General features: G+C 42.0%; 3 protein-coding genes and 1 long non-coding RNA gene across 10 annotated transcripts; 1 reads left to right on the top strand and 3 right to left on the bottom strand.

Moving 5' to 3' along the window:
- The first annotated feature begins 5,961 nt into the window (after positions 1–5,961).
- Positions 5,962–14,095, top strand: LOC4348876 (uncharacterized). Of its 2 annotated transcripts, XM_015758974.2 has the most exons (18): positions 5,962–6,552; positions 6,638–6,748; positions 6,875–6,931; positions 7,062–7,138; positions 7,246–7,345; positions 8,016–8,089; positions 8,694–8,794; positions 9,024–9,127; positions 9,750–9,803; positions 10,086–10,141; positions 10,225–10,263; positions 10,354–10,495; positions 10,599–10,783; positions 11,340–11,407; positions 11,625–11,697; positions 11,837–11,898; positions 12,055–13,336; positions 13,574–14,095. In XM_015758974.2, the coding sequence occupies exons 1-18, from the start codon at positions 6,472–6,474 to the stop codon at positions 13,830–13,832; spliced, it is 2,925 nt and encodes a 974-aa protein (XP_015614460.1). In that variant the 5' UTR covers positions 5,962–6,471; the 3' UTR covers positions 13,833–14,095. The 2 variants fall into 2 exon arrangements, with proteins under 2 accessions (XP_015614460.1, XP_066160893.1); XM_066304796.1 differs by lacking the exon at positions 7,062–7,138 and having other exon boundaries at positions 6,445–6,552.
- A 1,908-nt stretch (positions 14,096–16,003) lies between these two features.
- On the bottom strand, positions 16,004–16,839 carry LOC9269837 (uncharacterized). The gene is made up of 2 exons (XR_001540470.3): positions 16,482–16,839; positions 16,004–16,386 (listed from the first exon to the last, which is right to left on the bottom strand). It is a non-coding gene; the product is annotated as an uncharacterized lncRNA (long non-coding RNA).
- A 10,437-nt stretch (positions 16,840–27,276) lies between these two features.
- On the bottom strand, positions 27,277–32,533 carry LOC4348874 (3-ketoacyl-CoA synthase 12). The gene is made up of 2 exons (XM_015757947.3): positions 31,676–32,533; positions 27,277–28,595 (listed from the first exon to the last, which is right to left on the bottom strand). The coding sequence occupies exons 1-2, from the start codon at positions 32,245–32,247 to the stop codon at positions 27,770–27,772; spliced, it is 1,398 nt and encodes a 465-aa protein (XP_015613433.1). The 5' UTR covers positions 32,248–32,533; the 3' UTR covers positions 27,277–27,769.
- Positions 32,534–51,049: 18,516 nt separating this feature from the next.
- LOC4348873 (uncharacterized) lies at positions 51,050–54,005 on the bottom strand. 6 transcript variants are annotated; one of them, XM_015757624.3, is made up of 5 exons: positions 53,601–54,005; positions 53,221–53,263; positions 53,010–53,107; positions 51,741–52,079; positions 51,050–51,607 (listed from the first exon to the last, which is right to left on the bottom strand). In XM_015757624.3, coding segments are annotated over exons 2-5 (891 nt in total). In that variant the 5' UTR covers positions 53,223–53,263; positions 53,601–54,005; the 3' UTR covers positions 51,050–51,155. The 6 variants fall into 6 exon arrangements, with proteins under 6 accessions (XP_015613110.1, XP_015613115.1, XP_015613111.1 ...); XM_015757629.3 differs by having other exon boundaries at positions 51,741–52,057; XM_015757625.3 differs by having other exon boundaries at positions 53,784–54,005.
- Positions 54,006–72,089: the final 18,084 nt, after the last annotated feature.

Genomic DNA, 72,089 nt, shown 5'->3' with positions numbered 1-72,089 from the left:
TTTGATGATAAATTAAGTCATAATAAAATAAATGATAATTACATAAATTTTTTTAATAAGATAAATGGTCAAACATAGAATAAAAAATTAAGGGCGACATATATTAAAATATGGAGATAGTAATAAAGAAGAAAAGGACTCGTCGTCGTCGTTGTCGACGGTGCACGCGATGGACCTGGACGCCACCACACCACCACTCGTCCCGTCATCTGCTGTGTGGACGAGACGACGCAGATGCCACTACGCCCCCCAAAAGGAAAAAAAAAAGAAGCACTCGCTTTTGTGAGAGGGTACTCCGCGCGCGCGTACGTGACGACGTCGTTTTTCCGGCGGCGCGGCGCTCGCGGGGTCGGCGCGCCGACGAAGAGACGTCACGGCACGGCGCGTCGCGCGACACGACACGACTCACGAGCGTCTCGGTGTGCGGGTAGTTTTTTTTCCTCTCTCCCTCTGGAGAGATCGCGGTGTGAAACCTGGTCGGCACTGGGCGAGCGGGGTGGCCACGCGGTGCGAGGGAAACTCACGGCGTTTTTTTTACCCACAAGCGGAGGGGATCCACTAATTGGGTGCTTGTGTGTGCTAGTTGTGTGACGAAGAAAATGGAGTTTTCCATTAAAAAAAGAAAATGGAGTTGTTAACTTAACCCTTCTTTCAACAGAAAGTCCATATAAATTTTGATTTATTAAATATATTTCGTGATTTATGTTACATGTACTTTTTATTCAACTCCAACAACTTTCTTTTTTTTCCACATACATAATAGGCAAAATTTGCTACAGGACATTCAAAATTTATGTAATTGGCTGGAGGACACCGTAAGATCGTGTCATTGCCGAGAGACACCAAAAAATAGTGTAATTGGCTATAGGAATATTATTTTATAATTTTCGAGTAAAAAGGGGAGAGAGAAATTAAAAAGAAATACAAGTTTGCCCCTGCCTTGGCCTGAGCATCAGTTGATTTTCGAGTAAAAAGGGACTTTCTGCTTCTGCTCGAAAAAACAAAGCGCTGGTTTAGTGATCCGCACGTATTCAACCAACAAAAGATGATCAAATACCAATCAATACAATGTAAAAAAACGCGTGGACATACGTGATGTACCAGGTTGGCCGTGCTGTGTGGATGAACAAATACAAATCAATACTGGAGCTTCTTGCGGATGCTACCATAGTCGTTGCCGTCCGGCTCGCCTGACCGTCCGCCGACGACACCATCTCACCGTTGATCTCCTCCACACACTCCCACTTCACCGCCACGCCGACGGACAGCTATATAATGACGCAATGCGTAGGGCCACGGTCACCGTCGCAGCTGCATCTGCCGCGTTTGTCAAGCATGCTCAGGATCAGCGATGGCTCCAGCGCAGCAATACGGCCACCACAGTGTGCCGTCGCGTTGGTCTCCTCCACCGCTGCCGAGGGACAGGCCCAGCGCCGGACCGTTACTCTAGTGGCTGACGTCCACCTGTGCGGGCCGCCCATCGCAGCAGGTCACTGCTTTGCTTGCACTGCCACTCGCCACCGTTGAAGCTGCCGTCGCCTCCTCATAGCCATGGGGAGAAAGGGTAATCAGGGGTAAACTTGTCTTTTTAAAAAATTCTCTCTCTACTTTGCCTTGAAAATTATAAAATAATGTGTTCGGCGTCCTGTAGCCAATTACACCGTTTTTTGATGTCCTTTAGCAGTCACACAATTTTACGGTCTCCTATGACCAATTACACAAATTTTAGATGCCATGTAGCAAATTTTGCCTACATAATAACCCGAATTTCGATGGAGGACCGATGAATTAGGGGGTTGAAGTGGAGGTGGGAGGAGAAGGGGAAAGGGAAGGGGAAGAATGGGAGGTCGTCGACTTAGAGGGATGATCGTGGGAGGTGACGGTGCCACGAGGCCGGTGTTGGTGGCGGGGGCATAGCGAGCTTGTAGAGCTCGGTGGTGGCAGATCCGATAACAAAAGAGCCACCGGAAAAGCGGAAGACGACGAGGGCGAGGGCATCTTGCCACTGATGGCTCGAGGAAGGAGAGGGGGGAGCGAGAGGAGGCTCTTCAGTGGGGCCTCGCTGGCGCGCGTTGATGTCTTCCGGCTAGTCGGCAAGGCCGGGCGGCGGCGGCGACGGCGACGCAGAATGTGTTGGTATTAGTGAACCGGAGTCGAGAGAATGAGGAGATTGTTAAGGTTTGCTTACTCGCACGAATCTTAATATAATCTTGTGATATAAAATTCGTAAGATTTTTAAATATGTTCTCCGTTGAATGACGTATAGACCGTCCCTAGATAAAATGGTAAAAAAATGATCGGAAAGTGCAAAGCCGCGCGGTCGTTTTGAGGAGGAAAAGCTCGAAAATGACGTTTGGAAGAGGGCCGGGGGAGATCCGAGAGGTCCCAGGTGTCGCTGTCGTTTGAATAGTAGCAGTACTTTTCTGCTGATTTCATTCTAGAAAACAATTACCGATGGACTTAGCGGTCGACTTGGTAGAGTACTAGTTACCGCTTGGTCAGCTATTCCAACCACCACCACCACCACCAGGGTTTCTTGCGTCGACAACGCCGACGTTGTGCGCCCGCGTTCTTCCTTCCCCGTAAGCCGTAAATCAGCCCTACGTACGATCGTTTAACCCAAATAACAAGTTTTGTTTTGCCATATATATATATATCGAAATCCCTTTACATGACTGAATAATAAGCAGTACTAGTATGTAGCTCTCCCCTCTCCTACTCATTTCTCATCGACTTTATACAAAGATCCATATCTAATCCAGAAAATGAGGGATTGATGGCCACCACCGATCGCAAAACGCCGGCATTATTTACTGAACAGTGAACACCACAGGGGTCAATCCGGCCGTTTGCTCGCTTGCCTGCCGGCAAAGTACTGAGCGATCGAGCTGGCGACGACGCCGCCGCCGTGGCGCGCATGCGCGGCGGGTGGCGGCGGCGCGTCGGCACCCGCCCGTGACGAGGCGTGGCGTGGCAGCGGCCACGCGCGGCGACGTGCACGGAAGGGAAGGGTGTGGATGGCTGCATGGCTGGACACCGGACGGCGCCCCGGTTCACCCAACCTTTTCCTGGTGTACTTTTCGTACCACTAGTAGTACTTTTTCTTTTTTCTTTTTGGCTGGTCTCGGTCGAGCCAGCTGAACGGGACAACTTCCGACCATTGAAACTTCTGGATAAATCCCTGGTATAAATTTCAAGTCTAAAATGGAATATATATTTTTTTAATCTAAAATATAGTACATCAGTACTAATTTTTAGGCTGTTTGAATATTCCTTTTTAGTCACAGTTTGTCAAATTTTGAATCGCCTTATGTTTCATTCCTAACCTTCTGATTGCTTGAAAATGTTTGGATTTCTTTGCATTTAAATTAGTATTAGAGAAATACTTAGATTGATCTATACAAATTTTTTAATATTACAAATACTTGTATTTTGGAACAGAGGAATATGTAATATGGGTAAAAAGTTTTGGCGTGTCACATCGGATATACGGATACATATTTAAAGTATCAAACATAGACTAATACTTGTAAACTGCGAGACGAATTTATTAAGCATAATTAATTCGTCATTAGCAAATGTTTACTTTAGCACCACATTGTCAAATCATGGAGCAATTAGAAAAAAAAATCTGCCTCTTATCTTACACGCAATCTATGTAATTAAACTTTTTCTATATTTAATACTTCATACATATATCCAAACATTTAATATGATAATGTGAAAAGTTTTTCCGTATGAACTAAACGTAGCCTTTATCTCCATATAGATAAATGAAATTTGGGCTCAATTTCACATGTCAGTGTCCCATTAAGTACTCTACATACTAGTATCATTCAGTCTTTAAGAAAGTACATATCATCCTTTAATTATCGAACGTCAGAGATGCGTATCCATCAAGGCTACTTTGCTCGAAAACAAAGCAACTTAGATAATAATAAAGCCCAATTTCTACTATTAGCCCATCTTAAAGCCAACATATATAATAGATTAGCTATAAGATTGGCTACAATTTTCTTCTCATCTCTTTATCTCTCACTTATACATTTAATGCATTTGTCTTGGAGCTTGTGATAAGCTAGCTCTTACATAAGAGCCAACATCCTTAATTTTTCACTATCTCTTTCCTCCACCTAAGCTTATAATAGGCTTATAGCTCACTATTATACTTGCTTTTACAGTCACTGTTTCGGGATAATCCTTTCTAACCCGGACGCGTCGTTCTACCAAGCACAGGATAAATTCATGTGAGTAAGAAAAAGATAAAATGTCGGTTGATAAATAAGTTCGCTGTCAAGATCATGAAACTAACCGAAAGTGAGTTCTCTCCAAAAAAAAAAAGAAAAGAAAAGGAAAAAGGGCAAGCCAAAGAGCACGCACTGGTTCTCTTCTGATAGGAGTAGATGTGTCTTCGCAACAGGGACATATTCTGAAGGAACTCTATATATAAGGGAAATAAAATTAGGGACAGCCTATACTAGAAATAATAATTTGGATGATCAGTTGACTATTTGTGGGTTGGTTTAGTTATATGTATATGTAGATGTTAGCAATTGACTTTTAACTTGAGATTGCACAAGCATGCACAAATACCCTTTTTTTTCACACTGATGCTAGAACAGTGACTTGTGAAGTTGAAAATAGGCAGTGTATAGCAAGTGGTATAGATGAGAAAATGCTCAAACGACCCTAGCAGTTGTTTTTTCCAATAGCTCTGGTTTTTGTTGTATGAAGGGAACTTCTCCAAATTTGGAAAATGAGTACAGTATTATATGCAACAATGTGATTGCATAATGATTTTGGATATAGGCATATAGCCAAGCACAGTTACGCTTAATTTAGTTATTGATCGTAAATAAAATGGAATCACGTGTCCACAAAAGATAGAAGGGCCTATCGGTTGACTATAAGCTAGTTATGTACTAAAACAGCTGTTGGAGACCAAAACTTTTATATATCTATCCTTATAACTTAAAAATTAGTATTGAAAAATAAACTATGTTGAACATATATTAACGTTAAGAATATGTGCCGTTGTGTCATTGGTGACTTAACATCATGTTTATTTTAGATTATTGGTGTGGATTTCTACCTATTATATGAATAAATTAAATATTTTAAGAAATAAACATAATTTTAGATAAGAGGTGTAAATAATGAGCTACCTTTTCTTCTAGGAAATATATTAATTAATTTTTCGAAGCGTAGAGCAAATAAAAGGAAAAGGCATCCTTTTGAAACCCTTTTCACCATCATTATGCTCGTGTGTCTAAGGCTAACATCAAGCAGCATACGCAAACTTAAAATATCAATCAAATATGAACATATTCCCTCATACTTTATTGATGTATAACCACACATAACCCTTGTCACCACGGGTTTATTGACACAAAATACTATCCACACGAAATTATTCCCCCCTCCCACTCCCATTTCCTCGCAAAGAAAAGATGCAAATATTCCAATCCTCTTCATCCGTAACCTTCACCCTTCAGCACAGATTCGTGGAGGTAATAATAATAATAATAATAATAATAATAATAATAATAATAATAATAATAATAATAATAATAATAATAATAATAACCCATCATAAATTAGGTGTAGTTTTGATTTTTTCTGGTAACGTTTGACCATTCATCTTATTTAAAAAATAGTGTAAATATAAAAATGGATAAGTTATACTTAAAATACTTTTGATAATAAAACAAATCACAGATAAAATAAATAATAATTTCATAACCTTTTAAATAAGATGAATGGTAATTATAGACAAAAACTCAAAACTATTGATATTGTTTTGGGATAGAGTGAGTAATAAAGAACCGTGCAGGATAACTACCGGGGTATCGCCAACAATTTTACCACCTGACGACGAAACATGGGCAACGGACGGACTCCCCGGAAATTGGTACGGCCACGCAATAAATCGCACACGCCCGTTTGATTTCTTCTTCCCCCACGCGCGTCCGTGCTTTGCCTGCGTTCTGCCTACACACAGCCGCCCTTGCCGACCGCCACCGCCGCAACCGCAACCACCTTCCTTTTCTCCACCCTCTTCCTTCCTCTTCCCGCGGCTTCGCCTCGCCTCGCTTCGCTTCGCTTCGCTTCGGAGTCCAGCCTCCTCCTCCGCTGACCTCCTCGCGGTCTTCTCGTCTCCGCGTGGAGCAACTGCCTCCCGCGGCGGCGCGCGCGGGTGGGTGGAGACTGGAGAGTCCTCTCCGCGAGAGGCTGCCCGCTTCGGTTTGGTTTTGATCTGGTTTGGTTGAATCGATCGAGAGGTGGGGAGGGGAGGGGAGCAGAGGGCGGCATCGGATCGGAGGAGGGCGCGATGAGGAGGAGGGGCGGCGCTGGGGGATCGGATCCGCGCGCATGATTGCGGCGCGGCGCGGGAGGGGATTTGTTCGTGGATCGTGCCTCCGATCGGCGGGAGTTGGATCGGGGGCGTGGTGGCATTGGGGGTGAGACGGGATGGTGAGCGGCAACCTCTTCCACTGCCGGAGGAACTCGTGGCCGGCCGAGGAGTACGTCGGCCGAACCGCCCTGCAGTTGGTGAGTCCAATTTCTTGTTCCTTTTGGGCTTGTGCTTCCTGTGGGCGCGTGTTTGATTTTGCTGGGGATGCTTTGGATTTCGCAGTTGGACTTCGACGGCGGGTCGCCTCCGGAGCAGGCATGGCGGCGGCGTCTGAACAGCCACGCCAACTTACTCAAGGAATTCAGCGTCACCTTCATGGAAGCAATGAGGATGGTATGTTACAACGCTTGGTTCTCTGCATGTTGTTCAAGCAGTTTGATTTCTGTAACACCTGCGTCGTTTCCTTTTTAATGCTGCTATCTGCTAATCATTTGTTTTTTGGAATGTGAAAAATTTCAGATGAGCCTTGGCCTGAGGCTATGGTCGTATGTCCGAGAGGAGGCTTCTCATGGAAGGGTACCATCGGCTGTTCTTATGCTATTTATATTTCATTACTTAATGGAATTTCCTTTTATCTAAAATTATACCAAACATCTATGAATATAAATTGTGTGTGGTGATAAAATGGGGTCTGCTATGCTTGCAGAAAGCTCCAATTGATCCGTTTACCAAAGAGAAATGTAAGCCGTCTGCTTCGCAGGGCGTACCGCTTGGTGGGATGGGGTGTGTCCGCCTGAATTGATGTTTTAACCTCCAATAATCTCATGTTTATGCTTGTCTATTTGCACTATGGATGCTGTAATTTTGATACCAATACACTGGTTTTGCAGGAGTGGTAGCATTTCAAGAGGTTTCAGGGGAGAGTTCAAGAATTGGCATATCATTCCTGGTTTATGTGAGACTTCCCCGGTCATGGAGAACCAGTTTTCAGTAATGCTTTCTTCTTCTTTCTGCTGTTGCTGGTTAATCAACTTGGTTTATGGTGATGCATAATTGAATTTTTGGACCATTAGCTAGCTTATCTGAAGGATTTTCTTCTGACTGCTGAAAATGCTCCTAGCCCCTCACTAGTCACTAGTATTATTTTTGGGGAAAGTCTTATGACATCTACCCTTCACTGGTGTCTCACATACTCATATTATGGCAATTCACTAAATATGCGTCAAAAAGAATCTTTTAAGTGCTATCTTTGTTGTTGCGGCTGTGCTCAAGTGTGAAATCAACTGTTGAGTGGAGTGTTTTTGGGGACTTTTGTTGAGATAAAAAGGCACGACTGTTTCCACTGTTTAATGTTTGTGGATGGACGAGTTCCATCTGCTGCTTGTGACACTTTTTGATGAGTGTTGTAATCAGTTAGCAAGTTCTTGTCAATTCGCCAGCTATTACACACTTATTTTTCCTATCGATGTATATAAACTTCCATGGATGTGGGCCACCCAATCAAGCCCATCAGGGGCTCCATACAAGATTTATGACAGCAACTGTTTATAAAATCTTGAATCTTTTGACTTAGTACTCCCGAGTCACTATGCTTGTTTATTTTTTTTCTCACAACTAAGGTGAGAGTCTTGAACTGACACATAGTACCCTGCTGTTCTAGATATTTGTATCTCGCGATGGGGGGAACAAAAAGTACTCATCGGTATTGTCTCCCGGACACCATGAAGGTTTAAAGTAAGTTTCTTCATTTATATTGCAAATAACAGTCTTTCTTTAGTTTATCCAAATTTACTAAGTCTGAGCTTCTGAGCTCGTCATTCTGCAATCCTGTATCTTGCACAAGGGTAAGCTTCAACAAGTAGATTTGTAATTTTGCATTGCTTTTCTGAAGTTAAAACTTGCAGAAGTTCTTTATTGTTGATTGAATGGTATTCACAGCCAATTGTATAGTGCATACATTGTTACCTTGTATTTGTTCTTCTGATGTGCCTTGTTTCCCATATAGTATGTGGCCTTTTGAAATGCAGATCCACTTTGCATACTTTATATAAGTGACTTGCGCTTCAATTTTAATTTTAATTTGTGATTCAAAAGCCAACGGCGCTGTGCGTAGAAATTTATTTCAAATATCGACTTGCATATTATATAGCAGAGAGAGTGTGAGATATATACCAAATTCTTTCTTGTACATTTGTGACTCAAGAGTCAAACATCGCTGTGCATAATGTGAACAGAATTCTAGTTTATTGTACCTATATATATGTTGCAATCACGCTTCAGTTATGACTCAACAAATTTGATATAGAGTGCACTTGTTTGATGCCTTACCTGATTTCAGGAAATGTAATGACTCTGGAATTTCTTCATGGGACTGGAACTTGAGCGGTCAACATTCTACCTATCATGCTTTATTTCCTAGGGCATGGACTGTTTATGATGGTATGCCATCATGGAGCTGTGGAACATTGCTTGCATCTTGTGATGGCACAAACACTTCTCTTTTCTACCAAGAGATGGATATGCTTTATGCCAAGCCAGCTTATATGTTGATTACATAATTAATTTTCAATACTATTATATGGAGTTATGAACTTGATGGATATCTTTTTTTAGTAGCAGTAGACATGTTTTGAACTTAAGAATCTTATGAATTTTTCCGTGTATTCAGGTGAACCGGATCCAGACCTTAAAATCTCATGTCGTCAGATATCACCATTCATTCCTCATGATTACAAAGATAGCAGCCTCCCAACTTCTGTCTTTGTGTACACTGTAAGTGACTCATAAAGTTAGTTTTATGCTAGGCTGGCAGGTTCTTCAGCTGGTATATTTCCCTCATCTTTTTTTATTTCATATTTCCTGATAAGTATATTCCTTTAGATAATATCATGGAATATACATGTGGATCGGTGTTGATAACAGTTGGGATTAGGTTTGTGGAACTAGGGGATTAACCATGTCTCGCTCTAATTCTTGCTTGAATCTGATACTGGTTCAATAACATTTATATTAAGAAATATGTTCTGGCAACTTCAGCCAAGATATTCCACATGTAACAGTTCTGACATGGATCATAAGGTAGAGAGAGCCCTGCCTTTTTATGTCGACAGGAGAATTTTAACATGGTCACTGTTAAAATAATATTGTTGGTGCGAACATATATGTCAAAACATTTCAGAATACAGTTATATAGAAAAATGTTTAATTACAGTGATTGTTCTTAGATCATGGGACATGCTGTTTACTTGAGGAGTTACTGATTAATGAATATTCTACTGAATTGAATGTTCCCATTAAGTTTTCATATGTATTTACATGAAGAGATGCTCTTAATCTTCTCAACCTGATGAAATTACATGACCATCCTTCCTTTTGTTTTCTGTGTTTATTATAGCTAGTGAACACTGGGAAAGACCGTGCGAAAGTGAGCCTGTTAATGACATGGGCGGTAAGGACATCTAAATCTTCTGTAACAATATATTTTCTGCATCTATCAGTATATCACCATTTATGTTTACTTATGCATTACTGTGCTTTAGACTTTGTGGCTCACATAAGTTTTTATAGTTTATATATACTAGTGCAACAATAGTACCATGATGGCAAAACACCCATGAAAAATGTTGGACATTTTCATTAGTATAACTCTCATCCTTACTTGATATTTACTTGAAAAATTATTGTTGCTGCTTCAAGTGCCTAATTAATGATTTTCTCTCATTAAACGCAGAATTCTATCGGAGGTTTTTCTCATCACTCTGGAGGCCATTTTAATGAGCCCTTCATGTAAGTAATTTGTAGATATTTTTTATACCTGTTCATACTTTTAGATCAGTGGTGCTCATGGCTTGATTTCATAACATGGTCAGTGCGGAGGATGGAGTTTCAGGAGTTCTTCTGCATCACAAGCAAGTGTCAAACCAAACCTTCTCCCTTGTTCCACATATTCTTGCATCATGTGTTGCCTGCACGAGCTAACAGACTAGCATTTGTTGCAGAACAGCAAAGGATAATCCTCCGGTTACTTTTGCTATTGCTGCCTGTGAAACTCAGAATGTGAATGTGACAGTCTTGCCTGTATTTGGCCTCTCTGGAGAAGGCCATGATTCAGCCAAGCAAATGTGGGATAGAATGAAACAGGTGATCGATGGCAGCCTTTCTTTCAACAGTGGTTCAGTGCAGCAATTCTACGTTCCTGACATAACTAAATATTCCTCTCATTCACCTTTTACTTTATCTTCAGAACGGCCACTTTGACCGTGAAAATTTCGAAGCTGGTACCAGTATGCCTTCATCTTCAGGGGAGACACTTTGTGCAGCTGTCTCAGCATCAACCTGGGTAGAGCCACATGGTAGATGTACTGTTGTATTTGGTTTGGCTTGGTCCTCTCCTAAAATAAAGTTTCAGAAGGGCTGCACATACAACAGGTCAGCACACTCTTGGTTTGGGTACCTTTGCTGATTTTGTTTATATCTACAGTGAGTTATTCTTTGTTTCTGAACTCCGGATCACCTATATGACCTATCTGCAAATTCATCTTAGACCGGCATAGCCCCATGTGCTATGACATGTAATTGATCCCAAATAAATGTACCATACGTTCTGTTAATCCTTGGGCAAAAAAAGTCATATAATAGCACAAGTTCTCATAGATCTGTTCAGAAAAGATCTCTTGAAGTGAAGAGCTGGGAATGCATCATGAACACCTATTGTTTTGAGTTGGTAGAGAAATACCAGTATATCTTACAACATGGTTAAATATCTCACATTGACCAATTGTGGTGGCTTGTTTTATTTAGTTATCTATCACATTGCTTATACATAATTAGCCTTTTCCCCATGGTAGCTTCTTTTTTATATCACAAAAATATATTCACTGCTATCTGTTAAGAGTACATAGCAAGTGAATTCCACATGTCAAACTTAAAATTAGTGTGCATTACAATACCTTCTAATCGATTGATATTCTATCTTATATTGCAGGAGGTACACTGAATTTTATGGAACTTCTGAAAGATCAGCTGTTAATTTGGTACACGATGCCTTGACAAGTATGTCTTTTTGTCCAGCTCTTCATAAATCTTCTCTAGTCACTTAGACATCTTAATCTTGTACACATTCACACACAATGCAGTAATTACTTGTTGCTGTCGTAATTCACACATTCTCAACAAAGTTAAATGATGCTGTGATAGGGACAGATGTGCAATGTTGGTCCTTGGTTTCTGACCTTACGCTGTTGGATGTTCCTTCTATGTTTTTTTGCAGAATATAGGATTTGGGAAGAGGAGATTGAGAAGTGGCAAAACCCCATACTCAAGAATGAAAAACTTCCAGAATGGTACAACCTTAGTTCTATATTTCTTTCTGAACTGATGTGTTCTACTTCTTCAGTAAAGAACTTTGGCAGTAAACATCTAAATCTCCCAAAGAAAAACAAAATCTTAACTAGAATATTTGGGGTTTCATGGTGCTTGCAGGTACAAGTTCACACTTTTTAATGAGCTTTACTTTCTGGTAGCTGGGGGTACTGTTTGGACAGGTATGCTTCATTCAACTTTGTAATGGTGTGGTTTTTGTGCTTGTTCAGTTGTACATCATAAATTACAATCTGGATGTCGTTAGGATAATTTTTAAAATTGCACCTTTTACTCTTGAAACTTCTTTGCGGTACCTGAGTTTAGCATCACCTTTGTAGATGGCCAACCACCAGTTATCGATGAAAAACCAAGTCCTGGTTCTAATCAACAGAAATCTTCAAAAAGGGGCACTAGAGACACTAAACAGGAATCAGTTAAAGATAACCATGTCAAACTGACAGCAGAGCAAGTCACTAATGGTGGTGACCTGGCTAATGGCGAAGAGCAAAGTGTGTCAAAGTATGCAGCAGTACATGGACCACAAATGGCTAAGGCAACCAACGGACTTGGGTCACAAGAGCCAATTCCATACTTGCTTTCCAAGAATGGCCCTGAAAATGTTGGCAAATTTTTGTACCTGGAAGGAGTGGAATACATCATGTGGTGCACCTATGATGTGCATTTCTATGCTTCTTTTGCTCTGCTTGATCTGTTTCCCAAAATAGAGTTGAGTATCCAACGTGATTTTGCCAATGCTGTTCTCTATGAAGACAGACGAAGAATGAAATTTTTGGCTGATGGTACTTCTGGAATTCGCAAGGTCAAAGGTGCCGTTCCGCATGACCTAGGAACACATGATCCATGGCATGAAATGAATGCGTACAACATACATGATACAAGCAAATGGAAAGATCTAAATCCAAAGTTTGTGCTCCAGGTATACAGAGACTTCGCTGCTACAGGTGATATGTCATTTGGTAGAGATGTTTGGCCTGCCGTCTGTGCAGTGATGGACTATATGAATCAATTTGACCGTGACGGTGATGGTCTCATTGAGAATGATGGGTTTCCTGATCAAACCTATGATGCTTGGACTGTACACGGAATTAGTGCTTACTGTGGCGGTCTCTGGCTTGCTGCACTTCAGGCTGCAGCTACAATGGCTCATCGGCTTGGTGATCGGCCATTTGCTGAAAAATACAAGCTCAAATTCATACAAGCGAAAGCAGTATATGAGGCTAAGTTATGGAATGGGTCTTACTTCAATTATGACAGTGGCACAAGCAGTAATAGCCGATCTATTCAGGCGGATCAGCTGGCAGGGCAGTGGTATGCTGCTTCTTCAGGCTTGCCCCCGCTTTTCGATGAGAATAAAATAAGAAGTGCTCTGCAGAAAATATTTGAATTCAATGTAATGAAGGTTAAAGGAGGACGATTGGGAGCTGTAAATGGTATGACTCCTAATGGGAAAGTGGATGAGACATGCATGCAATCTCGGGAAATCTGGACCGGTGTTACATACGGTGTTGCTGCAAACATGCTGCTCCATGGAATGGAGCATCAAGGATTCACCACTGCCGAAGGAATTTTTATTGCTGGTTGGTCAGAAGAAGGATATGGGTAAGCACTACCTTGTTCTTCGAATAATCTCATATTTCGCAATTCACAACAATGCAACTTGCTTCGCATCGATTTTGCTCTGGCGCACCTCTCTTAAACCACTCCCTTATGAATACCGTTCTACTTCTCACTGACAATTTCATTAAAAATACTAATTAGATATTGTTGATGCTCTCTTGTTTCAACCACCGTTTGCTTTGTGATATAGATAACATGGGGTTTCTTGCTGTGTTGCAGGTATTGGTTCCAAACACCGGAAGGCTGGACCATAGACGGGCACTACAGGTCGCTCATCTACATGCGGCCTCTCGCCATTTGGGCAATGCAATGGGCACGTTCTCCACCCAAGGCAATCCTTGATGCCCCCAAGGTAAACCTGATGGACAGGATACACCTATCCCCACAAATGATCCGGGCAATGAACGAGATTAATGTTAGAAAGATAGCACCCGACAATAGATGTTTCCCTAGCTCTGCATTTCGTTGTGAATGCTGACCACAAAAAAAAAAGAGAAGCAAAATGCAACAACTGAGTAGTAACATACATATATATACTTTCCTTTTCGGCTTTTCCTTGGCCCCTTACAAGTTTCAGTGGGGTTCATGGGGTTTTCCTTGAAATCAGAGGGCATATAAATCTACGGAACCACTAAGCTCAGTAGCTCACACTCTCACAGCTCGAAAAGAGCTCTTGTTGTATAATTGTACAGTAAACTACAAAATCATATCGTCAGCATCATCTTTGCTCTGCGTCAAAAAGTTTTGTTTACAGACTCTTTAACTGATGTCTGAGCTTCCCTTTGCGGGTATCAATTCCGAGAAACACAGTGTATATAGATTTTACAATGGACATTCCGTAATATAATCGTTAAGCGAGGGATTTATTCTACGGCAGTGTCATTTTCGGTTCAGTGAGGGAAGAACTGGCTGTCTGAATTGTGGTTTTCGTTGTTGAAGAGATCCAATTCAATTTGAAATATGACGAAGCCGTGCAAATGCTTGGTTTCTGGCGAAAACTACACGGTTTGGACCCAAAAAAAAAATTTCAAAGCAAATTAGCAATGACAGTAGCCAAACAAATATCGATCTATTTCATATGTTCGCACAAAGAAGGTATTTTTAGGATTGAAAAATTGCAAACAAATTTTGGAAAGTTAGGAAGTGTGAAAAATTTTGTAGCAGAGGGAAAATAATTGGTGTGACGTTTGCTGTAATTTGAACATTACAAAATAGTACTTATTCCGTTTCATCCATTTCATATTATAAGACTTTCTAGCATTGCCCACATTTATATATATGTTAAGCATCTAAACACATATAAATAGACCACATTTATATATATGTTAAGCATCTAAACACATATAAATAGACGATAAAGATCATAAATAACGCTCCATGTACAATTTATAATAATAATCCACAATAATGACAAGTTGGGTAAAAAAACATAATTGAGCCACGGGTAGAACCAGCAACAGGGGAAGAGAGTGATCGGAGCGGCGGTTGCAGGAAGTAAGGGTGTGTTTGGTTCACGGTCAAGACAGGATGGGATATGGTGATCCATATTTTGTTGGATATGGCAATCTAGTTTTTTGTTTGGTTGGGTGAATGTGGCGATACAGTTTTTCGTTTGGTTGCAGTGATGAAGGTGGATTTGGTGATCTAATTTTTTGTTTGGTTCGAGGGAGTAGGGTGGATGAGCAGATGTGGTCACCTCTCACTTAGAGAGGGTGAGTATACCCCATCAAATTCATATATATACTGCAATTCACAAATTTCCCAACAAATAAAAAATTCATATATATATGAAAATTAGAAACTACTACCGGGAGTAGCTACTCCCTCCCTATCCTCCCTCAATTCGATCGCTAGCACTAGATAATGCTAATGACTGTTAACGGGTCTAATGAATCGAATATTCCCACCCGTTTTTAGTTTTCTCGGTGGTTAACTTATCTTCTACAGCAGATTCAAAAATTGAACGTAGCCTCCCTAGTTTGTAGATATGAGATTTGATCGGAGACGAGCTAACAAGAGATATATCCGGGTGGTTTTTTTGCACTTATGTTTGTTTATCCACAGCGAGAAAGCAGGATATTTCTCCCGTCGTGAAGGAAGAGCAGAACATTATCGATCTAAAATCGTTCTCTACGTTTGGATGGTTCATAACCGAACTGAGCTCAGATTAGTAGCCTCACCGGCGGCTGTGTAGCAGATAACGATGAAAGCTCTAGCATATGGAGAATTCCGGTTCTAAGGTTTGCTGCTTATTTTTTCATCTTTTGGATTCTTTTCTTGATCGTTTCTGTTCCTAATTCGTTTTCTTTATATTTTGCATTTGCAGTCCTGCAGCAGGTGCGAATGTATTAGGTGGTGGTGGCTCTCGTTTATGTTTTCACCAGAAACGAACACGCTGGACGATAATAAGTCATGTTCTGCTCCCAGTTCTGCTGTTCGCCATGTTCTGCTACATCTCTAAACCCAAATACAAACACAAGCAGAAAACTACGATCCATGTTCTGCTACATCCGCAGAAGAAGCAGAAGAACTTGTACTGCTCCAATTCACACGACAGTCAGCAACTACGAAACAAAAAGATGGGGCATAGCGGACAAAGATGACAATAGAGAATTTGGATAACACAATAAGCTAAAATAGCCAAAAAAAAACGAAGGAAAACTTCTTATTTTTATTTCACTCCAACGAGTAGAAGTTACAGAAAACTCAACTCAAATATTAGTCGCGTTTCTCTCATAGAAAATATCATACATAACTATAGATAGTTCGTACTACTAATCAACGGTCATGCAGAAAGCAAGCCATTATTCCATATGATCTGCTCATTAAACAACTGGCTAAATGTTCTCCTTGGTTAGATGTTCGATCGGAACAACTTCTGCGGCGCCGGGGGTTCTCCGCAGCTTCTGAAATTCATGTTGCAAACTGTGTGACTATTTCTGGAAATGGATGTCATATTTCTGGAGAGAGCGATTCATCACTTCACTCCTATCACCAGTAGCCATGCAATGCACAGTTGCACAAAACCATTCCTGACCAAAGAACGCAACACACAGTCAGAACCAAACACACAAACAAGAGGAAAATTATAAACAGACATCAACCAATTTGAATCTTCGATATGTACCAATCAGTTGATGAGTTCTGCACACACTCGTGTCCATTCAACAGACCTCCGTCCTCCCGCACCGCCCGCTTGTGCTGAGCAAAAGAACTCGTCGGCAAGGATCAGCCTTTCGCCACCGCCGGCTTCTGCTGCATGTCACCACTCGCCGAGACGCCGACGCGGTTCCACCTTCTTCCACCGTCGGCTTGTGGTGCTCGCCTGAACTCGCCGGCAAGGACGAACCAACGGCTATCGCCGCCTTCTGCATGCGACATCATGTGTCGACAAGGTTCCGCCTTCTGAACTTGCTGACGAGTTTCTGCCCTCTACCCCCAAAAGATTATGCTCCATCAAATTTCCGCAGAACTGATCTGCTTCTGCTCACAAATCCCTCCTCTTCTGACCTACCTCGCCGCCGTTTTAAATAGATATCTTGGTAACAACCTCAACACTAACAACTTCCTGATCAAACGGCCTTGTATGCGTGCGGATTAGCAAGCCTTGCATGCAGAACTTTCAAATGGCCTTGCATGCAGAACATAGCGCCACCAAGACCGCGCAGTGAACATATTTTGCAAAATAAGAAAAATCAATATTTGATTTTCTGCCACGGTGGGTTAGTGGATACCTTCTCTCCTAACGTGAGTGGGGCGAGACCCAAAACCCGATTACAAATCCACACAGAAAAAAAAAGAAAAATAACAAAGAAAAAAGGGGAAAAAAAGAGAGCCTCCAAGCACGCCGCCGCTGCCCTCGCTTCTTGCCGCCGTCGCCCCCTCTTCCGCGTCGGCCGCCAAGCTCGCCTTCCGCCGCCGCCAAGCTCGCATCCCGGGCCTATGCCGAGCTCGCCGCCGCCGCCCTCGCATCCTGCCGCCGCCGCCGGCTCGCCGTCACCCCTCTTCCCGCTCGTCGTCGGCCCCTCTTCCGCCTTGGCTGCCTCGCTCTCCTCCCACCGCCGCCGAGCTCACATCCCGTGCCGCTGCCGAGCTCGCCTCCTGCCGCCGCCGCCTCCGGGCACACCGTCGACCCCTCTTCCCGCCGCCGTCGAGCTCACCTCCCGCCGTCATGGCTCTCGCGTCTCGCGTTGGTCGCCGCCCTCGCCGCACGCACCAGCCGCTGCGTCGCCGTCGTTCTCGCTTTTGGAGAGGGGTGACGCGACCCTCCTTTGGTCGCTCGCCCGGCTCGCCCGAGCCTTGGGCGGCTGCATCTGGGGGAATATTCTCCTCCGGGCCGTCCTATCCCACTTTTGCCCAGCAACTAAACACCTAAAAAAAATATAGACCGCCATGTCTTATACACCCAAAACCCTCCATCCAAACACATACTAAGCAGAGAGAGCAGGTAAAGTGAGAAAATGTTCTTTCTAAGGGTTTGTTCGATTGATTCCTCGTATTTACGAAGAGGACTTTTTATAGTACATTCTATTGCTAGTATATACTAGTAGTATGTGAAAGGGTAGATTTGTTATTTGTTAAAACTCTGAAAAGGGTTGTTTAGTAATTTGAAATTGAGATTTATTTCTTGCGATTTAATTCAATCAGGAGTTCCTGGATCTCGTTGTCCGGGTGTTGTAGCGCTCCCATCGCGCGTGGCGACGGCGTGAGTGGAGGCATAGCGATTCCTTCGACGATCGGATTTAATCTAGTAGATTGAGTTTGCAATGGGCATGATTTGCATAAGAACACTAGGGAAAAAACTGGTCAGGGATAAAACCACATAATAGTGTAAATAGATTTGATCTGTTCATAGCAATGAAGTGGATTATCTCATACATTCTTGGTTCGATCAGTTTCTAAGTGTCTGAATCCATAACACATACAGTCCTTAATTCATTGAACTTAATTAAGAAAGAACGGCGGCGCGGCGGCACAGATTGTGGTCGTCGGCAGCTCGCAGAAGAAATTAGCAGCGATGATCGCCCATGCGCGCAGCATCGAGAAAAAAAGGGGCTTCGACTAGGTGGGTGGCTATCGATCGGATCTGACCAAGTGAGGAAACACGAATTTAAAAAATTACCCCCCACGCAAATAGATAAAAAGACAAATATACTCTAAATAATTTATACTGCAGGATATTTGGGAGGAAGATCGGATGAATTTACACCATTAGATCAAATATACTAGTAGTATATACTAGCAGTAGAATGTACCTAAAAGTCCGTGTTTAGATCCTGAAAAAAGTTGAAAGTTTGAAAGAAAGTTGGAAGTTTGGAAAAAAAGTTAAAAGTTTATGTGTGTAGAAAAGTTTTTGATATGATATGATGTGATGAAAAATTGAGAATATGGAGGAAACTAAACACGGCCTTGGTGATGGCAGAAATAAGTAATAAAAGAAAGAACTGGTTAGATGGTGACGGATGTGTTTTTTTTTCTCACTGTTCTCAACTTCATACATGCTTTCTAAACTATTAAGCATTGTGTTTTTTATAAGAAATTTTATATAGGAAAGTTGCTTTAAAAATCACATTAATTTATTTTATTTTTTAAAAAAGTTACTCCAGATAATACTTAATCAATCATATGTGTCAGTGAGTCGCTCTATTTTAAGTGCGCGGAAGATAAGTTTTCAACTCAATGAAAAAAACACGGCATGAGCTATCACAAACCGGGAGAAGACGGCATGGGGCAGCGACGAGAGGAAGAAGATGGAGTGGGTTGTGGGGGCTATGAATCGAGAGTATGGGGCTATGGGATTGTTGATGGCACGTCTTTTTCAAAGTTTCCTTGTTGCAATTTAGGTACGTGAAGATCGAACCCGGTGATGCTCTGTCTCGTGATTACTCCAAAATATTCGAATGCTGACAAAAAAAATTTTAATGACAATTTTGTCTTAAGCCTGATTACTGATCAACCTCATAACCAAATACGGCCACGCCCATCATTGCTGCCCATTACGGGAATATGACTGTGTTTAGTTTCAAACTTTTTTTTAAACTTATAACTTTTTTGTCACATCAAAACTTTCCTACCCACAAACTTCTAACTTTTCCGTCACATCATTTCAATTATAACTAAACTTCTAATTTTGACGTGAACTAAACACAGCCTATGTATGAGTACGGTGTACAGTCTCTCATAACTCTAGTACAGCAGAACGAAATTAAAAGAGACGGTGTTGAGCAGTGAGCATATATACACACGCGACGCCGGCCGCCTCTTCACATTCAATTCGACGTACATAAGCTCCAATTCCAGCTCAAATCAACAGCTAACTACTGAACAGTAACAATCATTTGGCAGGACCAAATTTTGATATGATCAACTCATGAAGGGAATGCATGCATCTTGGTACATGCAGTCGAGAGAGAGAGAGTGCAAGTGAGACTTACATATCAGTAAACAGTACCATAGATAACGTGCATCCATACATGCCTACAGCTAGCCCCGCCTCTCTTGTTCGATCATGATATCATATATCTCAACGCAAGAGCTAATTAAACAGTCCAGATAAGTAAGCCAAACCCTCCTTTTTTTTTTCGATTCATATTGCCGACGTTTGATGTCGCAATTTCATTTACATAGTATAGGGATCGTTGGTACTAGGATATATGCGAGATTATAATAAAAGAGATGTGGACGAGGATTTTTATACAGGTTTGGGCCCCCTGAATTGTCAGGTAATAACCCTACTCCTGTTGGCCGAAGCCGGTCGTTGCTCTTATTCACCATAATCACACCAGTACAATATTTGGGGTAGCCTATCTAACTGTTGTTGATTTGGCGGTCTGAAGTGTGACTCGTAGTCGACAACAAGGTAGTCTTTCTCCTCGAATCTGCATCCGGCGAGATCAAAGACAGCGCTATGTCTCTCCTGACAGTATCCGTAGATACCGTAGGGGACTAGCCATGCTTATCTCTGAAGTCGATATCCGGCGTCTTGTCTTGGCGCATGTTGGCTTGTATGTTGATCTTGTGTCTTGATCTATTGTTCCGTGTCCCCTCTCCTCCTATGGGGCCTTGTATTTATACCCATAAATGTCACTTTGTCTAAGTAGAACTAGGGAAAACAATATGAATACAATCTGAGTAGTCCTTGTCGTTTTCATGTAGAACTCTATTCATCCTTTCTTATGCATCCGAAGGTTGTTTCCGTATAACACATGGTATGTGGTGGGTCCTACCGATATTTAGTCAACTAATATTAGATATGTGGTATCAATAATCCTGACACAAATGCACTAATATATCAGTACACCACAACCACATACCGATGAAGTGACGGACAGTGGAGTGATCCATCAAAACCATTGGCCATTGCTGTCCTTGCGCCGGTCACTCCCCACTGGCCGGCGCATCCATTATTCCCCTTGTCCGTCTCCTATATGTACGGCCGCCACGACAGCTATAGCTGCAAAAAGCCTCAGTGCCGTGGCCGTTAACGGACAAGACGCGGCGCGGCTATAGCTGTGTTTAGTTCCGTTTAAACTTACAACTTTTCTGTTACATATTAAATATTTGAACATATATATAAACCATTAAATATGGATGAAAAAAATCAATTGCACAGTTTTTACATGTAAATTACGAGAGAAAAATCTTTTGAGCCTAATTACATCATGATTTGGCAATGTGGTACTACAGTAAGCATTTGCTAATGACGGATTAATTAGGTTTAATAGATTCATCTCACAATTTACAGGTGGAATTTGTATTTTATTTTGTTATTAGTTTACGTTTAATACTTTAAATATGTGTCCGTATATACAAATTTTTTTGCCAAAACAACTAAACACGGTCTTTGAGACCTGATAATAACCCCCATATGGCACAGCAAACTGCATGCGTGCTGACGTGCCGGTGGGGGCGGACCGGGGCCGGGGACAATTTTTAACCCGCGGGTCGATCGGGTCGGGGCCCTGAACATAACCGGGGCCGGGGCGGGGATGAAAGCTGACCCGCAGGTGACCCTATGAGGCCCCAAAAGTCTATGTCTATGTTAATATGGCCCGTTACTCCATAGGCCCAAACGGATGAAGGGATGTACACATATAAGGAAACCTATGCCTTATGATTTAAAATCAATCATATGCCTTATCATCAATCAATCTTATACATCGATACATGCTCAATGGTGCATATCCAGCGAAATCCCCTCGCTCATCCGCGTCGTTGTGCGCCACCCGCGCCGTAGCCAACCTCCCGTCCACTCCCCTCGCTCGCTCGTCTGCGTCGTTGTGTGGCCTCCTCACCACAACACGACGACGGCGTCGGTCTCCCTCCCGCTCGCCTCGTCGCTGGTCCCCCTCATCATCGTGTTGTCTCGTCGCCGGCCGCGCGCCTCGTCGGCATGCTGCCTCGCGGCCGCACCGCATCGTCTCCGCACTGCCATCGTTGGTCGTTGATTCGTCGCTACCTAGTCAGTCGTTGGCTCGTCGCCGTGCTGTCTCGTTGCCATTGGCGGATCCAGAAAATCGTTTCGTTGGTGTCATAACGTGTCTATTATTAATGTCATAGTATACTAATTATATTTAAATCATGGTGTCATAATATATGGATAAGCAGTTTCTTCGTTACAAGTTTTGCCCCATTCCTCCCTCCAGGGCTAGGGCCAGGTGAACCTGCACATGAGCAGGGCGTGTGCGCACCAGCAACTTACTCCATCCGTCCCAAAAAACCAAAAAAATAAACATAAGAAAATTGTATTAGGATTTTATAAAATAAAGAAAATTTTATTTGTTTTATTTGTGTGTGTGTGTGTATATATATATATAGGGTATGTGAAAAATAAAGTTATTTTATGACAGAGAAAGTACATCAAATTAATATGTACAAAAAAATGTGCTCCTTCGCACATGCTTAATTAGAGAGACGAATGTCAGTAAGAAACCGGATACTTCATTCCAAAATGCAAGTTGTTCTAGTCTTGAACTACGTCAAAAAAAATTAACTTGGAGCAAATCTATAAATATATAGTTAACATCTACTGTACTTAAGTTAATACACTATATATCAAGAAATAGGTATTGTTATCGTTGATTTTAATTAAACTAATTTGATATGTTTGTCACGATTTTGTATAGACTTACCAGCTATAGTTATTTAACTTTTCAGACAAAACTATAGGGCTGCTTTCGCCAATAGCACAAAAATAGGAAAAACTTACCCGTTGCCGTTCACGCTTACTAAATTACTAAATGATATTTTTTAAAAATCTCTAGAAAAAATGTTTTAAATATTCATATTAATTATCTTTTAAGAAATAACTAATACTTAGTTAATTATATGTTAATGACACTCTCAATTGTCTAATTTCCACTCCTCTCAACTACACCTAAAACACGAAGTAGCGACGATGACCATAGCAGAAAGAAAATGGCGCAGGCATTAATTTGCATCCACTCGGGGACCGCGTCGATCTGCATGTCTACGATCGATGCTGGCAACATACATAGTACAGTTAATTAACTTGTCATCAATCAGCAATTGTGATTATATATGATACGAAATGAATGAGGATTAGGCTTGAAATGAATGTGTCACCATCACCATCCGTCTGGCTCTCCCTCTCCACGTGGCATCACAGCAGCACATATCAACAGCACATCAATTGGGATCATATATCCCCTTTTTCGTTAATTGATTGATCAGAGCACTGCTGTTTGTTTGCGAATGGGACGTCGCACTGTACTTGTATTAATTTGCTGTATTATTAGTTAATAATGCGGATGCAGTCTCATTAGGAACATCTGATTCAGCCCTTCTAAATATCAGAGGGACTATATTCTCTGTGTGTGAGTTGGCATTGCGGCTAGCTCAAGATATTTTTAGATGGTCCTAATTAGTGGAGTAATTGTGTATTTAAGATGAGTAGGGATTTGGCTAGTTGGCGATGAGCTATATAACCTAATGATTTCGTTTGTACAGTAACTACAGGTAGATGTGCTTGGATCATGGAACATCTATCATAAGATGCAGGCCAGCCGGTCCGGCGGCGCTAGCTGTTTCCCATTATCAATTTATCATAGCCCAGAGGATTGAGAGCGGGTCTATAGCGGAGACAACCGTACTGTAGCCTAATAGCCTAATAGTTACAAAAGCCTCAGTAGCACCTGAGGTCTTAGGTTCGACTCCCCATGAGAGCGAATTTTATAGGATTTAACGGCGCTGTGTTTTTAGTGATAGGCGACGTACCTGTCAACAGTGAGGCGCAGTCTTTGAAGATGCTTATAGGGGTAAGGTGAGTGTCTGCGTTGTTTCTAAAAAAAGAAAATAATTATGTGTCGTCTTGTGTGATGCTCATTGTGGATAAGTTCTTGACGAAGTGCTTGTGAGCCTTTTTTTTTAATGAATGGCTCGTGAGGCCTTGGTTATATGGGCGGTTTGTTTTTTTAAAAAATGAAATATGGGCGGTTTGTTTTCTTTCTTAATGAAATGAAGTGTAGTTGATCTCTTACTTTTTTCTAAAAGGGAAAAACCGATCGAATCTTGACATGGTTAGGTCGTATGGGTGCCAGGGTTTACCTTACCGCCGGTAACCGTGAGGTTATCGCGGTTACCGGGCTTACCGCGGGGGTACGGTAATATAAATACCGTTGTAACCTCCTTAAATTCAAATAAATTTAAAAAATAATTTAAATTTTTGATAAATTTTGCACGGTTTTGTACGGTTTTTTGCGGTTACCGCGGTTACTGCGCGGTAACCGTGCTTACCGCCGGGGCGCGGTAACCCTGGCCCCGGCGGTTTGGGAAACCCTGATGGGTGCTGCCCACAATGATTCATATTGAGTTGCATCTCTATCAACCAATGATGCATCACTTACTTAATACTAGAATAAAAAATAAAACTTGCGATCTAAGAGCATTCCCATCAATTCCGGCATCCCATCTTCCATCCAGAAAATAGTGTATGGGGGGAGAAAATCCGGCTCCAACAGATACGCCATCTGGGCCTCGGGAATGCTACTGGGCGAGCGAGCGAGCGATCGATTCCCTCCCTCCTCCCCCTCCCTTCCTCCACCTGGTTTCCTTTTTTGGCACCGTATTACTTTCCTATTTTAGTAAATTTATGCACCTAAAGTTTATACACCTCAAGTTTACACATCTAAAGTTGAGACCAAAAGTTTATAAGTCAAAAATTTATATATCCGATTCGAATTTGAATTTGAATTCAAATATTTTATATATATAGTATTTGTATACATCTAAAGTTTATAGACCTAAAGTTTATATATCCGATTCAAATTTGAATTTGAATTCAAATATTTTTCATATATAGTATTTCTATACATCTAAAGTTTATACACCTAAAGTTTATAGATCCAAAATCTACAAGTCAAAAGTTTACATACCTGATTCAAATTTGAATTTGAATTCAAATTTTTTATACATAAATTTTTCTAACTTTTTGTTTTTTTAATTTTTTTTGTGGTGTACTCTGATAGGAAGAGAAGAAGGGGAGGAGGAAGGGGGGAAGTGGGAGGAGTGTCTATAGGAGCTGGGGGGGTGGACCGATCACTGGGCGATCGCCCTAGCGATCGATCGCCCATTAGACCCCCCCTCTAGGCCTCCATAGATGGCGCATGCGCTATTCCCAGAGTTCTCTCTCCTCATGCCATCCCGCAACCACCGCTCCCATCCGTTCTCCCATCCCATCCGAATCGAGATCGAGGCAGAGGGTGAAGTAATGAAGGTAGATCAAGGAGAGAGGATGAGGCAAACCTTCGTCGGCCGCTCCCGCCGTCGACCACCTTCGGCCGCGCCGCCCTTCCACTCCCGCCGCCACTTTGCTTGGCCGTCGGTGAGCTGCTCGCGCCGCCCCTTCGCCCGCGCCACCCCTCCGCTCTGGCCGGCGGTGAGCCGCTCGCGCCGCCCCTCCGCTCCCACCGGCGGCGAGCTGCTCGTGCCCCTCCGCTCCTCCGTCCTTCGCTCGCGTCCTCCCATTCTCTCAAGCTCTCTGGACTTCTGGAGTGAAAGAGAAGGGAGTGAAAGAGAAGGATAATGGTGAAAAAAAAAGAAAAATTAATATTAATTGATGGTAGTTAAAAGATACTCTTAAAATATTTGAGGATGTGATATAGATGATGTAATATGGATGATCTGTAGAAGTGGAGAGAAATATAAAGGAGGAAATTTTTTTTATGAAAAAGTACGAATTACCCCCCTAAACTATCACGGTCGACCGAATTATCCCCTTAAACTCGAAAACCAGATATTTAATTTACACCCTCAACTATTAAAACTAGACAAATAACCCCCTTAGTCAATCCGGAGTGGTTTTGGTCCTACGTGGCAGACACGTGGCAATCCAGTCAGCAATTCATTAAAAAAAAGTCGGTGGGGCCCATCGTCAGATCTCTCCCCTCCTACCTCTCTCCAGTCTCCACCACCATGTGCCACGGCCACCGATGACGCCGCTCCATCTCCCACCATCCACCTCCTCCTCCTCCTTCTCACTCACCACCTCGCCGCCGCTGCCGCGCTCCTCGTCCTCGTTGACCCCTCACCCTCCGCCCGCAAGTGCAAGTGCCTCGACGTCGAGGAACAGTAGCCCATTCTGCCTACCTCGTCGGAGCCGGAGTGGTGATGTCCCCGACTCCCCGTGTCGTCCCCGCGCCGTCCGTGGCGGCATCCTCCCCCACCAGAAGCACCTGCGCTTCCAGCGCCACACTCGTCCGCAGCCGCCGACCTGGCATCTTTGCCGTCACTGCTAGCCTCCCTTTTAATCTATTGCATTGCTCTCGTTCTTTTCTGATAATCGGTACTTTGCATTCTAGAATCAATTCATGGTTGCTTGTTGCGATCTTACTTTGATAGCACTGGATTCGGTTCTTGACCGATCTCTGGCTGGATGGATCATGGTAGGATAGTTTCTGTTTGATGAGGGATCGAGTCGGTGGCGTCCATGGAGTACTGCGTGGTCCAGATCGTGATGCAGGTGGTCCTCAGGAGCATCTGCAGGTTGCAGGAAGTCTTCGGCATGGCGATGGAGCTCGGCCACATCAAGGACGACGACGACAACGTCCGGCCGCCCTCCTGTGCGTCGATGGAAGCCAAGGTCGCGTCCCATCTTGCCGCCCTCGTTTCGCACACCATTGCCGCCTGCCGCACTGCCAAGCGTCTCCCGCCGCCGACCCGTTTCCACCCCGGGAACGCTGCCGCCGCCCTAGCCTAGACTGTCGCGCCGTCCTCCGCCACCCCTAGCTCGTGCCGTTGCGGTCGCGAGACGCGCGCTGCCTGCTGCTCGTCTCCTCCCACGCTGGTGACGCCGTTGCTGCCGTTCCCCGGCCCTTGCTCCTTGGTGAGAGAGAGAGAGAGAGAGAGATGGATGGGAGGGGAAGGTGGAAGAAAGTAGAAGAGAGGAGAAGATGCTGACAAGTGGGAGCCACTATTTTTTAGGAGTATTATTTTTGGTTGACTGGACCGCCACGTGTGCGCCACGTTGGATCAAAACCGCTTCGAGGTGAGTTAGGGGGGTAATTTGTCCGGTTTGAAAAGTTTAGGGTTAAAAATATCTGGTATTGTAATTTAGGGGGGTAAATTGAACGCGTGCAATAGTTGAGAGGGAGTAATTCGTACTTTTTCCTTTTTTTTATGACCATCTATATAGCTATATGGAAGATCAAATTTAGACGAGTTGCTGGGATGCTCTAACTCTGAATAAGAGTGTGCTAATGTTTATATATGAGCCTCTATATGTATATTGTGTTTTAGGAAAAATACTTAGAATGAAAAAAGGATAAACCTTAATCAAGTCTGAATTGGTTCTCAAAAGATATGAATAAAACATATACTCCTTATAGTAGCTAGTACATAGTATACTATTTGTATCTTTACAGGGTATATGATATTTATTGCAGCATGAGACTTGCACATGACCATGAACTGATAAATAATCCTCCTTTCAAAAAAAAATAATTTAATTTGATCCTTGAATAGAAATAGTCCATCACCATGAACAATTAATGAAAGACACAACACCTGCCACCAGCTAGGACGACACTCGTAGCTAGCAACATACAGAGAGTTACAAACAACAACAAAAAAAATAAGATAAATAAATAAAATCCATATACTACCACCATGCTGAAAAGAAAATTATGGAATCACAAGCTGCTATATGTACCTATGAATTGAATCCTTAGTTTTTTTTTTGTTCAACTCATTGATTGTTCTTACTTCTTCTTCCCCCTCCCTGTAAATATAATGTTCATCCTAATCATCAACAGAGCTGCAGCAAATGGCGATAAAATTAATTAACTAACCGATCGCTTAATTAATCCATGCACGCAAGCAAGCACATGCAATATCGATTGATTATATTGGTTCTTGAGAGATCGATCGAGGAATTAATTGGGGAATTTGATGGATCGATCACAAGTTCATCATGTCCTTGACGAAGCCGTACTTCTCCATGAAGGGGTTGGCGAGCTCCTTGGGAGGGTAGTGGTCGATGCAGTCCTTCCAGACGCCGGCGTCGGAGACGGGCTTCTCGACGGTCCAGACGCAGCTGTTGCACTTGAAGCCGGCGCCGAAGGTGAGCATGAGGACGCGGTCGCCGGGGCGGAGGCGGCGCTTGGCCTCCATGTAGCCGAGCACGTACCAGACGCTGCTCGCCGACGTGTTCCCGAACCTGTGCAGCGTCATCCGCGACGGCTCGAGGTCGTGCTCCGTCAGGGTGAGCCCCTTGCCGACGCCGTCGATCACCGCGGCGCCGCCGGTGTGCACGCAGAAGTGGTCGACGCCGGCCTTCATGCGGATGGTGAGCGGCTGCTGCGACGGCGAGGTCTTCTTGCCGCCGCTGCGGCGGCCGGAGGAGAGGAAGGTGGCGAAGGCGAGGCGGAGGAGCTCGGGGAGGGGGAGGACGCGGGGGGCGAGGAGGCGGAGGTTCTTGACGAAGGCGTGGACGGCGGCGCGGGGGAGGTCCTTGCCGAGGTGGAATCCCGGGCGGCCGGCGTCGTCCTCCATCTGGAGGGCGCAGGAGTAGGCGTCGTCGGAGGCGCCGGTGTGGGTGCGGACGAGGTGGCGGAGGCGGAGCTTGGCGTGGCGGCGGTGGCGGGGGTCGTTGGTGAGGAAGTAGGCGCAGCCGCCGGAGCGGAAGAGGCAGTTGCCCAGCATGAAGCTGCGCTTGTTCCCGGCGTACCAGTTTGGGGCGATCGACTCCGACGTCATCACCAGCGCCACCTTGTTCGCGTGCGTCCTGCCATATGCATTCCAACAAATGCTTATACTACTTATCAGCCAAAATTTAAATTTTTAACCTTAAATTTGAAGGTGATTTTAAGGTTTTTTTCATCGAAGTTTATTCTTCAACCTTTGCTTTTAGATCGTTAAGAACATGTATATAAAGGTTTATTCAAAGATCACTTCGTTTCGCTTATTCCAGGAATAAGCAAAAGGGTGGGCCTTTTATTTTGTTCCCAAGAAAACAAATCTCATGTTTAGAATAAGATTTAATTAGTCAGATTTTTAAGAATTTGACTGTGGATTTTTTTATTACAATGTGTTTACAAAATCTAATGAGCTTATAATAATGTTACTGCTTACATTTCTATGGTGAATCTACATATACTTTTTTTAATAAAAAAATAGGCATTTTAAAAGTTATTGTTAGTTCAACCGAAATTTATGCTAAATGTCAAATATGTCTGAATAGATAGAGTATGTTCAAAGTTTACACTCCAAATTACTACTTCATCCATGCATGGAGATTATGCACCATGAATCCTAAAATGCAAGCCATGTATGTTTTGTTGCAATATCGGTTGATCCGTTAATTGATCGGAGAGATGGAGACTGGATAGAGGCATAATAGTATTCCAATACATAATGTATTGGTGTCTAAATGTAAATAAATTTAGAAAAATGCCTTCTCCACAAGAAAAATAAAAATCCTTGCATTTACTTAGAAACTTAAATATATTGACCAACTAGATCAAACGGACAATCGATCTAAACTGTTGACCTCTATATTTTTTTTACTCCGTCAATTGATAGATCTCAGTTGTTATTCCTAGACCAAACCTCGGCCCATGCTTTATACACGTGGGCACACCATTTCCACGCATGCGCCACCTCACCGCCCGCTTTTGCTGACCTGTCAGGTCGGACTACGGTCGGTGGGGTAACCATACTCTCCGATTTTTCTCCAACTGAAAAGCCACTGGCTTTCACCACTGAAACCGGCAACCATGGATCCCAAAGGCCCAAACCGGTGAAAGGCAGTGTCTATCTACCATTACTACGTACTGTACCACTCCTACGTTCCATAGGAGGAAGAAGAAGACATGATCCACGTCAGTACAATATTGATGCTTGCTGCTTACAGGGTGGCTAGGCTAGGGGTAAGGTAGCTGCTCTTATAAAGGCAAACCAAACTTGCTGAGCCGCCATTAATGGAGGAGGAGGAAGAAGAAGGAGCTAGCTAGCTGTTAGTATTAAGCTATGGGGGCAGTATGGAGCAGAGCAGCTGGCTCACATGCAGTGTGGTTGAAAGCTCAGTCCAGTGCAGCGCAGCTCTAGCTTCACGATCCCATTTACTTCTCTGTCGATGAGCGATGGAGTATTGGAGTGTAGTACCAAAGAGTGTGTACTTCTACTGTTCTACTACAACAATCATCACTGTATTCTCCTTCATGTTATTATAGGTTTTTATGAAATTTATGAAAACATGGTGGAGAGACTGAAAGCCTGAAAAGAAAATCTATTATGCATTTGCCCATAATTAAATCTTAATATTTTGACGATCGGAAACAGTCTAATACGATATTTTCAAAACGAATATCTCTCTATATGTATATATATATAATGGACCAAAATTCGTGCCTTCTAATAAGGGTGTGTTTAGTTCACGTCAAAAATTGGAAGTTTGGTTGAAATTGGAACGATGTGATGGAAAAGTTGAAAGTTTATGTGTGTAGGAAAGTTTTGATGTGATGGAAAAGTTGGAAGTTTGAAGAAAAAGTTTGGAACTAAACAATGCCTAAATGGTAATGGTACATGCATGTACATCCTTATAGTATACTAATATGCACTACTTGTAGTAGATTTAATAAGGGTAGCATGCTGTATGATAAATGATAATAGTACATGCACAAGCATCTTTATAGTTTACTAATATGCACCATATGAAGTAGATTTAATAAGGATAGTTGGGATAACTCCCTTTTATTTGAGAATTGTGATTAATTTGTAAAATGTTTGTAAACATCTAATTAATTTGGTGTGTACTCTTTTTTTTACCTCGGCTCCTTTCTTCATTTTATTCCTACTTTCACACAGTTTCTTAATTAATTTCCTAACCACCACTGGTAATTAATTTCAGTACTGCGCTTTTTTGGGGGAAGTGATAGCTAAAATTGGTCAGGAGCTCTTTTCTTTTTTCTGCACAAAAAATAGAAAGGTAACAGAAAGAGACCTAACTTAATTAAGCAGTAGTACTAACTAGCTCCATTATCTAAACAGCTGTATCACTGACTAACCATGGTTGTGTACTTGTGAGCATATAAAGTGCATGCATATAATTGGTACTATATATTTGTTGTGTTATTCTATATATATAATCAGAAAAGAAAAAATAAAAACCCATGACAAATAAAAGAAAAAGGAAACGCATGCAATAACTCTTCGATCTGATCGTGGTAGTAGCTCGGACCGATTGAATGGCGTGTGACCAGAGAACATGATGCACAGTAGACAAAAGCATCGCTAGAAATTACTGATGATCACTTGTTTGTAGGGACCATTTTTACTGACAGGTAAACCCAACTCAAGGCTTTCTTGAGCTACCTGCACAACATTAACCATGTACTTCAAACCATCCCCACACGTGTACCGGCCGTTGGATCAATCAAGAACGATCGATCCAGCGGTGCAGCGAATTTATGATGATCCCGGTATTTTTTTCATTTTGATTTTTTTTTCAGTTTGTAAATTGAGAATCAAATGCATTGTACTTTTGTGATTTTTTTCAGCTGCAAATAGAGAATACAATGGTATTTTTATACCATCCTTAATTCCCAAATAATCCTCGTCACTGTTGACCAGCACTGTCACTAGTAATTAATTTTTAGATCGCCAGAGTGTACGATGTCTCATGTTTAAGTATACAACGTACGTATGCTTTAATAATACGACATCTTTTAAAAACAAATGATTTAAAATTTAAATATGAGAAACTATATATTGACAAGCATTTGAAAACATAGCATAATACCAAGAACAAGATTAATTAAACCTGGAGAGAAGAAGAGGAGAGATTTAATTATAATCAAATCAAACCTGAGGAAGTTGTTGACGAGGTCGAGGGCGATGAGGGTGGCGCTGCATCCCATGCCGGTGAGGTTGTACACCTTCACGTCCTCCCGGAGGTTGTAGCGGCGCACGACGCGGGCGGAGAGCGACGGCGCCGGCGAGAACATGGACACGTTGACGACGAGGAGGTCGACGTCGGCGGGGCGGACGCCGCCGCCGCCCGCCGCGGACGAGCGCGCGAACAGCTCGTCGAGCACGGCGTGGAACGTCTCGTCCATCTCCTCCATCCCCTCGGCGAGGCGGTCGGGGCGGGCGTCGCCGCCGCCGATGATGTTCCGGGGCCCGTAGGTCTCCTCGCCGATGCCGGAGTTGACGATGACCTTGAGGAGGAACTTGTACTCCTCCAGCCCCAGCAGCTTGTTCCGCTGGATGATCTCGCCGCACAGGTCGGTGGGGAGCTTCCGGTCGTCGGTCGCCTTGTAGCACACGTAGTCGAGGAGGTAGCACCGCCGCCGCCGGGACCGCGCCACCAGCAGCCGCGCCAGCATCGCCGCCGAGTACGCCAGCAGCGTCAGCGTCAGCATCGTCGCCACCTCCATCGCCGCCGCCGCCGCTTCTTGTGTTCTTGCTGGTTAATTTTCTTGGCGTTGCCAAGGTTGACGATGAAGCTATCTAGCTAGAACAATCTAGAACGAACGATCTGGTCTCTTGCTCATGGAGATGGAGGAAGAGTGGTTGCTGGTTTCTCTCTCTAGATCTCTCTCTCTCTCTCTAGATGAGCTTTGGTTTGCTCAAATGGAGTAAGAAGGTAGCTTAGCTAGCTAGAGTGGAGTGTGAGAGGGAGTGTGGGGGTATGGGTTGGTGAGGGATTATTGGAAGGGGTTTAGAGGAAAGGGGAGGGGAGAGGGGGGGAGTCTTTATAGGAGCTAAGGTGGAGTGGCTCATGGATCTTTATTTTATTTTATTGAAAAAATAAAGAGGGATCATGCATGGCTCATGAGAAGATTCTTTTTTTTCATTTAAATTAAAATTAGTAGTGCAGGTTTATTTTCAACCTTTTGTCTTCAAAATTATTTTTTAATGAAAGACGACGTGTACACCAAACACAATGTTTCTTTCCTTACGGAGATTGTTATTAGAGTCTATAGAAAATGTACGTGCATGCGCGCAAAATTTAGACACGGATTTAAATATTGGTGAATAGTCATATATATATATATATATATATGTAACTACACCACTACCCTTAAGTACTCCTCCTTACCTTTTTTTTTTAAAAAAATATGAATATTTATGATTGATCTTTAGATTTTTAGGATGAAGAGACCAACAAGGTATGCAGGTCAGGGCTGTTGTCTACCAAACTTAACCTAAGAGCATGTTTAAAAATGGTAATAGGTGAAACTGAGTTTGAGAGAACCACCGTATAACTTAAGTTGATTTAGAAAAGGTATTTTTTTTCAAGAAATGCTGATGAAGAAAGTTTTCTCAAAAATCGAGAGTGTTTGGAAAGTGTGCCTCGCATAATTTGGTGTCTGTAATGATAAAAGAACGGGGACTTAAGTCTTCCTTCATTTGTGGACATATACAAAATATATTAATTTTGATAATAATGTTTTATTAGGTCACACAAAATACCTTTTTTTTTGTGTCCCACTACATTAATTTCATCTATATATATATACCCTACGAGCAACAATATATATGTTTCAAACTTAGTGTCGAATGGGAAAGGCAGAGGACTATTTTAGGTACCAAACATACAAAATCAAGCAAAACATGATTTCCATGATCCACTGCGATATATATATATACTCAAATTTAAGTCGAGGAAAAAGCACTTGGGGGTGCAAACTTGTTCAATGCACTGCAGGGTTTGAAAATACAATGGTAACCACTCGATTATCGCTGTTGCTGCCCCTTTAGTATCTGGAAGAATTGAGAAACTGCTTGGTGAACCTGCCAATTTCAAAATTCAAATTCAAATTTAAAATTCTAGCAAAATTTATCTAAATTTTACCGGTTTTTGTTGTAACAGAGCATTTATCACCGTTATCAATAAAACCGCTTGAGAGCGGTATTTGGTGACTGAATGCTTTTGGAACCTTCATTAAACCCCGGGCACGGTAGTTTGAAAATGCACGGGCTCAATTTAAATTGTCAAGGCCAAGCCGACCCAAAGAAAAAAAAAACTAACATTTTACCATTTTCAACCAGACCTACGTACCATTCTAGTAATATTTTCAAATAATATTATGTAGAAAGCTTGTTGATATTATAGGGACAATCATATTCTTATCCATGTTTTAAATTAAACTTCAATGGTGATTTTACATTTACTTTTACAATTTTGTGATTGTATTCATTTTTTTTAACTAAAGCTTTGTGTTTACCCTATTCCAGTGTCAAAGACATACAGTCGTTATATTTATAGATTTGCCCCTACTTTTCTGAGGACTTTGTATTTTTACCCTTATTTTGATATCAAGCCTTTTAACATGAATTTTGTCCCTGTTTTGACATGAAGTTTCACATTTTCGGTTAAACAAATGAGTGCAAACACAATCCTGACATGAATTTTCACACCGTTAAATCCTAATATCTATACCATTTCCAGGATTTTTTGGGGGCTCAGGCCAAAAATTGAGGTTTCAATCCCAATTCCCAATCAATTAACCCGAATAAGCTCGACGCAGTGAACATATATATAGATATATATACTTACTTGGGTGATGGCACCCACAATTCGTCCTCCAGCTTGACTGATCGAGCTTGGCTAGCTAGCTAAGTTAATTCTGTGCTGCTCTCGCTTGCAGTGTTTAGTCAGGTGCTCGCCATGTTCTTCAGCATGCAGTATAGCAATTCAGTGCTGCTACCTTATAGTTTGTGCGCATATATTAACATAGTATTCACAACTTATCTGAAAACACTCATTGCATATATATATAGGGCTAGATCGATCGACATATTTGGAGTGTCCATCTGCAATCGAGAGGTTCTATAAGCTAGAGAACAACAGTGTTTTGTTCTATGTCTCCATGCCTCCATGCAGGTTTCGCGAAAGCTTAGTTTAACCACCTATATGTAATGTGTGTACCATTGATCATTAGTACAGAAGTACGTACTTGATTATATTCCATAAGAAATCATATCTCTGAAGCAAGGGTGACTGTTCCCATACTCTTTGTTATTTGTGATCATGCATTTGTACAGAGCTGATGCTGTTCTAGACCAAAGGAAATGTTGGATATGTCCCAGCTGGGGAGCTGGATGCTTTTGTCTGTATTTTTTGTTGTTCTGGCAGCCTGATTGTGTATGCGATCAGCCTAGTCTTTGTTTACATTTCTGTTGCTCTGTTCTGGTAGCCTATACCTTTCTGATGATAGAAAATGGGAGAGCACTTCCTCTCTGTTCAGGAGTGGAGTCAGAAAAAAAAAATCCTACTATTGAGCTAAGGAAAATATAGTAGCATTTTTAAGCAAATTTCACAAAATTGTTTCAGTAGTGATCGGGTATATATGTGTCGGTGCTGGTTCATTTCTCCGCCTGCCACCGAGGAGTGCCTCTCCCTATCCGCCTACAGCCGATAATTTATTTAAATTTTGAGACTGCATGTGTAACATTCATATGTTTTTGGGTTCAAATCATTCGAATTTTTTGTTCATTGTATCTAGAATATTTGACAGTCTAGATCTACCCGTTTCCTTCCTATCTTTAGGAAATCCATCATCCTTTTGTTGTTCAGTGCATTGCAGGGTGATGGCCGGATGGGATAGCCCAGCTATTCGTTGCTCTGTTTTAGCAGCCTAGCTTTAGCTCCTTACTTCTGGAAACTATGTCACTGCTTGCCAATTTGGCTTAGCGGCTGACCCTCCTTCGATCACTAGTACGGCCAAATTGATGATGAGGATGGTGCGAATCGATGGCACAGCATGGAGACGAACAGACGGATGGGCGTTGTGAGAATAAAGTAATTAATCATCGTTTTTTTATGTACATGTGTCCGTCAACTTGATTACGTATGCACGTATTCCCCATGTGCAGGCAGCTTAATTTGCACCAATGGTGTGTTCCGATCCTGCACACATGTACGTATGTTCTTCCACCAATGGAGATGCCGACCATACCATCTTTCACAAAGTCATGGACTTTCCTCGCAGAATAAGTTTATTTCTTTTTATGTTCATTGTATTCAAGTTTGTTAAGTAGAAAATACGTGGAGAATAATTACATTAGGATTTGATAAAATAAGGATATTCTAATATTTTTGGTTTTGTATTGATTAGTACATGTGGATGGATGAAACATAAACTTATTTTGGACAAAGGAAGTATAAATGTATTATATGTACGTGTATTTATTCACATCTTAATCAACAATTCAGGACAGTTTAAGGAAGTGATTGCAATTTCGCTAATTTCTAAACCCCCCCCCCCAACCCCAGCAAGTAATTAGCTAGCCCGAAATTTCCAGATTTTCTCAATTTCTTTATGATTTAGTCAAAGCTTATCAGATTCAGTAATTTTTTTAAAAAAATTCAAATAATTTTGTGCCGGAAATCTCAAAATTTCATAGACTTCCGTGCTACCGAAATTTTAACTAAGGCTGTGTTTAGATCTAGTGGTAAAAATTTTTCCCATGTCACGTCAGATATACGGACACACATTTAAAGTATTAAACGTAGTCTAATAACAAAATAAATTACAGATTCCACCTATAAACTGCGAGACGAATTTATGAAGTCTAATTAATCCGTCATTAGCAAATGTTTACAGTAGCACCACATTGTCAACTCATGAAGCAATTAGGCTTAAAAGATTCATCTCGCAATTTACACGCAATCTGTGTAATTAGTTTTTTTTATATTTAATACTTCATGCATGTGCCCAAACATTCGATGTGACAGGGTGAAAAAACTTGCCAGAGGATCCAAACAGGTCCTGAAATCGAAAGTGAAAATGCTGGTTTAAGGGTAGTCGTACTAGAAAAGATAGTAATTAAGGGTGGGTTTAGTTTCTGAAAAAAGTTAAAAGTTTGAAGAAAGTTGGGAGTTTGGAAAAAAAAAGTTGGAAGTTTATGTGTGTGAGAAAGTTTTTACGTGACATGATGTGATGGAAAATTAGAAATAGGGGAAAAACTAAACACGGTCTACATACATATCGTATTGTGACAAGTCGGTCAGATTTGTCAGATAAGAAAAACGAATTGAAGTGTGTGTACGATGTTTGAATTGCATCGATCATAGCAGTATCTCCAACAAGGCCCCAACAAATGCATCCGTGCAGCTGATGCAGATGCTACACTACACAACACTACACTAGAGACGCATAGATGATTCAATTTCTCTCCGATCCACTGGTCGCTCTGATACTCTGACATCGTTTTGGTCCCGTTTCAATGGCCGGCGCAGACCAGCTATTGTACGCATGCAGCCATATGCAATGCATAGCCATCATCACTCCCGTTGCTAGCTAAAAGCAAAGCTAGGTTCAGACTTCACAGAAAGGCTGGGTATGTGTAATACTCCCTCCGCAAAAGAAAAAAAAAAAGACAAACCCTGGTTTCCGTGTCTAACGTTTGACCGTTCGTTTTATTTAAAAAAATTATGAAAAAAAATTAAAAAGATAAGTCACACATAAAGTATTAATTATATTTTATCATCTAACAACAATGAAAATACTAATTATAAAAAATTTCATATAAGACGGACAGTTAAATATTGACACAGAAAACCAGGGTTTGTCTTTTTCTGAGGCGGAGGGAGTATAATGCATGCAGTGATGCAGCAACAACTTGGCAATTTGGCTACTTGCTAGTTGCTGCTGCGAAAGGCGTAGCTTAGCTATGGCTACATGCGGCGGCGGCAGCTGTCTCGCCGGCGAGATCGACGCCGCCGCCGGCTTCAATGCTCGGCACGAGCATCACTCGGCCGGCCGGCAACAAACAGTACTGTAAGGGTGTGTTTAGTTCACGCTAAAACTGAAAGTTTGGTTGAAATTGAAACGATGTGGCGGAAAGTTAGAAATTTATGTGTGTAGGAAATTTTTGATGTGTTGAAAAAGTTTAAAAATTAAAAAAAAAGTTTGAAACTAAACTCGGTCTAAACCACGCGCTTTGCTCTCGCTTGCAGAGAGGGCAATGTGCAGTGTAGTACAGGCTTACGCTCTCCAAGTTGGGTGCAGTAATTTGATCGCACCTACCGTTCGATCGATCGATCAATTCACGCGCAACGATCGGTCCTGTTAGAGGACCCAACAGAGGGGGGATTAAGTTTTGGATTTTCGTGGCACGTTTTTCAAACTGCTAAACGGTACGTTTCGTGCGAAAATTTTCTATATGAAAGTTGTTCTAAAATATCAGATTAATCTATTTTTTAAGTTTGTAATAATTAAAACTCAATTAATCACAAATTATTACTATCTCATTTTACATAAAACACTTATTAATCTTCATCTTTAGAGATTCAAACAGAACCGATCATATGATTCATCGCCATCTATTCCATTGATGCATGTATACATATTACATCGTCACACACACACACACACACTGTGTGTGTGTGCAGCTATCTACTCCTTTCAGTTAACAAATCTTTTAACTGGTAGAAGACAACTTTGTCAATCTCAACACATATAAACTGGATCGGAGGTACTCATAGGAAATTAGGGACATAGCCAGGATAAGGTGTGCATGCTAGTTATAGAGATAAGTGTATGTGTCTGTACATAACCGTATGTGTTTATATTGTGTTTCATGAAAGCAATAAATATTATTGACTAGATAAGTATTATTTGAATTTTATAGTTAAATTTATGGGATATCTTCATCACTTCTGCTGCTCAATCAGCTCCAAGTTTATGATCACTGCTACTAGTTCTTAAAGATCAATTTTCTAAATTCAAAATCAACATCAACTTTTAAATAAAAAAGTTGTGTAAAGCAGAGTGATCAGGACTCATCCGGATCATCAAGGATCACATCATAAAACCTTTTTAGCTCTTCTGCATGCATGCAAAGCATCATACCTAGCTACACTGTACTACAACTGTTACTGTAGTTGTACAGAAGATGATACAAATTTCCCTGCCACATGATGTTTGCAGTCGAACTGTATAGTCGGTTTGCTCTAAATACCAACAGATCAGGGTCTGCTGGCTCTGCAATCTGCATGCTAACTAACCTGAAAAAGATCAACTTTTTTTTTTTTTGCTTATTCAGCTGAAGCATATGGAGTATGCAGTAGCACAGAGGAGGAAAAAGCCTGAGTTGTCGCACATGTCACAATCAGTATCAAACTATCAGTATAACTTGTCTACAACGTGCATAACTATTGTTGCAAAAGAAGGTGGCAAATATATGGATGGATGGTTCATCATCTTGAGATTAAATAATCGTCCTGTTCTTTTAAGTTTATCCACTAGATTGTTGTTGCAGACAATATTTCAAAAATGTGATTTCCTAAAAACATTTCTTTATTGTATTGTTTGAATTATTTGTTCTAAGCTATTTATTAGGTTTCCTTTAAAATATTTAAGGCCCCTTTAATTTGAAGGAAAAGTATCCTAATCTTTTAGGATTCTAATCCTACAGGATATTTTTTCCTATATAGCTCTTTGAAACAAATGATTGAAAACTATTGAATCCTTTCAAATTCCTAAGGAATGCCTACATACAAGTTTTGGAGAATTTTTAATATGAGGTCCAACCTTATGGGAAGTTTCCTATGATTCTATCTCTCTCATCTTATTCATATGTTTTTCTTGTGATTCAATCAAACGATCATTTCTTCATTTTTTTTCTACGTTTTACAATCCTCTATTTTATAGTAGAATTCCGATCAGAATATAATGTTTTTTCTATTTCTCTGTTTTCTCAATCTTTTGATTAAAGAGACCCTTAATTTATCCCTATAATCGAATATATAACACGTGGGAATAATAATTAAGTGAATAACCAGTTTCAAACGCTGATGCACGGATGGTTCAGTCAATGTAATGTTCTACACGACCATATCAGTATACCAGTCATGTAGTTAATTGATCACATGATGGATAATTGATCATTTGCCATTGTTTAGATCTACTGCTCCTGATATGGCATTAATGTCGCTTTTTGTTGTCACTGTTTATTAGTAGATCAGACTTCAGACTCATATTAGTGTTAAAACCTTTTTGGTACAAAAAGTACTGTAAACAATTTGTGAACATGGAGCAATATTACGTACGATATCGATATAGCTATTGATACCTTGTCAAGGACAAACAATCAACAAATATCTGGTATAACAAGGGTTATGTTTGTCCATGACAAAACAGTGCTACTCCATTTTGGAATGTCAAGAGCAAGCCCAGCAAGAAACCTTAGCAGACATATGATGTGAAATTAAAATGAGAAGCCAGACTGGCAAGTGGTTATATATAGAAATTATTTTCTTGATCAATCTATAGGTCAATTAAATAGATGCCCTTAATAATAGTACTAGGAGCAACACAAGCAAGGTCATCTTCTTTATTAATTTCTTTATTTTTAACAAGCAAGTCACTTTATATATATCTTCAATATCTATGAACTTATTTGGAGAACTTAGGATTATAATTAAGAGGAAGCTAACGAGAAAAAGCCCAGCGAATGAGAATTTGAAAAACAAAATGGGTTTTTCCAATTTCTAGATTATAATTTATCTTCTAGATTCTATAACCTCAGATTGTCAGCATCTAAATGAGAATCTGGATTGTTTAAAAAACTGGAGATTCTGAAATAAACTACAGCCGCTAGAAACTCTCTCAAACATTACTAAATATCTATAATACACATAGACAAAGTGATCATCCATTTGGTGTCAGTTAATCTATATCTATATCAATATAAAAGATGATAGCGTGGTGAATCCACCCAACTATTATAGGGACTAAGGGGCCCACAGCACAGGGACACAAAACTTTTCCTATTTTAATCCCATAGACCATAAACCTCTAGCGCGGTCAGCACATAAAAAATGATAGAAAAAGTAGCACGTCGATAATACATTACAAAGTAGGATTATGTTTTTAAGAGCCTTAAAACTTATATAATAAGCTATGGCGTGTTTAGTTTCCCCTATTCTCAACTTTCCATCACATCATATCACATCAAAAACTTTTCTACACATGAATTTTCAACTTTTTTTTCAAACTCCCAACTTTCTTAAAACTTCCAACTTTTTTCAGGAAGTGTACACACCCTATATATATTTTCTAGAAAAAACGTTGCAGCATACAGACATTATGCTAGTTAAGAAAAAAAAAGATGTAGGGGGAGGGGGATGCATGAAGGGAGAAGTGATTTGTGTCGAATCGTCAGTATTGATTGAAGAGTACATGTTGTATTAATACACGCCCATGCTGCTGCTACCATATGCCTGCCTGCTGCTACTACTGCTTTGTTCAATAACACACTGCAGCATTGCATGCATTCTCTTCTCTGCAAATTCAGCCATCCATTATGCAAGCTGTTGCTGCTGGTACTACTGATCTCACTGATTGATCGATTAATTGCATGTTAATTAGTAATAGCTCATTTAATCTCTTGTGGTCATAGGCATCCATGCATGCATGCAGCAGGCAGGGAGCATCAATCCACATCACATCGTCACATGGAAATTATTAATTAATCGTGCATTTCATACAAGTACACAGTGATTTGCTGATCTGATGGATTTCACCAAACAATCCAACCATTCGTGATTGGTTTAATCCCCAAAAATGGATAAATATAGCTAAACCAAATATGCGAGGAGAGAGCCGTGAAGCGAACGCAAAACACCAACAACTTTCTTGTGCGCCATTGATTGATGATCAGTTGATCACTTCGGTTGCAGCATCAGTTAATTAATTAATAATTATAGCACCACTGTTTACTGATCTAGCTAGCTCTTGATGCAGTGTCATGGTTTCTTCACATGAGAGGTAGTAGCATCTGTTAACTGTTATCTCTCTCTGAATGATTAGCAGTTGCAGTGGTTGCATTGCATGATGAAAGTGGGATGTGAGCTAGTGAGCCCCAGCTAGCGGCAATGGCAACAGCAACGGCAGAGTCGTGACTCGTCTTCTGAATCTCTTAGATTTCACCGAGAAACGGAGGCAGAAAGGCAACATTGATTAGTTTGCCGGCCATGGCATGGCATGGCAATGGCACGCGTTCGCGTCGTCCACGCACGCACGCGCACGACGCCGACGCACGCGCGCGGCTCATCAGGTGGGCGCGCCGTCGCTCTCGCTCGCGCGCTCGCCATCCGTGCGTACGTGAAGCCCCAGCATGGGCACGCACCGCACGCCGCCGTGTGGCGCGCCACGCCACGCCACGCCGTGCGCGTGCGCCCGCGGCGCGGCGTCCACCCCGGTGACCGGTGCACGCTGCCGACGACGAGTGGCACGGCACAGAGACACTCCACCGCTCGTAGCACGTACGGTGGTTAATTAGCCAAGGACTTCTTTAGAACGCAGGACTTTTACCATGAGCTCGTCAATACGAGACAGTGATTTCTTTAGAGCATCTCCAACAGATTACCCAAATCACACTCTCCAAACACATATATAGTCAACTCTCTAACTGATATATCAAGTCAAACTCGTTGCTCATTCAAACAGACTCTTCCATCTGTCCTCTCTATTTTGACTCTATGACATTAGGACCCCATGTGTCAGTCTACTATCCCTCTTCTTTCTCCCCCTCTTCCTCTTCTGCTAGGGCATCTTGACTCCTCCTTGGCCCTCACTCTCTCTCTCTCTGTTGCAGCGATGACCACGACGGCGGACAGCGACGATAGATCCGTGTGACTGCAGACTTGCCGCTGCCCCACCGCCGTTCCCTCCCTCTCTCCCGGTGTTGGTGGCCATCGGCGGCGAATGGGGTGAACGGGAGGCGACAGTGAAAAGGGCTCGATGTGGACGACGTGATTTGGCCATCGGGGCTGCGGCGGCGTCCTGAATGGGGCGGAGGTGATGGGTAGCGGGTAGCGACGCGCGAGGATAGTGCTCCGAGAAGACCGTGCGACCGGTGCCGACGCTGTCGCGGAACTGGGTGGTGAACGCGATACCGGCCGCGTCCGGGAGGAGCGAGGCGAAACCGAGGAGCGTGAGGTTGCTCGCCCACAAGATGCAGCGGTAGGAGGCGCCGCTCCCCTCTTTCCTTTACCATCGACATAACCCCTTCGGCACCGGCATGGAGGTCAGGCGGAGGCTTCCCAAGACGATGATGCCTCCCACTTCTTCCTTCCTAGGCTTCAGCTGGGACGAGGTGGCGACGGCCGAGGGCGCAAGTAGTGAAGGCCGACGATGGAAAACAACACCGCGGTGACTAGATGGGGGCACAGGATGGTTGCTGCGTGCCTAGGTTGAAGAGCGTGCGGGGAGAGAGGGGTAGTATGCGTGGGTCCCACGGATGGCAAGTTGGCTTAGACTGGTCAAGTTTGGCTAGTGAGGGAGCTGGTTTGGCCAACCGAATGGCTTGGCCATCCAGATAGCAAGTCTGTTGGAGGGACCAAAATTGTTAAATTTTGACTTAGAGAGTGAGATAGCAAGGCTCTTGGAGATGCTTGACGTAGGAATTTTACCGTGACTCGTCGGTACGAGAGGCGGAGACAAGCTTAGAATAGCTTGGGCTTGGGCCCTACGTTTATCTCCTTAATCATATTTAAATCACCATGCAACTTTTTGAAAAAAAAATTCAATATCTCATTAGTCGAATCATGCATGAACCTTAAGTTTTGATAATTTCTGGCGCCGCCACTGATCGGTCCGAGACAATGATTTGTTTGGAACTTAATTAAGGGTGTGTTTAGTTCACGTCAAAATTAAAAGTTTGATTGAAATTGGAACGATGCGATGAAAAAGTTGGAAAATTATGTGTGTAGAAAAATTTTAATGTGATGAAAAAATTAGAAATTTAAAGAAAAAGTTGGGAACTAAATCAGGCCTAACACAGGAATTTTACTGTGCGAGACAGAGTGGCTCTAAGTCGGTGGACATTAATGAGCTCGGTGGACTGGAAGTAATGCCCAAATTTAGATCATAGCTGCACGCTACCTCGCATCGAATAGGTGTTCATCAACGAGGAGAAAAAAGTGGCAAAAAATTATGGAACAACACGTACCGTTTGATGGATGGTTGAGTTCAGTCCTTTTTCCCCGAAATAATTCCCAACTTCTCATCTACTGCCAAATGTGATCTGCATTTGCATAACACAAGAGGAAATTTGGCTACGCCGCCATCTCTGTTTCCAGATCGGTGATAAGATATTGTACATCTGGCCGTTGCGTTGCGTAACCGAAAACTCCGTTTTTTTCTAATATAATCCTTCCTAAATTGATTGTCACATATGATAGCAATTCAAAATTTCTCAAATTAATCATCATATAACCGTATGGACACAAATTTCATCGGAATACAATTAATGCAGCATGGAATAATGGAATAATGTGTTTAGTTCACGCCAAAATTGGAAGTTTGGTTGAAATTAGAATGATGTGATGAAAAATTTGAAAGTTTATGTGTGTAGGAAAGTTTTGATGTGATGGAAAAGTTGGAAGTTTGAAAAAAAAAAGTTTGGAACTAAACTCGGCCTGTCTTAGGGTGTGTTTAGTTCACACCAAAATTAGAAGTTTGGTTGAAATTGGAACGATATGACGGAAAAGTTGAAAGTTTGTGTGTGTAGGAAAGTTTCGATGTAATGGAAAAGTTAGAACTAAACTTGACCTTAGCCATTCTTCTTAGGCCGAGTTTAGTTCCAAACTTTTCTTCAAACTTCAACTTTTATATCGCATCGTTCCAATTTCAACCAAACTTTCAATTTTAGCGTGAACTAAACACAACGTCAAAATTGAAAGTTTGGTTGAAATTGGAACGATATAACGGAAAAGTTGAAAGTTTATATGTGTAGGAAAGTTTTGATATGATGGAAAAGGCGGAAGTTGAAGAAAAAGTTTAGAACTAAACTCGGCCTTGTTTAGTTCTCGAAATTTTTTTCCCAAAAATGTCACATCGAATCTTTGACACATGCATATAGCATTAAATATAGATAAAATGAAAAACTAATTGCAAAGTTTGCATGGAAATCGTGAAACGAATCTGTTGAGCATAATTAGTCAATGATTAGCCATAAGTGCTACAGTACCCCATATGCGTTAATCACGGATTAATTAGGCTTAATAAATTTGTCTCGCGGTTTTCAGGCGAGTTATAAAATTAGTTTTTTCATTCGTGTCTAGAACCCCTTTCGATATCCGGTCAAACGTCCGATGTGACACCTAGCAGTTTTCTTTTTCGCGAACTAAACCAGGCCTCAGCAGCAAGATGCAGCATGGCAGGGAAATGCAGGCTGCAGAACAGGGCTACTAGTTCATCTGCAACAGTGACGGACACACAAAAGACATAACATGACGGTAACATCACATTCACCAGTGTTTTCTATCATTTTCATGCTTTACACCCACCAGAAAATGCTAACAAAACCACATGATGTATTGATGTGTGCATTATCATTGTGAGTGTGATTGAAAATGGCTAGAACATGGCATGCATGCAAGAGAGCCAACAGCTTCAGGATTTGACCTCTGTCCTCTTGGGCCGGAGAAAGTCATAACTTATTGAAGTTTGTTGGTGGCAGCTCAGCCATATCTTCAAATTTAAGAAGCTTTAAGCCATTTACTTGTTCAAGATTATTTCTTTTTTAAGAAAATAATCCTTTCATGAAATTGTGTAGTGATTATTTTCCCTTTTTGCCCGGATAGTCCAGGATTGATGATCAAGTCAACTGCTATCTGTTCGAGAAACTTCAGTTGTTGGGAGGTGGAGGCTCAAACTGTAATGCCACATAAGTCACACTATATTTCTACCAACACCAAACATTCAAAAGAGAATTAGGCACTGTTTGATTTATTGAGCGGATTATTGCTGCGAAGCTTGATAGTAAAGATAAATTAAATATTTTAAAAAAATAAACATAATACATAGCTTAAAACAAGTGTTGTAAGTAATGGAGTAGAAGAAAGCTTATCGAGAAAACGTATTTTCTAAAGTGTAGAGGAAATAATTGGTTTAAATAATCTTATGAATAAGCTGAAAAGAACATAGTTAGCCACAAATTTGTAGAGTTTAGAATGTTGCAGAGTTTAGGTGCATATTGACACAAACTTAAGGATTGCAGCCTAATCAAGTAATCATCCCTTTCAGCTCAAGCTGTATACAGCTAGTGTACATATGTAGTACGTCCACAAGCAATCAAGTGTTTCTACCAGTAACAACATAAATGAAAGTTACGGCAGAGGCCTGTTCATGAACAGCAAAAGATACCGACCAAATTTACTTCTTTGGACGGAAGCAAAACTATATTGATAGATGGATGCACCTGTCTGTTTGGTTGCTCCAGAGTACAATTTCTCATCATGTTTAACAACCCAAAAGGAACAAATGATAGGATACCAAGCATAGTTCGAACAGCAACTCTGCTGCTCTGATTTCTTTAGACATGAAAACTTGTCAGGGATAGCCATTGACCCACATGGAGACTTCATACTGTCCATGTGTAATAATAAAAATTTTATTAACAAAAACTACTATTAACTTGTTAATTTTTTTTCTGCTTATATATCATCAATTAATTTCTAAATATATTTATTGACATATGTAAGCCATCTGGCCCCATGCTATTATTTTTCTTCTCATGCAAAATATGAAGTTGATAGTGTGATGGTTAACATGCCCTCTAGAACCCGTTTCTTTTATATTTCTAGAACCAGATTCATCACTTACCATCACCACAACTCCATTTTAAAAGAGTATACATATAAACTCTCACAGTATTGAGATATAGTTTTGTACGTAACATAGGACTATATGACATCTGTTTTTAGAGGAGCCAATTCGGCCCCAACCACACAAACAGTGCTAGATCTACTATGCAACAAATAATGCCCTTTTTTTCAAGGAGATGCAACAAATGTTAATTCCCCCATAGTCCAAACATTGGCACAGTGTAGCTAGCACTTGGGCCCTGTACTATCTTGTACGAGTTTGGATCAAATGCTAGGCTCCAATGTGGCAACAAACAAATGGTTACAAATGGTTCACACCACACACTGTTCATCACCAGCTGCCGTTACAAAGATTACAAAACTGTTTGCATTTTGATTCCCAAATCCTACTTGTAAAGATTACAGAACTTTTGACCAGTTTTACAACAAAAAATGTTGCAGAATCTCACCGATGATGGACACCAACAGCCTCTTGCCGTCAGAACCCAATGCTAAATACAGTGTCTCAATCAGGTAGAACATACAGATAGCCTCGAAATACAACTCTCTGGACTGATGAAAATGCAGCTCAATCCTACGTGAAAAGCTTCCGAATTTTGGCTCAGCATCAAGAAATCTTAAGTTATATCAGACATTAGAAGCTCTTGCATTCACGTGGAGATCTCAAGGTTACTAGTAGAAAGATGCAATCTTAATTATCCACACGCTGTATTTAAACAATATCAAAATTCTTCTCCAGTATTCGAGAGTTTCAAGCAAATAACCCCCAAAAAAAATGTCCAGACATATTTCAGGGCCTAATGTTTTTTTTAAAAAAAATGGTGTGATTGTGATGTCCATGTGGCAAGCAATATTAATGCAATAATGAGTTGCCAAAGAGAACACAGAGGGATGAATAGTTCAATACATGTTGCCAAGATTCTAGAGTGGCTACAGTAAACGAATTTATTTGTTATGCATTTATAACACTTCCACCCCCAGCAACTCTGTGAATCAAATTAAATTTAAAAATATTCGTACCAGTTTTAAATAGCCCCTACGTCAGTAAAAGTAATAGCATTAGCTACATTGGAGATTCAGTAATGATTCATCAAAGAATCTGACCTTGATTGCGCAGGCGCCACTCAGATGTATAAAAACCATACGGTTAACATGAAATTAAATCATGAGGACCATGTAAAATTGCAAAAAGAGATAACTGTCATGTTAAAAAATTAATTCATGGACTTATGACGTCATCATTAACCTATAACAAATATAGCAGAAGTTAATTTTCTTATACTGATCTAAGCATTGGAAAAATAATTTATTGATAGGGGGCTCATACAACAGACAATGCAACAGGTCCTAGCTGTCTAGATTCCAGATCAAAAGCAAATAACTTAGCAACATACATGAAGCTAAATTACGATTAAAATAAAAGGATACCATACATGTGGATCATTCCCATCTGTTGCAGAAGCTGCCAAGATCTTTCCATTGTGATTGAAGCAAACTGAAGTAATAGCAGGTGTTGTAGGACTGTCTTAAAGATGATTTTTGGATGATTTTGTTGATGAATCATATGTCCAGATTGTTTTAAGAGTTGTAAGACCAATGGATCAAAATCCAGAGACTTCATTTAGGAAAAAAAAAGGAAAATTCAGATAGCAAAATTACCTCACGGTACCATGAACGGAAGAACTGGCAAAGTTTGATCCAGATGCAGAAAGCCTAAATTGAACTGTCATGGACTAAAAATGTTTCCTGTTAGCAGGTTTGATTAGACATATAGGGAATTAAAATGGATGATGTAGTACTAGGGATAAATAATTCTTATCTGAAAATCCACTTTCACTTCTAGAAGGTCATCCTGTCACCAAAACCTGTTCCCTCTCTGCAACAAAAGAAACATGCAGTGCTTCAGTGTTGCCACATATATATAAGAATAATCTATTAATCTTAGCATTGTAAATATGAGTAAAGGCATTCAGATAACGCATAGAAACAATCCAAACCATGAGTGCATCAGAAAAAGGATTATGGAAAGTGAATGAGTAATCTTGAAAGTGGGTAATGTGTAGAGATACTTACATGTGCAATTGAAAGAACATAGCACTAAGAGCTAACCTGCATTGCTCATCTGAGAATGCTTGTGCCGTTGTGCAATTTCTGATCCCTTGTAAAGAGATATCACTGAGCTCGAACACTGTGAACCAAACCTGAAGATGAGAATTTCTTCACAGACTCCTGGCATTTCTTGTTTTTCGGGAGAGGAGTCAACCGCACCAGTGTTGGGAACAGAACATTCATGTTCCCCAAATCAACACAATGACCACTGCTGTATTTATCAATCGAGACATGAATTCGCGTAATGTTGACATTGATGCGAACTCCAAGAAATGAATTTGAATTTTCTGTGGATCTAAATGCTTGACATTTCCGCCGATGATGGCCGGTCGGAGGAGGTGTGGCTTGCGAAACTGCGCCGAGGAAGATGGAAATATTCACGGATTTGCCCCTCTGGTAGAGGGGGGGGGGGGGAGGAGGGGGGGCTTGAGATGTCAAGTGGGCTTTAATTTCTGAGATGGACTGGGCCACAAGGATAACTAGGCCTGGTTGGCCTTTATCTGTATCCTGTAGGCCTGACCAGTGATGGCCTGATGGCCCATAAAACTTTTTTTTATCTTTCTTTTAAAGGAAAAAAGTTCATTTCGCCTTCCTAAACTATTACAATGTCCCATTTTCCTCCACACTAGTAGAACCAGCCATGTAGGCTCCAAAACTATTTAAACTAGTGCAAATCACTCCCTGGATGGTTTACACAGCAGTTCCGATTGACGCGACGGTCTATTCACCAAACAAACTAAAAGAAAATAAATTATAAGTCATACATGTCATTAGCCATTTTCTCTCTCTTATCTCACTTCGCACCTCCATCTTGATCTTGCTGCTTCAAGCACCGACTCTCCCAACACTGGATAGAATATTTCCTTCCTTTCTTGCATGGATATCGCCGATCCCTCCACCAACCCTTGCCTCATCGCTACCTAAGTAGGTTAGTTGTCATGGAGCAACCGAATCTAATCACATGGGGCACTAGAGAGGATTAGTCAGCGACAACAATGATCATAGAGACATAACGATGAGGATGGCTAGGACTCCTTTTCCATCATGAGGTAAAAGGTATGCCCCCTCCTCACCCATCAAGCCACCAACGACATCACTCATACTTTGGACCAACCCTAACTCCTTGTCACAGCGGAACCGTGAGGAGAAGGCTATGGAGGTCATCACGTTAATGCGCAACCGCAACTTTAGCCAAGAGTAGGAATCCCTCGACAACATCCTCCAGTACCTCTACAAGGTAACGCGTAAACAAGAGTCAACATAACTTCTTATAAGAGCCAACGCATTTCTTATGGTGGTGGTGGTCCTCCCGGAAGTGCAAGAGGTGTTTCTGACTTGTCCTCCTTCCTTCTTTCCTTGGGCTTGGGAATTGTGACATGGATACTATGGCAAGCATCAGCTATAGTGCATAGAGATGATCAAGCCATCGCAGCTCTGCTCCCCTACCTCTGGCTCATCTCATCACCGCCGCCCTCCAGCAGCCTCCTAGATCTTGGACGCAGTGGATCAGGCACCCTCTCATTTGCCTCCGGTTTACCACCAGAGAGAGGGGAGAGAGGAGTGGTGAAGGAACAAGATTGTGATCACCGACATAAAGGTCCTACTATTTTTAACCTTTAAATTCTTTTGCCGAGTATAATGACATATAAACGCAAGTACTACTTAGCCAATATACCGAATGGAAACTAAGTTAATATGCCACGTAAACATTACGTAGGATGAATAAGAGGTCACAATATCTGATTCTATGGTAAAGGGAGCGAATCATACTTGGTGGTTTTAAGGGGGAGGATAATTATCTTTTATTAAAAAAATGTTTTGCTTGCCAAATCGACCAACAAAAAACGTGATTATGGTGGCGTTAGGCATGCCGCTCTACTCCCACTCGCAACCCAAAACTCCCTCCCCTCGTCGTGGTCGCCTGCTAGCGATGGAGGCCCAGCAGCAGCAGGGGCGGATTCCGGCGAGGAAGCGGAAGGGCAGGGACGGCGCGGCCGGTGGCTCGCCGGACGCGGCCCCCGGCGCCGGGAGCAGGCTGCTCGCCGGGTACCTCGCGCACGAGTTCCTCACCGCCGGCACGGTGCTCGGGGAGCGGCTCGCCGCGGGCACCACGCCGGAGGAGGGCGGCGGCGGCCGGTACGAGGCCGTGGCGGCGCTGGTGCACGGCGGCGGGGCGCGCGTTCCCGGCGTGGTGAACCCCGCCCAGCTCGCCGCCTGGGTGCGGACGTGAGCTCCGCCGCCGCCGCCGCCGCCGCCGCCGCCGCCGGCGGCGGCCAGTTGCCTCGCCGCTCCGGTGGTCGCTTTCTGCATTAAATTTAGTATCCCTGTTTTTTTTTTCCTTTTTTCTAGCCATCAGTGTACTTGTATTTCCAAATCTTTTTTCAATTGAATTTCGTATTGTTCCCGATGAATTCGACACGATTTTGTATCATTTCCTGGATTTTTCACTTTCTCTTTTCTTCTTCCAATTTGATGCAAAAACACAGCCACGAACACTAAAGATCTCGGATAAGAGTGTAAATATAAATGGATTTACGCAATGAGCTTCCCTGTTCTTGCACGTATATATATACAATTGAACATGCTCGTGTGGGTGCAAATGTGACCGTTCTACCCTCGCTGCATGCCGCCGCCGGCGACGGCGGCGCGACGCAGCCCGTGCCGCTCCATGACCCTCCTCGTCGCGAGCGCCGCCGCCTCGCCGGCCTGTACGGCGCCCGTCGCCATGATCGCCGCGAACTCCCTCTTTATCTCCTCCTGCACCCGGCTCTTCGCCTCCCGGAGCGGATCCACCGGAGGCGGCGGCGCCATGCTCGCCTCGGCTACTGCTGCTGGTGACGTCGCCGCCGCCACCGGAGCAGGTTGTACCGCCGGCGGAATCCCGCCGCCGTTGTTGTCAACCTCCGTCTTGTCGGAGGCGGTCGATTTCGGCTCGACATGGATGCTACCCGATGGTGGTGACTGCGTCGCCGTCACTGCCGCCACCGGAGAAGGCTTGAATTGCGGCGGCTGAGGAGCAACTCCAGCTCGCAAGCTTGTCTCCAACCCCTGAATCATCGGCACTGAAAACCCAAAACATAATATCAAGTTTTCATAATTCAGAATACGCGCAATTTTGCTGCTAAGTTCAAAATGTTCACTCAATTTTTAACTGGACAAGGCACAATGAGATCTAATAGAATTGGGGATTCTTACATATGAGCGCGCCGATCGGGCTGTTCATCACCTCATTGGGCAGCTCCAGGATGTAGCTCGGGATGGCGGAACCGACGAGGAATTGCGCGGCTTCATTGGTGAAGTTGTTGCAGTTGTTGCTGAGGAGGTTGTAGTTTGCAGGAGTGTACCTTGGGTTGATATCCTGAAGGAAGTCCTCAAAGATCTCCCTGGGGACATGGGTGACCCCAAGATCTTCCACCCTGACCGGGGTCCCGTACGGTGTTCTTCCGGGATGATCCTTCTGAATGCCGCCGCCAAAGAAGTACTCCTTCCCGTAGACTACCACCCCTGTATGCCTGCGATGATCGGAGGCCATCTCTGTTTCAGAAGAAAATTTTGCAGGAGAATATAATTCAAGAGCGTCGACAAAAGCAGTTTTCGCATCATCTGAAACTACAAGATGTTGAAGAATGAAACAAAGACGAACTTAAAGATGCCTCTTATGATGTTTAAGTGAATAAATGTACTTTTTTTTTCCTATGCATTGCTGTTGGTACCAAACTGCTATAAGAACATACCAATAATACTGGCAATATAGCAAAACTATTTCCTTCCCTAATAGGTATGAAGCAATGATGCTACCTAATTTCAGCAATTCAACGAGAAGAAAGGTAGGGGTATTTTGTTACTTAAATCAGTAGAAGTGAAAGACTTTTCCAAATAGAGTCATGACTCATGATTGCTAGTATATATAATCAGAAATTTAGAGCTTTGCTCAAGTCATTTGCAACCTTTGGTCATGTCTAAAAGACCACCATCATGTGGTCATAGGATGCACAAGGATGGACAACAGAGCTCATTTGCATATTCTTGCACATAATAGCAGATATCTAGACTACTCATAAGCAAGCAAGAAAAACGTTCACAAGGCCATAACAACATATGTAGCATGGTGAATTTGGGGTCCCTAGAGACACAACTAAAACTAGAGTTAAGGTTCATACGGTGACAGACATGAATGCATGGCTTAAACAGATATTCTAATTATCCTACCGTAACCAATCTCATTACCAGGAGGAAAAGGAAAATGTACTACTCCCTCCGTTTCATAATGTAAGTCATTCTAGCATTGTCCACAATTCATATGGATATTAATGAATCTAGACATATACATATCTAGATTCATTAACATCCATATGAATATGGGCAATGCTAGAATGACTTAGATTATGAAACGGAGAAAGTACAAGATTATGTTTTTCTAGAAAAATACAGTATCAAATGCCCAAAATATTTAGCGATACTCACCAAATTGCCTCAATAGCCTTGCCAAGGATTGTTGTTGACAATTGCCGCGCCATCCCCTGGCTAAGATCGTATATATGCAGCTTGACCGGATAGTCATCCTACACAAGAACACCCCAACCATCTCATCTCCATTGCAATGCTCCAATGTAAAGCAAAACAGCAGCACAATTCACTGGATTCATAATGAAACACAGATGGAAACAATCCTTACATCTGCCATCTTGGCCCGACTTTGGCTTCGGAAGCAGCTCAACCTAGCAAAAGAACAAAGCAATTCCTTCAATGAAAAATAACTAAGACTAGGAGCAGTGCGAATTACCAATGCCAAAACTAGAGAGACAATACAAGTAAACTATGGCAAAATTCATCAATACTCTAGAAGTTATTTCAATCTTATTCTGTTCTAATTTCTGTCTAGTAATCATAAAACGAGGCCCATTATCTAACAAAAAATCATAAAAGGAGGCTAAAAAATCAGGGCTCTCCAACTAGCCCACAAATTGGCCTTCGAGGGAAAGATCCTTTTCCTAATCGGCAAAACCCAAGAACTGCATATTCCCTCTAATCCAGGCCGATTCGCAGCCGATATACCTAGCAAAAGAAAACCTGCTCCGCCGCTTGGCCATGTCCGCCGGCGGCGAAGGAGACCCCAAACCCAAGACCCGGGCGGCGGCAGCGCTGCCTAAGCTAAAGAAAACGGGATACTCTCCCTCCTCAAAGATTAAGTGCAGAGAGAATAACCCTATACTAGGACTAAAGGAATCAACGACTAACCAGACGTGTGGAATTGGTGCAGGGAAAAAAAAAGATTCTAAATTGGATTGAAGATGAGAATGAGGTCTCTATGGATTTTGGGGTGGTGTGCAAGGAAGGGAGAAAGGAATCCATCAATCAATTACCTCTGTTCCTTGCGAAGGAGGAGTATCTCTTGCGTGGCGTGGAGAGGAGAGTGAGAGGAGAGGAGAGGAGACGAAGGGGAATAAAATTGTCTCCGTCAGGTGAGCAGTGGTTGGCTGGTTGTTCGTTTTGTTCGGAGAACAGCTGACCAACCGTCTCTGAAAGTCTTTTCTTTTGTTGACATTACCGTCTCTGAATGCTAGCAGTATTGAGTAGTCTGAGTCGGACACAAACACAAACATTTTTTTTAAAAAAAAAGAAAAAATGGCTCTTGGAATACGTCAATTTCATTGAATATAATAGAAGGAAAAAATTATTGTCCAAGTTAGAACAAACTGACTATTAGAGTCATTTTGCTCCTGCTAGGATCAGGTTTTAGTATTCCAAAAATACCGGGGATCGGGCGCCCGATCAGCGCCAGAAAAATCGAGCATCTACCCTTTCCCAAGCTTCCTGCACCTCCGCGCGCGCCTCCCGGGCCTCCGCGCCGTCCCCACCACGCGCCCACCACATGCGCCGTTGCAACAAATTGCCGACATATTTTGGAAACGTTCTATTAAGGGAATTCGTTTCAATTTTTGTTCCACTAACAATGTTGCAGCAAGTGTACTCGTGATGTTTCACTACGTATAGATCAAATATTGCAGTGAATAATTGAAACATCATTTCATTATTTGCTGAAATATCATTTTTATATATGGTGAAACAGCACCCGATTTTTTTTGGAAACCGTTTGTTTCATACATTGTAGCAAAATGTTCCATGAGGTGATTTGGTTGTGTTCCAGCTTTTTAAACGATTGAAACATTTTCGATCTACTTGGTAGAACAACGCCCGATTTGTAGGCGCCTCATTAGTATTCTTCTTGAATTTCGCCACTTAGGTTATTGTCAAAAATTCCTAATGTTGGAACACTATGGTTTGAATTCACGTGAAATGTTATAAGCAATAAAACCCTTTAGCCTTTGTAAGGCTCAGATTAAAATACATTATTGAGCGGACTATTAATGCGATTATGTACTAGATTTTAGGGATAAATTAATTTTTAATAAATAAACTTAATTTAAAACTAGTGTTATAATTAATACAGTAGAATAAAGGTTTTTTCTTGAAAATATATTTTTCAAAGTGTGAAGCAGATAACCTGTTTCAATAATTTGGTAAATAATACTCCCTCCATTCCATAATATAAGGCACAATCATTTTTCTTAGATGTTCCATAATATAAGGCATGCATACAAGCATGTAATTAACTATAGCATTTTCTCCATTAAATTATTACTTTTTTAAATCCTCCACTCTCATATTATCTAATTCTATTGGATGCATGCATTATATTTATTAGGATGATCTAAACTATAAGATGATAATAATTATTTCTTGATTTTTGCGTTAAGGGTGGTTATCCCTATATTTTGAAATGGAGGGAGTATGAAACCAATCTAAGCCTAAAATGCTAAACTTCTTTTGGAACCGAAGAATACTCTTTGGGGGGGGGGGGGGGGGGAAATCAAGATAACCGCAGAGAAATAAAAAGAATCTGAACATATGCTGTAGTGCTCTCCATCTTGAGATGCATGAAAGACTGCAGTAGTGCACTGATTCTTTGTTGGCTCCCACAAATACAAAAAGGGGGAAATTATTCAATGTGATAGCATTTGCCTACAAAAAGGTTTGTACTTTGCACGTAAGCTGTTAGCATCTCATCTGGAGAAGGGGGAATACATATACTCTGGTAACTTGCAGGTGCGGCAAACAAGCTACAGAAAGTGAGAAACTTCTGATGAAAAAAAAAAGTTTCATAGTAGTGTCTGAAACTAAGCTAGTAGTACAAAGATCATAATTGAAGTAGCCATGCTCCTCGTTTACTCTAGTAATATTGAAGAATAATTAGGATTAATCCACCAATACCCTTAAACTTATCGTGTTGTTGGTGTGTCAAAACAAATGGAAAAGAAAGCGATCACCTTCCTTAAATCTCATGTGCTCAGGTCACATCCAAATTCCTTGTTTTTTTTCTTGAAGAGATTCAAACAATCTAAGCTCTCCCTCTACCTAAATCAGTGGGCATATACCATAGTTTTTTTTTTGAAATTAACGGGCATATACCATAGTTAATTAGCACATAAACGGATTATTCCATTGGTCGCATCAGCGCCGGCCACACCAGATCATCCCAAGTCCTCATGGGCCAAAACTGGGCCAAATGCCGAGGAGAAAACTAACCTGTGAATATGCAGTAAACTGGCCCGTATAATTGGATTAAATGGCTGGGCTGATGTGCGTAGCATCGTAGAGAAGCAACGCTCTCTATTTTATGGGCCAGAATACGTGCCTATCAATCCCATTGTTTAATCTTTAGTTTATCCGTAGTAAAAATTTAAATTTTAAAACTTAATTCTAAATTGCGCTTTGCACCACAAGATTTTACTTTGGTTATAGAAGTGTTAGATGTTCAGCATAGATGTTTCTTTCCTTAGAAGATCAACACAGATGAATTTTTTTAGCTGTGTTCACCATCAAGGGTTTGGGAACCATTCCATGTAAAACAAAGCGGCGGATTAGCACATAATTAATTAAAAATTATAAAAATAGATTAGTATGATTTTTTAAAGCAACTTTTCTATAGATTTTTTTTTGTAAAAGACACACTGTTCAGTAGTTTGGGAAGCGTACGTGTAAAAAAAAAGAGTGATGTTGGGAAAAGGGACTTCCAAACAAAGATCAATATAAATATTTCAAATTTTGCATTACATTGTGCATAAGGTCGATATAATCAATTCTGCGTGTTTTTCAAAATATATGTAGAGATCCTTCCGTCTGGATACATTTTTAAAAACACGCATAAATGCTTATACTCCCTCCATTCTGAATTGATCACCACCTTAGTAAGGTTGTGTTCTTTTGGAGGGGTTGGAAACCCCACCCCTCCACACGCAAAACGGAGTAATGGATTAACATATGATTAATTAAGTATTAGCTATAAAAACATGAAAATGGATTAATATGATTTTCTAAAAGCAACTTTCCTATAGAACCATTTAGCTGTTTAGAAAGTGTGCGCATAGAAAACGAGAGAGATGAGTTGGAAACTTAGGCTATGTTTGGATCCTCCGGGCTATTAAATAGCCCTCCGGCTCTTACTATTTAGGAGTATTAAACGTAGATTACTGACAAAACTCATTCCATAACCCCTGGGCTATTTTGCGAGACGAATCTAACGAGGTATATTAATTCATGATTTGCTACAGTGATACTACAATAATCATCAGCTAATCATGGATTAATATACTTCGTTAGATTCGTCTCGTAAAATAGCCTAGGGATTATGAAATTGGTTTTGTCAGGAATCTACGTTTAATACTCCTAAATAGCAAAATTTTGGAGGGCTATTTAATAGTATGGAGGATCCAAACAAGACCTTAGGCTAAAGAACATAACCTAATGGGCGCCGAAACAAAATGTCCATTTTAAAATTAATCCTCATCAATCAAGATGTTCTATGTTTCGTATCCCACATATTAAGTCACACTTTAAATATTGTATGGTGTTGCACCGACATAAATTAATTTGGGTATGTTGCATGTGCATGCAGGATATTTAAGGATGCTCATTTACTCTTTGCACAAATATACGAATATCTGCATTTATTAGATGATGATCATTTCAAGAAGAACTTAAAAATCTTGTGATAATTAAATTGAAATGGAGGGAGTATTATGAAAATAGCAAGTATACTATTACTCTCCTTTGAATTGGAGGATAAATGGAGGAAAAACAAAGGAATTGAAATCCTACACTATTCATGCCTTTGATTCGTAGGAATGAGAAAAGGAAAAACGTAGGAAACTTTCCTATTCCTATGATTCTAGAGGGAAAATGTAGGAAATTTAACATCCACTCTAAGGGCCCCTTTGCATTGCAGGAATGAGAAAACATAGGAATGGGAAAAACGTAGGATTTTGATAGGAATGTAAGTGTAAAACAAAGGATTGCAAAACACAGGAAAAATAGAGGAATGGTCGTTTGATTGGACCGCAGGAAAAACGCAGGAATTAGAGGAGAGATAAAGACTCAAAGGAAAGTTTCCAAGAGGTTTTACCTCATGTTAGAATTCCTCCAAAACTTGCATGGCATTAGACAATCCATAGGAATTTTATAGGATTCCATAAGATTCATTCCTTTGATTTAAAGGGCTGTATAGGAAAAATTCGTATAGGAATGAAATCCTGGGCCCCTTTGAATCGCAGGGTAGAAAAAATGGAGGAATAGGAAAAACACAGGATTCTGACAGGAATTGAAGTGTAAAACAGAGGATTGCAAAACACATGAAAAACACAGGAATGGTCGTTTGATTGGAGCGCAGGAAAAACACAGGAATCGAATGAGAGAGATAGACTCAAAGGAAATTTTCCAAGAGGTTGGAGCTCTTGCTAAATTTCCTCCAAAATCTACATGCAATGTGCCATTCCATAGGAATTTCATAGGATTTGGAAAGCTTCAATCCTTTAAATCAAAGTGCCAAATAGGAAAATTTCCTATAGGATTTGAATCCTATAAAATTCCTACATAAATCCTTTGATTCAAAGGGGCCCTAACCTCTTGGAAAACTTTCCTTTGAGTCTTTATCTCTCCTCTAATTCCTGTGTTTTTCTTGCGGTCCAATCAAACGACCATTTCTCTGTTTTTCCTATGTTTTGCAATCCTCCGTTTTACACTTACATTCCTATCAGAATCCTGTGTTTTTCCTATTCCTCCGTTTTTTCAATCCTACGATTCAAAGGGGACCTTAGTTGTCTTTCTAGGATTCAAAACGTTCTACCAAAATAGTTGTTACGATGCAGTACTACTTGACCCATCAACACTTCTAATCCAAATTTATCTTTTTTTTCTACCATCAACCATCCTTCCGTATCTAACCATATATCATTTAATAAAAGGTATTATAGTTTTTTTTAAACCTTAATCTATGCTAAATAATGTATAACGACAACTAATATGGAACGGAGGGGAGTACCCCATTTTCAGGAGTTTTTTTTTTCATTCACTGAGCTAGTAGATCTCAATCATTGCAGTTCTTTCATCTCCAAACCGGTGCATGCATGCACCCGTCTACAGTCTACACGCACTCCTTTCACTTCAACAAACGGAAAAGCCTGATCAGCCTGTACACCCACATATACTGTAGTATGCTGAGAATTTTCTTTGAGACGGGGACATAAAGCCCATGCGAGATTAGAGATCCGTGGGCCACTGATCTTGTCCATCGACCATCATTACAGCACTGACCACAGGTGCTGCATCTATCCGTGCCAACTAAATCGAATTTATCGTGTTCTTTGGTGCAAAAAAACAAAGCCAGTGGCACATCGCAAAAGATGGCCGGATACGTGCAGAGTGACATCGCTGCGTCGGCCATCCATCATGCATGCTGCTCACTCCTTTTTTGACCGTGCCCGAGCCCACACGCTAGCTGGGGTTTGGATTGAGATCCTCTGCAGTCGATTTCACTGTGCCATTGTTACTGATATGTGGACCCGATGACACATCGGGCCTATACGTGAGTGACAATGACACGGTGCAATGACTACAGAGGATCCTGATCTCTGGGGTTTTGATACTTCCTCCCCCTCCGTACCAAAATATAATCGTAAAATTACGACGTATTAAGTTTGCTATATTTTTAAACCGAAGTAGTAGGTTTTTACCCAAATTACCGGTTTAACCGCTACTTGGCCGGTTATCAGGTTTTGCCAATTTCGATATTCAAACACTCTAGTATATAAAAACGCACTATATTTTACTTCGAAAACACCATGGTAATTAATTAGTTTTAGGGTTTATTCACTTTGTTGATGGTTTTAGTAGACATCAAGTATTGCTCCTCTAAGGATCTGTTCAAAAAAAAAAATTGTAAGAAATGAAGTGCATGCGACGTCCTATATCTTATACTTTTCTCTTTTATTTTGAAATCTTATAATTAAACCGAGTAAGCCCTGAAAATCGGGCTGTGGCCCTATCACTCCCCCATGATTTTTTCCTCTTTGTTGAGAGAGGTTGAACTCACACGCAAGTTTGTAAAATAATAATGAGACGAAACTGTGGGGTTTTTGTTAAGTGCGATTATACCGTTAATTAATACTATAACATCATGGTCATATAACCACCGTTGTTCGTAAATCCTTTTTCTACCGCGAGCTGTTTATTATTGCAGGGACAGAACGCAATGACTCGGAAAGCTTTCTGGTCTTTTTTTAGCCATATTTTATACGCTACGTCGTGATCAAATCAAACGTTCGTTCGTGTTTGTGTCAACCTGAAAGGAATCACACGCTGCACACGATCGAGGACGAGATCCTCTACGTACGTGAGTGACGCTTGCTGTGTCCGGCCATCGGCAAATTTTGCACGAACTTGCGGCAGCTTTAATTTCTTTCAAGAAACAAAGTGACGTCTACAACACGTATATAGTCACCTTATAAACGTACGCACGCAGTTGCGATAATAAAAATTACCGAAAGTCCAATATGTACTAATTAACGGAAATGCTATATACCGGATCCCTTCGTCCCCTTGCCTATCCAAAGCTGAGCTCACGCCTGAGCTGTGAGGAGGAGGTGGCTGCCAGCGAGGACCTCTGACGAGGGCCAGGGAAGAGGACCCACTTGACGAGAGGAGGACGCGGCCGCCGGCGACGAGCCCTGCGCAGTGAGCTCGAGGACCTCGTCTGGGTCGCGTCGAGGCAACGGCGCATCACGGCCGAGCCGATGGCGGGGGAGACATCGACGAAGAGAGGAGGGGCGGCTATGGCCAGAACTAGGAGGGGCGGGTGGCAGTAACCGGAGCCGGGAAAGGGAGGGGCGGCGGCAGTCGGAGCCAGGGGAGGGAGGGGCCGCGGCAGTGGTAACCGGGGGAGGGAGCGGCGGCAGTGGCCGGATCTAGGGGAGGGAGGGACGGCGGCGGTAGCCGGAGCTGGGAAAGGGAGCGGCGGCGGTGGTTAGAGCCAGGGTAGGGAGGGGCGGAAGTGGTTGTCGGTGTCGGCGCCGGGTAGGTGTCCAGCTTCTGATAGCCAGTAGAAATCACATGATATCTAGTAAGTATCGCTTGATACCTCGCAAATATCATCTTCTATGTGGTAAGAATCGTATGATACCTTACATGATACATCATAAGAATCGCCTAATACCTTATAGGTATCAGGTTAAATTAATACCTGATACCTCGCAAGTATCGCCTGATACCTAACATGTATCAGGTATAACCATCAAGTATCAGGCGATTCCTACCACGCATCAGGTGATACGTGTGAGGTATCAGATGATACCTATCAGGTATCATGCGATTCTTACCACGTAGAGGGTGATACTTGCGAGGTATTACCTAGCCGGTATCGGGTGATACCTACTAGGTATCATGCGATTCTACCACGTATCAGGTATCAAACGGTTTCTACCATGTATCAGGCGATACTCGTGAGGTATATGTGATACCTGTCAGGTATTGCGTGATTTCTACGACGTATTGGGGTGATACTTGCAAGGTATCAGATGATACCTACTAGATATCAGGAGCTGGGCTTCGAGGCATCGTCACCGGTGGCCGCGTCCTCCCCCGTCCACGCTCCACACCGAACCCGAACCTCGTCGCCGACAGCCGCATCCTCCCCCGTCCCTAGTCCACGTCGGAGCTCGTTGCCGGCGACCGCGTCCTCCATCGGTAGCTCATCACCGGTAGCCGCGTCCTCCACGCCGGAGCTCATCACCGGCGCCGCCACCATCACCACGCAGGATCCTCCGCCATCCATGCCCCACGCCGGAGCTTGTCGCCGGCGCCGTCTCTATCACCACGTAGGATCCTCCGCCGTCCATGTGACCATTCCCCACGCCGTAGCTTGCCGGCGGCCGCGTCCTCTATGCCGGAGCTCGTCGCCGGCGTCCGCGTCCTCCACGCCGGAGCTCAACGGCGGTGGCCACGTCTGCGCCGCCAACGTCAACCTCGTTTGCGCTGCTCCCACGGTGGCCCGCTCTCCGCTCTGAGAGAGGTGGAGAGGAAGCGATCCCGTTGGGACAGTATCCCAACGGGATTCCGGTATATACACTACTACAACACTAATTTTTCCATGTGGGCTAGCCAATTTTCGCGTGCGGGTGGGCGGCCCCCAAGCACCCAGTCGTCTAGGAAAAATGCTATTTTCGCGTGCGGGTGGCGCGCCCGCACGCAAAAGCCGATTTTCGCGTGCGGGCGCTTAGGCCGCCCGCACGGAGAAACAAAAAAAAGAAAAAAGAAACCCTAACCCTAACCCTAATCCACCGCCGCCTAGCCGAGGCCTGCCGCCGTCACCCTCGCGGTCGCCCACCGCCGCCGTCGCCCTCACGGTCACCCGCCGCCGATCACATCACAACAACGCATCTCACACCTCACAAGAACACATCACAAGAACACACATCACAAGAACACATCAACAAGAACACATCACATGAACACATCTCACATGAATAAATCACACACAAAAAACACAAGTAACAAATAGAGAGGGGGAGAGATAGATTTGGTCGCCGGTTGCCGATGCATGCCGCCGCTCCGCCGGTCCTCCTCCCCTCCGCCAGATCTGCAAGGAAAGGGAGGAGAGCCGTGCACCGCCGGCCGGATCCGCCGCCCCCTCCCCCGGATCTGCAAGGGGAGGAGGGGAGGGGGCGGGCGCCACCGGATCTGCTGCCCCCAAGCCCCTCCTCCGTTGGATCTGCACAGGGAGGGAGGGGAGGGGGCGCATGCCGCCGCCGCTATAGCCCGCGGCCGCCGCCGCCGCCACATGCTCTCCTCCCGCCGCGCACCGCCGGATCCACCGCCCCGTCCCCCGGATCTGCAAGGGGAAGGAGGGGAGGGGGCGGCACCGCCGGATCCGCCACCCCCAAGCCCCCTCCCCCCCCCCCCCGCCGGATCTGCTAGGGGGAGGGGAGGGGGCGCGCGCCGCTGCCGCTGTCACCAGCGGCCACCGCCGCCGCCGCTGTCGCCAACCGTCGCCCCCTTCGCCTGCCGCCGCGCACCGTGCTGTCGCTGTGGAGGGGAGGGAAAGGGAGGGAGGGGCGCGCTATGCAATGAGGGAGAGAGAGTAGAGGAGAGTGGGAGGAGAGGAGAGTGGAGTGGAGTGGGAGAGAGGAAGGTGGAACGGGCGGTGGGAGGTGGGTGGCCGGGTTAAATGGTGGGCCTGTGCGGGGTGTGCGGTTGGCTTAAGCCGCCCGGACGGGATAATGCGTTTTCCCATGCGGGCGACAGCCTGGAGCCTGTTCCCTATTTTACCATGCGGTTTCACTTACGAACCGCATGGAAATAAAAGGGGGAGAGTCCACTAAAATCTATTTTGTAGTAGTGATAGCAGCCCCCCTAACTAATTATCTATTATTTTACTTATATACATATAACTTAGTTAGTATTGGATAATTTACCAGGGGTCTCCGGAAAACTATATGTAGGATCGCCACTGTCCACACGCACACTCTATCCTTATAAGTACCACCGAAAAGACTTGGCCGATATTTCTTAAGATTAATAAAGTCATCACGAATGTCTCGCTATCAACGGGTACACAGCATCACGTAGTCAGAGAGATGCCATGTATTACTCCTACATGCATGGTCGTCTCGTCGAACGCACGCGTGAATATGTTTCTCACCATGGAGATGCTCAGCTCCAGGTAAAATATGCGAATCGGTTCGACGTTCCGTTTGTTCGAGGGATTAGATGATCAACTGATCTCTCAATCATATATATACGATTTGATTTGTTTCAGTGGTGGAGACAACAACGCTCTTTTAAGCCCAAGAAAGTAAGAAACTAAGGGCAAGTTTTATAGTAGAGGTGATTATCATATCCAATTTCATGCATAACATACATAATTAAATTAGGGGCTGCTATATAACGGAATCAAGTTTTCGAACGGGATGATCCTGAGTAGGTATCAGGTGTGACACCTATCAGGTATCAGATGATTCTACACACGTTTCAGGTAATACTTGCAAAGTATCATGTGATACTTATCAAGTATCATACGATTTCTACCACGTATCGCGTGATACTCGCGAGGTATCATGTGATACCTATCAGGTATCAGACGATTTCTACCACGTATCGCGTGATACTCGCGAGGTATCATATCAGGTATTGACGATTTCTACTATGTATCACATGATACTTACTAGGTATCGGATGATACCTACCAGGTATCAGGTGATTCCTACTAGATATAACTGGACATCCCGTTGGGGAGAGGAGCATCCCGACGCGCGGCCGGCCACCTGCAGCCGTCCCTTGTAGACGGCGACGACGACGAAGGCGGTGGACGGGCGCGGCGGCGGCGGCGAGGGACGGCGACGGCAGCGGTAGGGGCGGGCGCGGCGGCGATGGCGGAGGCGGTGGGGGGACGGGGACGGCGGCGGCGGGGGACGGGCGCGCGTTGATGCCTTCAGCCGCGTCGCATGGATGAGAATCGCATCTGTGGAGGAGGAGTATCCCGTTGGGGGACGGTATCCCGTCCCCTAGCATTCCCGTTAAATTAAGATGTGATGTGTATAAGAGGTCACCTCTACCACACTATCCCCAATATTTCTAACACTCTCACATATTTATTGAAGTTTGTGTAGGGGCTGCCCCTTGCATGAGAGGTGACTATTTCTCTCTCATCATTCTTCTCTCCTCCACCTCACTATTTAGTCCTATGTGACATTTTGGGGCTTATGTTTGGATGCTCATAGTACTTGCCCTAATAGTGTTTTTTTAAGTGACCAGTGACCTTTTCATACATCGATGGCACTTGACAGTATAGAGAGAGCGAAGCCTGAATGGTTGCCCGACCTATACGTGAGGTTGTTCTACTGGTTTTTTCTCTTTTCTTTTCTCTCAGAAAAGAAATGGTTACTGCATTATTCGCATCATGCACTACTAGACTGAGTGACTGACATACTTTTACTGTTTCACAATTACTCTCTCTATATTTTATATTTTAATGTACGACGTCATTGATTTTTTGACCAACGTTTGACCATTTATTTTATTCAATTTTTTTTAAATATGAAAATATTTATATCATGTTTAAAGGATATTTGATAATGAATCAAGTCACAATAAAATAAATAATAATTATATAAATTGTTTTAAATAAGACGAATAGTTAAATGTTGAAAAAAAAATCAACGGCGTTATACATTAAAATATGGAGGTATTATCTTTCAGACAAGATGAGCTCATGAGCCGCTATCGCCCTGGTCAGATCTTGTGCCCCTGAGCTTAACGTGGTTAACGTGGTTGGCAAAGCCGAAGAGGAGGCGGCGGCGATAACAACTTGGATGGTGCATCGGCGGGGATGATTTGACGAGGATCCGGTTATAGAAGTGATGATGGATATGAGAAAGAGGTGGAGGCAATGACGAGGGGAAGCGATGCGGTGGCGTGGCATGGCACCGTGCCTAGGAGAGGATGACAAAGCTAGGCAAGAGAAGAGGATAAACAAACTGTGGAGTGGAACGGTGGATTGGGGAGGGGATAGGAAAAATAGAAAAGGCTTAGGTATAGAGACATCGAAGGATTTATATGTTTTTAGAAGTTTTGTGGACATTGACAAATCATCGGTCATTTGAGCAATTGGATAGTTGCTATTAGCTGATATAAATATCGGACGGTTTATGTTTTATTAACGATGTGAACGTGTTAACTTTACACGAATGGATTCACCTTTACTGACATGTGAATCATGCTTTGCTATTATCTAAGGCTGTGTTTGGATGCCTATTTTCCCAACCTTTGTCCCTTGTTTTCCACACGCACGCTTTTTAAACTGCTAAACGGTGTTTTTTTTTTATAAAAAGTTTCTATACGAAAGTTGCTTAAAAAATCAAATTAATTTTTTTAAAAAAATTAACAAATACTTAATTAATCACGTACTAATGGACCGCTCCGTTTTCCGTGATTACTATTCCGGATGAGAATGTGTTCCAGTGAACACAGTATAAGATCAAGTTTAATAGTATAGCCCACTACCACTATCAGCTCTAAATTATTTATAGCCAATGTAATAACCAATTAAGTCAGAGAATTTTTTTTAATAGGTGTACTGATTAGTGTTCGTGCCACAAATTTGTAGTAGTACAAGTAAGGGCAGCCACAATGTGGCCATAAGAAGAGGCCATAAGGTTTTATAGTGACCATATACATTGTGAAACAAAGCTATAAGACATTAAATGTAAAAGAAAGCTTTAAGCTTATGGCTTGACCACAAGCAATAAAATAATAGGGTAAAATAAATGTGAGGATGAAAAATTTGCATGGCTGATAAAAGAAGTACTAGAATAGTATATTGTGGGATCCATCTTAAAGTTTATTCTTGCTTCAAACATTGTGGTAATAACCATAAGAATAGTGAGACCCACCTTAATACTACTTATGATCGTAAACATTGGAGATGCCCTAATCGCATTTTTACCCTTCCTCGGATACGTGTGAAAAAGGGTACTCGCATACCGAGACCTTTCCGGCTTTTCTTCTCCAGCTTCCCGAGCGCCTCGGGCTCTCCACCTCGCGATCTTTCCACCTGCCTCGTGGGTCCCACCAAGCGCCTCCACCGACAGGTGTGACCCACCAGACGGAGGGCCCAGTGTCAGTGACCATGTGTAGATCCCTCGTGGCCTGTCTGCGCACGTGCGGCGCATGCGTTGCAGGCGGCGGCGCGTTGGCGCGTAATTTTGGCGGGAGATTTTTTATTTTTTTGGGTTTGTGGCGGGTGGCGAAGCCGCGGCTTGGCGCGAATATGCGGCGGGAGATGCCGTCTCGTTGGCGGGAAAAGGGCTCTTGTGTTCACACATACGAATCTCCTCCCTCCTCCGTCCGGCTTAATTACTCACTCTCTTACTTCGTATTTTCTTTTTCTTTTTTTCACTACCGAATATATTTTTCTTTTTAGCTAGGAAGAGGAACAAGAGTGAATTTTGTCCTGACTGGGTGGGCCCACCCAATTATGTATAGCGGTGTAGTATTATACTGACAGAATGGGCCTACCCAAATTAGATGTATACCATGTATTGGGCCGGCTTGATGCTGACACCGATCATCTAACCACCAAAATTAATCAGCATGAAAAACAACTGGAAGACATGTTAGTTAGCTTCTAAAAACTCAGAGCTTGCATTCCGTAAATTAATATAATTAGAATTAATACTTTTATAAATTATAAATCTGCTCTCATCTTTATATCTTCAGACCCCATAATTTTTATAGTAACCTAACAAAAAAAACCAAAGGCAAGCACCGTTTTTCCTAAATTTAAACTTTTTTTTAGTTAAGCCCTCTTTTCCCATCTCACTACTTCTACTGCTTATTTGGACGCGAGTAGAGGAAGATATCAATCTTTCGATTGTAGATGATCATTACCAAATAAAAAATATCGCAAAATCTATTTCGAGAGGCATCTCGATTTAGACTTAACGAGCGACGCGGACAATTACGTGAGAAGTACTAGTAGCGTTACAACATGCATGCAAATAGTTTTTGCTATTAGGTTGTGCCTATTTTTTTTCTTATTATGAAATTTTCTCTTAAATTACTTATCCGATCTATAATCCGATTACACCGTTGTGTCCGTAACAATTAAATCTTTACAACAAAATCTCACATGATTATATTTTGATGAAAAATCACAAATTACTTTTATGATATGCCCAAATTACTTTTAGATTTCACTAAGTTACTTTTTAGACATACAAAAGTAAATTCAGTAAAGCCTAAAAGTAATTTACATATATTATAGAAGTAACTTAGAACAAAATGAATGTAACTTTGACATGTCATTTGAAGTAAATCTGTTGTAGAGATAAAAACATGACTCTATCTAGAAATTAAATTAATCGGCACAAATTATGGAATTAACTAAAATCAATAATAAAAGTAATCACCTCAGAGCATTATGAATGTATAGGAAGTATTTTAATCAAATCTAAAAAAGTAACTTATATATATGATAATTATATATATGATAATTTGTTCAATGAAGAAAGGTATTAATTAAAGTTACTTTCTTTTCTTTTTTTATAAGTTACTTCTATAATATATGTAAATTACTTTTAAACTTTACCAAATTTACTTTTGTATGTCTAAGAAGTAACTTAGTGAAATCTAAAAGTAATTTAGACATATCATAAAAGTAATTTGTAATTTTTTATCAAAATATAATCATGTGAGATCTTGATGTAAAGATTTAATTGTTACAAACATAACGGTATAATCGGATCGTAGATTGAATGAGTAGTTTAAGAGAAAATTGTATTTGAAGTATAGGTGGATGGTGTCTCTTATAGATGGAGTGGTAGCTGGTTTAGATAAACCCGCTACCACTAGCTGGGTAGTCACGTCCAAAAAATTATATATATTCGAATGAAAAAAGAGGGCCTATCCTAATTGACATTGGACTATACTATAATTGGACAATGACAGCTAGACTAACGGACGATAGCATGGATATCCTTAACTAGCCGCTAAGTTGCTGATGAGGCATATTACTATTCAGGATTATAGGCAGCACGGCATTCCAATCTCGCCATAGCAAGAAAATACACTTTCACAATAATGAAGATCAATGCCAAGTTGCCAACATACATTTTGTTTTTTACTCAGCAATTTTTCATAACTTTTCCCTCTTTACATACACCATATCAGATATATTTCCATCATTTTCTCTATTTTCTTTCATAATAACTTATATTTATATTTATGAGATAAGAAAATACGATAAAAGCCGTTGTATACTTGAACTTGAAAGTTGGTTCACATAGTAGACTAAAACTATTTGTTTTGTGTAGGAATGTTTCTTATATATATATCCTACCCATAGACCAACAAAGACCCTTCGTGGTTTAACGCTAGCCAATAATAAAGGGGAGTTAGAGATTTATCCTATCACCTTATTTCTTATTTTGATTTATTTTTATCTTTCCTTTTTATTACTATTAAACTTATGGCTGTGTGTCTTATGACAGAAGCCGGAGTTGTAATCCATTTTCATTATTAAAAAACATAGACCAACAAAGGCCCTATTTAACACAGGTCTATATACATCTTATATCTCGTATTCTTGCTGGACTTAGAGTTTGCAAGTTAAATTATAGTGGTTTAAAATTTTATATTTTCTATAAAATACGAATAAAAACAATCCATCAAAATGCTACCAATGTAATTGGAGATCCGAATCTATGGATTTCTGATACCATAAATAGAGATCTTAGATATAGAATTATGCCAAACAGAGTCTAAATCGGAATCATAAAAGCAAATTTAATTTCATGAATACAGGCAGAAGCCAAGCCAGCTAGAGCAAGGCAGTATGGCCTGTAGCCTCCACGAAATTCGGCGAGGTAGAGCACTGCAGAATGCAGAAGTTCACCATGTAGCCATGCAGGTTTGCCAGCGGAGACCATGCCGCTGTGCTCTCTCGCTGCATGCATCTCCGGCACCGGCACGCAGTGCATGCATGCATGCGTTTCCTGTCTCCAGCAGCAGCAGCAGCTGCTAGCTAAGCTGTGTGGGGGGTGTCAGGAGAATTGGCACTGGAAAAAAAAAAGCCGTGTAGTTTTGTTCAGAGAAAAGCTTAGGCCTTGTTCAAAATTTTTAGGTTTGGTTGTCATATCCGATATACGAACACATATTTAACACATATTTAAAGTATTAAATATAGTCTAATAATAAAATAAATTACAGATTCCGCTAAGAAACTGTGAGACGAATTTATTAAGGCTAATTAATCTGTCATTAGTAAATATTTACTGTAGCACAACATTATCAAATCATGACACAATTAGGTTTAAAATATTAGTCTCGTAATTTTCTGGCGAACTGCGTAATTGGTTTTTTTTCTCTACATTTAATATTCCATGTATGTGTCCAAACATTCGATGTGACAGCGTGAAAATTTTTGTTTTGGGACTAAACAGAGCCTTAATTTGATCCGATATGGAGGGCACACCATGCAGAATATTTCTAACTTCGGTATCCTTGCCCAGGATTTACGATTCCGACAGGCCCTTCCGTTTCGGGCACTGGCGAAATTCAGAATTTTGCGAAATCCGGTGAAAAACGGTAAATTCCAAACAAATTTCATAAACCAAAATTTGAATACAAATTCCCTGATTTTGCTGACAAGTTCTCGAAAACCGGTCGGTTTTCGCAAAATTCTGATCGAAATTTCGATCAGTAACTGGGACTAGTACATGCAATCTGGCCCATGTAAGTGTTTTCCTTTTTTTAATTCTTTATTCTTTTCTTTCCTGATGTAAGTTTTAGTAAATACACACAATACATCTTTTTTTTGAAAATTTATATCTCAATAGGTTCTATGAATATCATAGTATTTATAAGATTTTATTTTATTTTATTTCTTTTTTTATCAATTCAAATTTGAATTTGAATGAAACTCCTTAAAATATCAGACGGTTTCTACTTTCAAGCCTCATCGAAACGTCAAAATTTTGTGAAATCCGACCGGATTTCGTCGGAATTGTAAACCCTGATCCGGTGTCTCATCCAACCATACGTTAATACATATCTCATTTAATAAGAGTCATCCGAATCTTTTTCCCTCGATTTTTCTGCCAAACAACTGTAAAATGTCTATATTTGTGGATGAAAGGCATATTTGCAAACGAAAAGTAATATGTGAATAAAAATTTTATATGCGTGTTCTTGGTGATCTAAAAGTAAAGACTGAAAAATAAACTTCAACGAATAAATTAACCTTAAAATTAGCTTCAAATTTAAGGTTAAAAATTTAAATTTTGGTGAAAGTCCGTTCATTTCAAAGGTCTAAGGACTTCAATGTGAAGGGAGTGTGTTCAAGTTGAAATTGAAATACTCCATAAAGCTACTCTCACGGTCTCACCATCAGGTAAGCATTTGAGTGAAGTGGCTAGCTAGTAACCTAGTATCTCAATTATTTTCTCAATGTAGTAGAATTGCTATGAGTTGTTTCTAGATGGCATGTAGCCAGATGGCCAGTTGGTGTGGTTCTACAGTATATTATGTAGAATCAAACACAAGTAACCAAGCCTACTAGAGAGGGTGAATGGTAGGAAAACCAAAAACCCAAAACTTTTAGCGGAAATAAAAGTTACCCTCAAATCGATGGAAATCTCGACGTAGTCCTGTCGCTGTCGATCGGACCGCTCGCACGCCGTCGGTCTAACCGCCGCCTTGTCGCCGGTTGAACCGCCTGCCTGCCGCGGGTGTGACCGCCGTACTCAATGAAACACAAATCGAAGAACTCTCAAAGTAGATGATAACTTTATTGCTTCTCTTTGTGTTTACAAAGTGCACCAACAGCACTCCTTACAAAAATTTCGACTAAACTCGAAACCCTAAATAAACTAGCAACTCAATTGCTCTCAAAAACGATACCGGAAAACCTCACGCTCCCTCTCTATTTATACCACAAAAACTCTCTAGTCAAAGTAGGTGTAGAACTCCTATTCTAATAGGACTACATCCCTCAATTACCGTAGGTTTTACGATTTCCAAACGTACAGCAAACAACCGGCCGCACCAGAAATCCAAAACGGATTCGCTCCCAAGCTGACATCCATGCATGACCGTCTCCAACTCGCTGCCAGCTGGGCCCTTGCTTCTCCTGGGCCGACTTGGCATGCCGCCAACAGCCACCGAAGCCCACCGAGCCACTCTGCTGCTGCTCGGCCAACCGGTCATGCACACATACATGCTTCACCATGCATGTATCGATCACACATACATGTACAGCACCGTACATGCATGCATACCTGCACGCTACAGTACCTCGTGTACTGTAGCACCATATACTACTCCAGCTTTTCAATTCCCTTCGCGAACACCGACGCTTGCACGCACACCTCGTGAAACCCGTTGCGAAGATCTCTCCCACACGATGTCTATTCACCGTATGCTATCTCGTATCAAACTTCGTCACCCGGTATTCTTAACCGTCTAGACCTCAACTCCTCTCTAAGTCTAGTCCCGATCCCCACTGTTGACTGAAGTTGACCTCCAAGAATCCTGACTCTAGTCAACTTCTCACATGGTATCCCGACCGCACTAGACCTCTACTCCACCCTGAGCATAGTCCCAGACCTCACCATTGACCAAGGCTGACCTCAAGTCACCTGCACACAATCAGATAAA

The sequence above is a fragment of the Oryza sativa genome, chromosome 10 (assembly GCF_034140825.1).
Source record: "Oryza sativa Japonica Group chromosome 10, ASM3414082v1".
NCBI lineage: Eukaryota > Viridiplantae > Streptophyta > Magnoliopsida > Poales > Poaceae > Oryza > Oryza sativa.
Note: the sequence above shows the minus strand (reverse complement) of the source record. Positions and strands in the feature narration are given on the sequence as shown.

Bases quoted from the DNA above. Each gene is read 5' to 3' on its own strand.
- LOC4348876 (XM_015758974.2), top strand. From the start codon at position 6,472: ATGGTGAGCGGCAACCTCTTCCACTGCCGGAGGAACTCGTGGCCGGCC. The intron at 11,408-11,624 runs GTATGTCTTTTT...GTTTTTTTGCAG, and splicing joins GGTACACGATGCCTTGACAA to AATATAGGATTTGGGAAGAG. The intron at 11,899-12,054 runs GTATGCTTCATT...TCACCTTTGTAG, and splicing joins TGGGGGTACTGTTTGGACAG to ATGGCCAACCACCAGTTATC.
- LOC4348874 (XM_015757947.3), bottom strand. From the start codon at position 32,247: ATGGAGGTGGCGACGATGCTGACGCTGACGCTGCTGGCGTACTCGGCG. The intron at 28,596-31,675 runs GTTTGATTTGAT...TGCATATGGCAG, and splicing joins CTCGTCAACAACTTCCTCAG to GACGCACGCGAACAAGGTGG.
- LOC4348873 (XM_015757629.3), bottom strand. From the start codon at position 53,635: ATGGCCAAGCGGCGGAGCAGGTTTTCTTTTGCTAG. The intron at 53,264-53,600 runs GTATATCGGCTG...TTCTTTTGCTAG, and splicing joins AGCAGGTTTTCTTTTGCTAG to GTTGAGCTGCTTCCGAAGCC. The intron at 53,108-53,220 runs GTAAGGATTGTT...GTTCTTGTGTAG, and splicing joins GTCGGGCCAAGATGGCAGAT to GATGACTATCCGGTCAAGCT.